Raw genomic sequence first — 72089 nt, 5'->3', positions numbered from 1 at the left:
CCATCATGGTGATCTGCCTCTTACCATGCCTTGACTGAGTAACCACCATGATAAAGTTTTTGTGATAGTACCAATCTAAATCCTCCCAATGAAAGCACCAAACTGTTGACGCGATTTTTTGCCAACAGGTAATTATACAAATAAGTAGGATGGATTAGTGCAAATTGGTAAATCGTGATATGAAACGAATCACAAATTAGACTTTGGGAAACTAATAGTAGTAGAAAGATGGCCACTCCCTTTCTTTTTAGGTGGTTCGAAGGTTAAAATCCCTCTAGTCCACCAGACGATATTATTGATATCTCTTGACTATTTTCTTACAAAGTGCCTTGTTACGAAAATCTCCCAACCCCTTGCACTACCCAGGGTCTTGGTATTTATAGGAAGATGATACCTGGGTAGGTATTGGGGTCACCCCGTGATCTCCTCATCCATCAAATCATTTATGTGACACTATTGATTAATTCCTAAACCTGGCAGTGAAGTGTGGTCTAATCAATAGGTAAGGAGGGATTTGGGCCGCATGGCCCAAATCAGGCGTGGGACTTCTGAATACGAACATTTATACTGTGCATCCGAGAAATCAGGAATAAAACAGACATGTGATGCTGATATATGCACGTTTATATTGCGTGGTTGACTTTACAAGGATTCGAGTGTCAAATCTCTGCCGCATCACGAGTTTAATGTGGCGCCAGCTCGTGACACTCATATTACTGACATGATGCCTCCGAGTAGCAGTTACCTCTCTAATCAGCTCAAGCTAGATAGATGGAGGTCCGTAACAAATAGCTCCGAGTGGACGATTAACACGTGGCAGATCGAATTAGGCCCTTCTCTAGCTCGCCACAGTGCGCGAATGTTTAGGGCGTACAAGTGTATATGCTGCAAAAGGATGCCCGCATCTGGTGGGACGCAGCGAAGAAAGGACACAATGTGGCTGAGATGGAATGACTAGAGTTCCTGACTCTGTTCAATTCTAAGTACTACAATATGAGTGTATGGATCACAAAGTGGCAGAATTCTCCAATCTAAAGTAAGGGGCACTAAGCATGCAAGATTATATCCGAAAAAGTTTGATCAGTTAGCAAAATTCTCCCTCGACCTAGTAAACATTGAGGCAAAAAAATTTAAAAAATTTCTAAATGGTTTGAGAGGAGACATAGCACCATTTTGAGGGCGAAGACCTATGAGGAAGCAGTAGAAAGGGATATTTGCCAAGAATCTTGGATGGTTCAAGAGAAGAAGGAACCCGAGAGAGTTGAGAAACGAGTTTATAACCCTAATAACCGAGGGAAATTCAAAGCCATCAGGAATTGGCCCGGTGGATAATTCACTCCCAGGTTCCATCAGAAATCGGGGAGATCCAACAACCATGGTAAGTCAAGGTTCTTGAATTGGGGAAACAACAAAAGGAGGGCAAAACCGCCTAATAGAGGCTCAAACTTCAACAAGTAGACTAGGCGATGCTTTGAATCATGGTCGATGTGCAACAGATGTAACCAACGTCATTAGGGCGAGTGCAAGTCCAGAGCTTGTTATACGTGCAGTGAAAATGAACACTACTCAAAAGAATGCCCAAATGTTATGGGTCAGAGGGGTGAGAGTGGACAATAGAAACAAATAGGAGCTCTACCACGTGTATTCACTCTTACCCAAGGCGACAAAAGAGCCGGACCATCATAAATGGTGTCATGTCAAATTCCTATTGCCTGAACGTCAACATATCATTGATGGATACTAGTGCATCTCATTCTTTTATAACTACTTCCTTTTTTGAGAAAATATATATAATAACTTAGCCAATGTCTAATGTTTGTGGGGTATCCTTACCTTTGGGAGAGGACATGCTGGTACAGTCGTGGTTTAGAGCGGTATCAGTCTGGGTAGCAAGTCGCAAACTGACAATTGATTTGTTAGTTTTGGATTTGCACGAATATGACATCATATTTTGGATGGATTGGTTGACCAAGTATGGGGTCATTGTTAACTGTAAATGAAGTAGAGTAGTCTTTAACCCAGCAGAAGAAGAACCATTTTTATTTCAAGGCACAGCTAGAGAAAATAATAAGCCATGGTCTCCGCAATGAGGGCTTGAAAAATGTTGAATGATGGTTGTAGCAGGTATTTGTCTAGCATTGTGGACAAGGACAAGGAGACAAAGCTACAATTGACCAACATACCAGTAGTATATAATTTTGCCATGGTGTTTCTCGAGGACCTTCCTAAGATACCACCTGATCGAGAAATCATAGTTGAGATAGAGTTGATCCCAGGAACAACACCAATTTCAAAAGCTCTGTATCAGATGGCACCTGCAGAACTAAAGGAGCTATAGACACAACTTCAAGAGCTGTTGGATAAGAGGTTCATTATACAGAGTCATTGTCAGTGGGAGCCCCATTCTTGTTTGTGAAAAAGAAGGATGAATCCATGCGAGTGTGTATCGACTATCGGGAGTTGAATAAGGTGACAATCAAGAACCAATACCCGCTACCAAGAATCAATGACATGTTTGATCAACTTCAAGGAGCATCGACATTTTCAAAGATCAATCTTCGATCAGGATACCACCAACTTAAGGTAAAGGAGTTAGATATTCTAAATATGAACTTCTGAACGCGGTACAATCACTACAAATTCATAGTAATGCATTTTGGACTCACCAATGCACCGACAATAGTCATGGATCTCATGAATAGGGTATTCAGTGAGTGTCTGGATAATTTTGTCATCGTGTTCATAGAATATATTCTTATTTACTCGCGGAGTCGAGAAGAACACGCAACTCACTTGGAAACGGTTATGCAAAGGCTGAAAAAGAAGAAGTTATATGCCAAGTTCTCGAAGTGTAAATTTTGGCTGTAGAAAGTGAGTTTCTTCGGACATGTGGTGTCGGCGAATGGGATTTCGCTAGACCCTACCAAGATCGAGGTTTTTAAATAGTGGAAATTGGAAACTACCGAAGAATGCTCAAGATGTTTGAAGTTTCTTGTGGCTAGCAGAGTATTATTGGTGATTCGTGGAAGGTTTATCTAAGATAGCATTGCCATTGACCGCTCTCACATGGAAGAATATAAAGTTTGAATGGACAAATAAATGAGAGCAAAGATTTCAAGAGCTGAAGACGAGGTTAATAGCTCCTCCAATACTTACAATCCCGAACGGCACCGAGGGCTATGCAATTTATAGCGATCCATCGGGACAAGGGTTGGGGGCGGTGTTGATGCAGCATGACAAGGTGATAGTATATGCTTTGCAACAATTAAAAAACTACGAAAGGAACTACCCTACGCATGATTTGAAGTTGGCAGTGGTAGATTTTGCACTAAAACACTAGAGGCATTATCTGTATGGGATTCACTACGACATCTATACCAACCACAAATGTAACGTCCCAAATTAGCTAATAAGGCTTAGTGCCTTGATTAGTGTGCCGGGAGCCCATATATGAGTATTATGTGTGAATTATGTGTTTGTGTGATATATGTATACATTATTATGTGAATTATGTGAGTTATATTATGATATGACTATGCTTGCATGTTTTTATGTGTATTAAATATGCACGTGGGCCCATTTCTCATTAGAAAAGTATTTTCCTAATTTTGACCCATTGAGGGTATATTTGTAAATATATGTGATTTATAATTGAGACCACAATATTATGTGGATATATTTGGGTTACTCGGCACGAGACGATCCTAGTGAGCAAGTTAGCAGAAAGGTCACAACGTGATTAAATACCCGGATCGAGGTGAGCCTAGAGGTATTTTGGTAATTTAGTACATTACCGGGGTCTATTCGGTAATGGGAAATTATTTGGTATATTGGGATTAATTGAGAAATTATGAGGTAATTTAAGGATTAGTGAGAAATGGTGGCAAAAGACCATTTTCCCCTTGAGGGCATTAAAGGACTTAAGTTTGACCAAAAGGTAGTTTGGTCTTTTCTAAGTTTTAGGGTGACTTAATTAAGTGGAAACTCTCATAATTTGGTTGAAAGCACCAAAGGTAGAACCATTACTTTCTCTCTCTCATTTTCCCTTGAGCTCTTGGAAGACTTGGGTGAAGTTTTTAATTTTGAGGAGAATTAGCTTGGAAATTGGAGGCTTGAAGCTGGGAATTGAGTTAGGAGTGGCTTAGAGGTTGAATTACACAACTGAGGTAAGAATTCTCTTATGATTTTTGTGGATTTCTTGAGGTGTTCTTGAGCTTTGAAGCTCAAAATTTGAGTTTTGAGTTTTAGAGAGAGTTTGGGTGAGTTTTTGGTGTTACTGTGTAGCTTAAGTTGTATTATGTTGATTTTGGGACTCATTTATGGCTTGGGTTGGTACTTGAGGTGAATTTTTATGGGCTGAGCTTGGAGAAAATGTTGGTGGAAACCCAAAAATTCTGGGTTTGCGAGGTAGCGCCACTACCCTGGGTTTGGGCGCCCCTATGCTAGGTAAGGGAGGGCTTTGGGGGATGTCTGACTTTCTTGGGCACCTCTGCCTTGTTCTGGGCACCCCTGAACCATGCAAGGGAGTTCCTAGGAACTCTCTGACTTGTTTGAGTGCCCCTGCCCTTGCTTTGGGCGCCCCTGTCTTATGTGAATTTCAACAAGCCTCATTTTTAGAGCTTGGGAAGAACTTAGGGGCTCGGGGGACGATTCCACCACCTCGTTGGGTAGACTTAGAGTTCCTGAGGGCACAATATTAGTCCTGGACTTTATTTATGGGATTGAATCATAATGAGGATATTATTTATGGTTGTGACTAGGTTACCACTATGGCTCGGGACAGGATCGTGCTAGAGGGTCATTTTTATCTTTCAGTGCTTCGACCAAAGGTAAGAAAATTGCACCCAATTTGTGATTAGGGCTTGGCCTAGTTATTGAACATGGTTATGACCATGCTTCGACTATTTTATTAGCATGTTAACTGTAATGACCCACTAATCTAGACTCTTGGACCATTATCGAACTATACATACAAATTCTTACTAAAACATACATTTGCGAAAATACCATAATTTATTATAAACTTGTAGAAACAAAGGTTACTTTCATAAAAATAAGTAGGATATGGGTACCCATTGTCTTTTAAAAAAAAATAACTTAAAGTGAAAAGAGTTACATAGAAAATGCGGAAAATACATGTAAAACCATAAAAAAAAAGTAAAATGAGACTACATCCTCGAATCGAATAACGCTCGGCCCCTTGACTCCATTCACCATCGATACACATCCTCTAAGCGTCACGAATCTTACCGCCTCTAAAGCTTATTTTCCTGCACATAAAACAGAAAGGAATGAGCCTAATGCCCAGCAAGGAAAATCTAACACATAGTCATAAACATAAAATTCATAATAAACGTAAAGACATATCATAACACATAATACATACACTTATTATAATGGCCATTATTACTTGGGGTCCCATAGACTAAACAAGCTTATGCCCATGAGATTAGTGGGGTCCTACTAGCTAAGTAGGCATATTCCCATAATCTTTTTGGGGTCTTGTTAGTCAAATAGGGCATAAGCCCAAGCCCACAAACATACACATTTATAGCATATTCATAACACATCATATTTCATAACATATACATAAGATAACATAAGCAATACACATATAGATTCTATCCTACTTTCCTTACCAAAGTTACCGGGATATGTGGATTGAGTTGGGATTTTTTGGAACACTCCTAAAACCATAAGAAAGAGTGAGTCTAAAGAAGAAAGGAGATGAAATGAAAGGGATGGAAAGACTAAACCATTTGAGAAACATGCTTACCGAAACTTATGTGCTCAAGAACTTAGATTCCCTAACCAAAATAAAGATTAAGGTTAGAGATTGAGTAAAAGACTATGAGAAAGAAAATAACATAATACAGAAATGAACTAGATTTTTGGTTACCTCAAAGACTTGAAAGACCAATCTACTCCTCAACCGAAATACTATAGAACCTCACTTCCCAAAGTGTTTGATAAGCTTATGATGTTTAAGCTTATGATTTTCCCAAACCAGGTGTTTACACTCTCACACTCACTTAACACTAGCAGCTTCTGTACTTAGAGCAAAAGGTGAATAATGGCTGGGTACTAGGTCCTATTTATAGAGTTTGGGAATGAAAGTATCTTGGTTTTACTTGAATAAAAATAATGGCTTTTTAGGTGAAAATCATTTGAATAATCGTTCAGCAGAGGCTGAAGACTCGTTCAAAAGATGTTGGACTTATGGAGGAGTTTGAATGGCTGAAAGGAAAAGAATTCAAAAGTGTTTGAATTTATGCTGGAGGAGGCGATATATCGCCCCCTGTAGGCGATATATCGCCTGGGCTAGTATGCCCGAGGCGACCGTGCATCGTCTCCTGTTTTCCGTATTTACGTGCTGCGATATATCGCCCCCTATAGCTGGGATATATCGGCACACGCTGAATAATTAAACACGAAATTGCACATTTTTAGCTAAGTTTGAATGGAGTAAACAACCTTGACTAAGCCCTCAACGTATTCAAAGCTGCTGACTGACCCTATAACATTCAAACTTTACTCCTTATTAAATTTAATCCTAAAAAATACTTAATCCTTAATCACCATTCATAACATGTGCTTAAAATCCTATTGGTTGATGTCTAAACCTTATGGTATAATAAATATAATCCTTAATTATCAGTCATATAATCAAACCTTAGGTTATACTTAATATTCTTAAACTATAGGTTAAACTTAAAAATCTACAAGTACTACTATGAGTGTCCAAATAATTCCCGGTCTGAACCAAAAATCCACAGTAACAAAGATAATACTAAACATACTATAATACTACTGAACAATTAGCTAAGTAAAGTTCTTGGACTCTACAATTGTCGCCTACTAAAAAGAATTTCATCCTCGAAATTTACTTACCAAATAACTCTGGATACCGGCCTTGCATGTCCTCCTCCAACTCCCACGTTGCCTCGCGTTCAGAACTATTGCTCCATAGGACTTTGACTATAGGAAAGCTCTTGGACCGTAACTGCTTCATCCCCCTATCTAGGATGCTAACCGGTCGTTCCTCGTAACTTAAGTCTTTCTGGAGCGCTATGGTATCGTACTTGGGGACGTGAGATGGGTCTGACACATACTTGCGTAGCATCGAGATGTGGAAGACATTGTGACTATCGGCTAGTGCTGGCGGTAGGGCTAGTCTATATGCAACTGGTCCCACTTTGTCCAATATCTCAAAAGGACCTATGAATCGGGGACTGAGCTTGCCTTTCTTCCCGAACCGCTTGACACCCTTCATAGGAGATATCTTCAGGAAGACTTGATCTCCAACTTGGAACTCCACATCGCGTCGCTTGGTATCCGCATAGCTTTTCTGACGTCTTTGAGCAGCAAGCATACACTGTCTAATAAGCGCTACTGCTTCTTGTGCTTGTCTAACACCTTCGGGCCCTAGAAGCTGCCTTTCTCCTACCTCGTCCCAGTGCAACGGTGATCGGCACCTTCTTCCATATAGCAACTCATAAGGTGCCATTCCGATTGTCGACTGGTAGCTGTTGTTGTACGAGAACTCGATCAGTGGTAAGTACTTGATCCATGATCCTCCGAAATCAAGTACACATGTGCGTAGCATATCCTCTAAAATATGAATCGTACGCTCGGACTGCCCATCTGTCTGAGGATGGAAAGTTGTACTAAGGCTTAACTTAGTACCCATAGCTTGCTGTAAGCTTCTCCAAAATCTTGACGTAAATACTGATCCTCTATCTGACACTATTGTCTTGGGGATTCCATGCAATCATACAATCTCTTGGATGTAGATGTCTGCATATTGGTCTGCCGTATATGAAGTCTTAACAGGCAGAAAATGAGCCGACTTGGTTAGTCTATCTATGACTATCCAAGCGGAATCATGCTGCTTATTCGTCTTTGGCAGACCCGTCACGAAGTCCATGGCTATATCGTCCCACTTCCATTCTGGTATGCTAAGCGGTTGCAATAATCCTGCAGGCCGTTGATGCTCCGCCTTCACTTGCTGGAATACAAGACACTTAGATACATACTCTGCTATCTCCTTCTTCATCCCTGGCCACTAATAGACTGCCTTGATGTCATGAGTCATCTTGGTAGACCCTGGATGAACTGAGTATGGGGTGATGTGCGCTTCTTCTAGGATCGTCTTCTTAATACTTTGATCGTCTGGCACGCATACCTGATCCTTATATCTCAATAAACCTTGACTGGATATTGAGAAATCTGTAGTCTTGCCTTCTCTGACTGCATCCATGTGTGCTGCTAGCGATTCATCACGTCTCTGACAATTCTGTATGTCCTCTAGCAGATTTGATTGGATAGACAAGTTAGCCAGCTTGCCTACAACCACGTCTATTCTGGCACTGATAAGCTCCTGCTGTAGCGGCTTTTCTATTCCGGATAAGGCTGCCGAATTCCCATAGCTTTTCCTACTAAGCGCATCGGCAACTACGTTCGTCTTCCCTGGGTGGTATAGGATTTCACAGTCGTAATCCTTGACTAACTCCAACCACCGGCGCTACCTCATGTTAAGCTCCTTCTGAGTAAAGAAGTATTTTAAACTCTTGTGGTCCGTATAAATCTCGCACCGTTCTCCGTAAAGATAATGGCGCCAGATTTTTAACGCAAAGACCACCGCTGCCAACTCCATATCGTGAGTTGGATAGCGTTGCTCATACTCCTTTAACTGACGTTAGGCATAGGCTATCACCTTGTCGTTTTGCATCAGCACGCATCCCAATCCTAGCTTTGATGCATCACAGTAGACAACGAACTTGTCGTTGGGTGTTGGGACACTAAGTACTGGTGTTGAGCAAAGCTTATCCTTAAGTAACTGGAAGCTTTCCTCACACTTATCATTCCAGTTAAACTTTTGTTGCTTCCGGGTCAGGTTGGTAAGTGGAGTGGCTATCTTAGAAAAGCCCTCTCCAAACTTTCTATAATAACCTGCTAGCCCTAAGAAGCTTCTTACTTCTGACGCGTTCTTTGGCCTAGGCCAATCCTTCACGGCCTCTACCTTCGATGGATCTACTGCAACTCCATCTTTTGATATGATGTGCCCGAGGAACGCCACTTGCGAAAGCCAAAATTCGCATTTCTTGAACTTGGCGTAGAGTTTATGCTCCTTCAATCGCGTCAAAATCAACCTTAAGTGTTCCTCGTGCTCTACTTCGTCCTTGGAGTAAATTAAAATGTCGTCGATGAAAACAACGACGAATTTATCCAAGTAGTCTTTGAAGACCCTATTCATTAAGTCCATAAACGCGGCTGGTGCGTTAGTAAGACCAAAAGACATAACCAAGAACTCGTAATGTCCATAACGAGTCCTAAAGGCTGTCTTAGGAATATCTTCTCCCTTTACCTTGAGCTGATGATACCCGGACCGTAAATCGATCTTAGAAAATACAGTCGCGCCTCGGAGTTGATCGAACAAATCGTCAATCCGAGGTAGCGAGTACTTGTTCTTAATCGTTACTTTGTTCAGCTCACGGTAGTCTATGCACATTCGCATACTTCCGTCCTTCTTTTTCACGAATAGTACCGGAGCTCCCCATGGTGAATGGCTTAGCCTAATGAAACCCAAGTCTAGGAGTTCTTGTAGCTGCGTCTTTAACTCCTTGAGTTCCGTAGGTGCCATCCGGCATGGTGCCTTAGAGATAGGCTCGGTGCCTGGTACTAATTCTATCATGAAGTCTATTTCTCGATTTGGCGGCAATCCTGGCAAGTCATCGGGAAAAACTTCTGGAAATTCTTGTATAACTTGAACATCTCCAACTTTAAGTGATGTCTCCTTCTCCACATTCGTGATGCTGGCTAAGAACGCTTGTCATCCTTTCTCCATCATTCTCTGAGCTTTGAGAGATGACACTAACAGGGTGCGTAGTCCTGAAGCTTGTCCCATGAAGCACAGTTTCTGGCCGTCAGGAGTCTCGAACACCACCTTCTTGCGTTCGCAGTCGATCGTTGCGCCATGTCGTGCTAGCCAATCCATGCCTAGTATGACGTCGAAGTCTTTGATCACCAGCTCTATCAGGTCTCCTTCTAGTTCCTTGTCCTCAATCTTGATTGGTACGCCTCGTACAATTCGTGATGATAGAACTACTTTGCCCGAAGGCAGCTCGGTTACAAACCTAGTTCTAAATATTTCACTAGGTTTGTCTAGTTTATCTATCATTCCTAACGAAATATACGAATGAGTGGCTCCCGAATCAAATAATACATGACATAAATTATTGAGGATGGAAACCTGACCTGTGACCACCTTGTTGCTAGCATCCGCCTCTCCTTGGGTTAAAGCAAAAACCCGAGCAGGAACCATCTTCTCTTCCTTCTTTCCTTCCGGCTTTTGCTGAGGACACTCTTTCTTACGATGCCCCTCTTGACCACAATTGAAACACTCCTTGGTGTTGGCGCGGCATTCTCCGGGGTGCTTCTTCTGAAATTTGGCACATGGAGGGTATTCCACGTAGCCCGACCTATTTCCCCCATTATTTGGTCGTGCCCTTTTATTATTGTCAGTTTGCTTGTTGTCAGGATGCCTTCTCTTCTGTCCGTTACCGTTGTTGTTGGACTGATTGTTGCTGCTATTGCTAGACTGATTGTTGTTCCGATTGGCCTGAGGTTGGCTCTGCTGTCTGGGTTCCGGCTTACTGGCTTATTCTTTGCTTACTTTGGTCTGTAACCTTTCTACTTCAATTGCCGTCTCAAGAACGTCGGCATATGAAGTGTTTCCCGGGTTTGCTAGCTTCACCCCCATTTCGATCTTTGGTCGGAGTCCTCTCACAAATTTGTTCACCCTCAGCTAATCGGTAGGAACTAACTCTGCTGCGAACTTGGCTAAGCGGTCGAATTGACGAGCATATTCTGCCACTGTTAAATTCCCTTGCTTCAGATTGGTGAACTCCTCAACTCTCGTAGCAAGTACCACCGAATTGTAGTACTTCTTGTGGAAGAGCTCCACAAATCGGGTCCACGTCATGGTGGCAGCATCGTGGGATTGCTGGACCAAGTCCCACCATATCCTGGCATCTTTCTTGAGTAAAGATGAAACGCAGGATATACGGTCCGCATTACTGAGGTTCATGTGGGCCAGAATCGGCTCCACATTCCTTAACCACTCTTCTGCCTCAAAGGGGTCTGTAGTCCCTTCGAAGTTTGGAGCGTGCTGCTTGCGGAACCTTTCATACACTGGCTCCACGTGCTGTACTAGATATGGAGCGTAGTTCGTTATAGGCCATCCCCCATATGGACCAACTTGTTGGGGTGCTGGGGCCATTGGCTGTGGCTGCGGCTGCGGCTGAGGCTGAGGTTGAGTTTGAGCCTGCTGGCGTTGTTGCTGTAGAAGTTCCTCGACTTGCTGTCGTAGTCTGGCAATCTCTACTGTGTTGTCAGCTGGCTGTGCCGGCGCGTTGCGGCGAGCAGTAGCACGCACTCCCCTTCGGCGAACTGTAGGGACCGCATTGGTCGCTGGAACATCGTTGGAGGCGTTTCCGTTGGTGCGTGCAGATCTTCGGAGCGACATCGTCGTAGAGTTCTAACAGTTGAAAGAAACATGTTAGAACTTTTCCTAATAGGCTCTAAGGCAAAAAAAACTTATTCTAAAACAAGCATAACTCAGATCTATTTATTATGACTTTTTATGAAAAGTTATATAAGTCTTTATTTATATTCAGAGTGGGTTTCTATACTTAGAAAAACAAGTCATCTTTATTTTCTAAGTGTGTTTCTAATTATCCTATATGACTTAATTCTCAGGCTCGAAACTTATCTTTGTTCCAAAGTTAACCATATTGAGGGAGGGCTGGGATCAGTAAAATCGTTCCCACTACTATGGCCCCCTAACTCTCAATAAGGAAACTAGGTTCATTGATTTGTATCCACCCTCACCGAACTTAGTCATTATTCATTTTATTTAGTATTTATTATGATTGCGAAAATAAAATCAAACTCACACATGATATTCAAATAGCATGTTTATTCATTTGGAAAACAATTTCACTTATTACAATAAAAAATAAATAAAACAAACACTAAAAACTTCTAATCTAAAAATCGGGATATTCTACATCCGATCCGTCATCTAACATATCATCATCTATTTGCTCATAATCATCATTATCATGTGCATCGAAACGTCCCCTAGGAAGGTTGGTGAGAATCCTATGTTTTTGCTCATTTGTGAATTGAAACTCAAATTTTGCGGTAAACCTAACTAAGAGGAAATAGTATCTCATTGCTAATGGTAATTCATCCTCCTCATGCATTTCTTCCCATATTTCTTCTAAAGCTGCTATTACAGGATGGAAATCTTTAAACAATCTAATTACTAATACATATTGTTCCGTTGATCTTAGCATTATTTGTTTAGCCTCTTGAAGGCCACCTATCTCTTGGTGAAACAAAAGCAATCTTCAAGTGATCCTTTCTAGGGCTCCTATGGTGTATTTTGGCTCCCTTATTCTTTTTAAGGCCTTAATGGCTCGGATATCTTGGTAGGTTAAAGCTCCGTTCATTCTTAACTGAAACATAAACACTAAAGTTGTTAGCTATACACATAGGCAAAGTAACTTGTAACTTAAATACTTACTTGGCGGTCAGATTCGGAGCTTTGAGCGTGTGTATCGAGGAGAACTTCATGCGAATGAACCGTTTTTTCTCTGATACCAACTGTAAGGACCCACTAATCTAGACTCTTGGACCATTATCGAACTATACATACAAATTCTTACTAAAACATACATTTGCGAAAATACCATAATTTATTATAAACTTGTAGAAACAAAGGTTACTTTCATTAAAATAAGTAGGATATGGGTACCCATTGTCTTTAAAACAAAAATAACTTAAAGTGAAAAGAGTTACATAGAAAATGCGGAAAATACATGTAAAACCATAAAAAAAAAAGTAAAATGAGACTACATCCTCAAATCGAATAACGCTCGGCCCCTTGACTCCATTCACCATCGATACACATCCTCTAAGCGTCACGAATCTTACCGCCTCTAAAGCTTATTTTCCTGCACATAAAACAGAAAGGAATGAGCCTAATGCCCAGCAAGGAAAATCTAACACATAGTCATAAACATAAACTTCATAATAAACGTAAAGACATATCATAACACATAATACATACACTTATTATAATGGCCATTATTACTTGGGGTCCCATAGACTAAACAAGCTTATGCCCATGAGATTAGTGGGGTCCTACTAGCTAAGTAGGCATATGCCCATAATCTTTTTGGGGTCTTGTTAGTCAAATAGGGCATAAGCCCAAGCCTACAAACATACACATTTATAGCATATTCATAACACATCATATTTCATAACATATACATAAGATAACATAAGCAATACACATATAGATTCTATCCTATTTTCCTTACCAAAGTTACCGGGATATGTGGACTGAGTTGGGACTTTTTGGAACACTCCTAAAGCCATAAGAAAGAGTGAGTCTAAAGAAGAAAGGAGATGAAATGAAAGGGATGGAAATACTAAACCATTTGAGAAACATGCTTACCGAAACTTATGTGCTCAAGAACTTAGATTCCCTAACCAAAATGAAGATTAAGGTTAGAGATTGAGTAGAAGACTATGAGAAAGAAAATAACATAATACAGAAATGAACTAAAGTTTTGGTTACCTCAAAGACTTGAAAGACCAATCTACTCCTCAACTGAAATACTATAGAACCTCACTTCCCAAAGTGTTTGATAAGCTTATGATGTTTAAGCTTATGATTTTCCCAAACCAGGTGTTTACACTCTCACACTCACTTAACACTAGCAGCTTCTGTACTTAGAGAAAAAGGTGAATAATGGCTGGGTACTAGGTCCTATTTATAGAGTTTGGGAATGAAAGTATCTTGATTTTACTTGAATAAAAATAATGGCTTTTTAGGTGAAAATCATTTGAATAATCGTCCAGCAGAGGCTGAAGACTCATTCAAAAGATGCTGGACTTATGGAGGAGTTTGAATGGCTGAAAGGAAAAGAATTCAAAAGTGTTTGAATTTATGCTGGAGGAGGAGATATATCACCCCCTGTAGGCGATATATCGCCTGGGCTAGTATGCCCGAGGCGACCGTGCATCGTCTCGTGTTTTCCGTATTTACGTGCTGCGATATATCGCCCCCTATAGCTGCGATATATCGGCACACGCTGAATAATTAAACACGAAATTGCACATTTTTAGCTAAGTTTGAATCGAGTAAACAGCCTTGACTAAGCCCTCAACGTATTCAAAGCTGCTGACTGACCCTATAACATTCAAACTTTACTCCTTATTAAATTTAATCCTCAAAAATACTTAATCCTTAATCACCATTCATAACATGTGCTTAAAATCCTATTGGTTGATGTCTAAACCTTATGGTATAATAAATATAATCCTTAATTATCAGTCATATAATCAAACCTTAGGTTATACTTAATATTCTTAAACTATAGGTTAAACTTAGAAAATCTACAAGTACTACTATGAGTGTCCAAATAATTCCTGGTCTGAACCAAAAATCCACAGTAACAAAGATAATACTAAACATACTATAATACTACTGAACAATTAGCTAAGTAATGTTCTTGGACTCTACATTAACTATGTTGTGTATACTTGTAATATATAATATATGCTTATCTGTTTTACTTGATTGAAATGCTTGATTTATGAGTTAAGGGCGGCAGTAGCGCATTGAGCACATATGGTACGGATAGGCCTATCCAGGAGCATGGTATACACTTGACCAACCCTATGGTCTCTTGGAAAATAAAACGCCGTGTATGCTTGGCCAGCCCTAAAGCTTGTTATACAGAGAATAGGAAAACGGGGCCCGGGGTGACTTTACCGTCACTTATCTAGGGTAAGGGGCCCTAGTGTGACTCTATAGTCACTTATCTGGATTGAATGCATGAACTAGTAGGGTTATTACTACTAGGCATGCTAATTATGATTATGTAATATGTTATTAACTGCTTATGAACATGTCTAAGTTTTCTTGTTGAGCCTTGGCTCACGGGTGCTATGTGATGCAAGTAAGGGACAAGGGAAGCTGGACCACCAATGAGTTGAAGAGCTTTGGTGGTGGTGTGTACATACGCAGTCTTCTCGACTGCCATGGTCGGGGATTCAAAGAGGAACTAGGGTTAAACCCTAATTTTGCTGCTTAGGCCGACATGAGTTGTAACCACCCTTTTGAATTGTAAAATACTTTTTAAATGTTTATTTTGGGATCCCATGTACGAACTTAAACTTTTTAATGAAAGTAGATATTCTTTTGACCAAAATTTTTAACCTTAACTCATTAATTACTTCTAGTTACACGTTTATGTCCAAATGACTTGATTAGAAAGTCCAACACTATTTAAAATACATAGTGTAATGGTCTTGGCTATCTAGGGCTTTACAAAAAAAAATCCTCAAATACTTCTTTACCCAAAAGGAGTTTAATATGAGGCAGCGGCGATGGCTAGAATTATTCAATAATTATGATTGTGACATCTTGTACCACCCAGGAAAAACTAACAAAGGTGGCAGATGCACTAAGTCGACAGCCAATGACCTACGTGTTAATAGTGAGAGAGATACCGCAAGAGCTGCAAATCGACATCTCCACTCTGGATTTGGAAATGGTGGTTGGCCAACTAGCAAACCTATTCGTACAACCAACAATCATGGAAGCTATTCAGGGAGGACAACTTGTCGATCCATGGCTACAAACATTGATACATGAAGTGAGAAAAGACGTATGACTGGGATGTCATATCTCAAATGACAGGGTGAGAGCATTTAAAGGTAGAATCTGCATTCTGGATGATGATGTAATCAAGAGGAAGATTTTCTATGAGGCACACAATGCCCCTTACGCTATGCACCCGAAACCACAAAAATGTATCAATACCCGAAGATATATTTTTGGTGGCCGGGAATGAAGAAAGAGGTGGTAGAGTACGTAGCACACTGCTTGACTTGTCAACAGACCAAGGCCGAGCATCAACGACCATCAGGTTTATTACACTCGTTGGAAATCCCAAAATGGAAATGGGAGATGATTATTATGGATTTCATCACTAGTCTACCAACCACTCCAATGGGGCATGACGTGATTTCGGTTATTCTTGATAGGCTAACCAAATCGGCGCATTTCTTGCCAATCAAGATAACTTACTTGGTAGATAAATTGGAAGATTTTTATACATAGCAAAAATTGTGTGTTTGCATGGAGTACCTACGTCCATCGTATCTGATCGATATGGATTCTTTACATCAAAATTCTGGAAAAGAATGCAATTAGGACTAGGTACCAAGCTGAAGTTCAACACTGCTTTCCACCCGCAGATCGATGGTCAAAGAGAGTGAACAATCCGAACTTTGGAGGATATGCTGTGGGTTTACGTGTTGGGCTTTCAAGGTTTGGGGAATGTGAAATTTGCACTAATAGAGTTCGCTTACAACAACAGCTACCACGATTCCATTAAGAAGGCTCCTTATGAAGCACTGTATGGGAGGAAGTGCCGATCACCAATTCATTGGCATGAGGCTGATGAAAGAAAATTCTTGAGATATGATGAGGTGGATCATGTCACTGAGGATTATCTGAAAAATGTGCCAGAGATTACAGACCTCGATGGTTTGGCAACACAAGTATGCATACCGATGCAGGAGACCTCTAGTATTCAAGGTACTATTGAAAATAGCTCCATTCCAATAAGCAATATCGTTTGGGCAGAAGAGAAAACTTAGCCCAAGGTTCATCAGACCTTTTGATATTTTGGAGAGACTCGGGGAAGTAGCGTATCAGTTAGCTCTTCCACCAACCCTTTCTCAAATCCACGATGTGTTTCACATGTTATTGTTGAGAAAGTACATGAACGATCCGACACATGTCCATAGCTACGAACAACTAAGCATGGACCCCCAACTAACATATGAAGAGAAGCCGGTAGTAATTCTGGACCGGAAAGACAAAGTGTTGAAGAATAAGACAGTGCCTTTGGTCAAAGTGTCGTGGTGTAACCCCAACATTGAAGAAGCAACTTGGGAGACATAAGCCAAGATGAAGGATTGGTACCCTCATTTGTTTTAAGTTTCGAGGATGAAACTTCTATAAATTGTAGGTATTGTGACGCCCTGCGTTTCGGGCACCTACTAGTAACCGGTTCAGGCTAGTGAAAACTTGTAAGAATGTTATTTTGATTAATAACACAGGCTTGAGAAGCCAAAATCATGTTGTTCATGATAACCATTAAGTGTGATTGTAGTCAAATAAGAAATTTCGGTCTCAGACCGACTCGAAAACCCCAACCGGGTAAAATCTCAGATAAAATTATGTTTAAATTAAATAATTATGGAAAAAATAAAATGGGCACAAATTTTATTGAAGAATTTAATATAAGTTCTTTTAAAAGAATTATTGGAAAAAGAATTTTAAGAGCATTCTTGGAAATGGTTGCTTAATTATGTGTAGTTATGGAAATAAATGGTAAATAGATTTTCCATAAAATAAAGTATAGTGTATTTCATTTACTTGAAATAAAATTAAATTACAGTATAGTGTCACACATGATTTTACTACACTCTAAGTTGATGATACCAAAAACTAATTGATGTGATGGTGAAAAAAGTGGGTAAATACTATTTTTGGGAGTAAATGGTTTTGATAATTATTAATTAAATTAAAAAGGAAAATTGGGGTAATTTTTTGGGTACTTGGGAGGAGGTGTGAGGTGTTGAGTGTACACAAAGCTGTCACCTTTCTCTCACCCAAACCCCCTAGGCCCACCCTCTCTCACTTCCTCATTTCAGTTTTCAAAGTCACTCTAACGCCCTTTCTCTCTACCTAAAATCCCCTCCCTTCTCTCTAGAAAATACAAGAAGAAAAACAAAAAAAAAAACCTTCTTCAAAGCTTTGACACTCTTAGAACAAGGGTAAGTGTTCTACTATTCTTTCCCCTTCATTAGTGTTGTGTGGGGAGGGTGTGAAGGTTTGTGGAAGCTAGAACCAACAGGTAAACCAAGACCAAGACAAACCAAAAACAAGAGCATCGAGAGGTATATTTGTTGTTTCCTCTTGATTTATTTTTGTTAATATTTTATGTGGCTGAGTTGTATGTAGTATTAGTGGTGTTTAATCTTTTTTCTATGTTGTAATAATTTATATTTATATGCTTGATGCTGCATGCATGTACATTTTATTGCCTTGATTAGTATGAAATCCAATGTTCCATATGACCCTTAAAAAGCTGCTTGTTGTCGTGTCTTTGGTTTGATTTCCAAGGGGTCAAACGATTCCAAAAATAATTCTTTTGTAAAATTAGATACCACTGATCTATAATATAGAAATAGTATATAATTTCATACCCAAGAATCACCTAAAAAAACGTTTTAGTTTCTTTGAGTTATAAGCATTTTGAGATCAATGTGCAAATCTAAAATATTTTTGACAAATTAAAGTTATTTTATAAGAGGTGCGTTTTTTAACTTTCAAAAATATTTCTTTTGTAAAATTTGACTCATCTCATTTGTAAACTAGGATGAGTACATAATTTTAGACTCAAGAATCACCCAAAAATAATATTTAAATTATGAGTTAAAGGCCTTTGTAAAATTGATATTCAATCTGAAAAATAAATTCTGGCAGCTGTTATTCACTTTTTGTAAAAAATACATTTGAGCATATTATAATTTGTTTTAGGAGTTATATATTGGTACTATTACTTAAGACATATTTAAGATAAAGTCTTTAAAACTGTTTGTGAAAATTCCTCTTAGTTTATGAGTTACAAATCTTACAAGTTAGGTTATTGAAACTGAAATTTTTCAATTTTTGGACAGTATTGATTTACGGTTTTTGAACACTTATATTGTGTTGAAAAGTGGTGTTTTAGACTAAAATATTTTTTGTGAACCTTTTCTATATAACAAAGTTGAATTTCGTAAAGTCTCGTAAGAAGTTATCCAACGTATTTAAAGGATTTACGCTCGGAGCGAAGAAATCCAAGTAAGTCAACCTTTGAGTTCTCTGGATACAACATGAAACATACTAGTGTATTGATTGCTAGAAATAAGATATTACACTAGTTATGGGAAGGGGCTCAATTAGAGACAATGACTAGGGGGTCCTTAGACCCTTTCTGGGATTTTGCGGTAGGTACCCCGCTTATGTTAGCAAAGTGCAGATGGTTTCTCCTTGGACATTCTTATAGTCCACTTCAAGTCTGTGACAATTATTATCGATCCAGTTCAAGTCTGTGAAATTTACTATTAGGTCTGGTTCAAGTCTGTGATCTCAAGTCCAGTTCAAGTTCATGACATCTGGCTATGGGTTACACACATTGGTAAAACCTAGAAGTCTTGATGAGCTGGTATAACTCTGGTTACACTCTTGATAGTAATTATGCCCTAGGTAACACGAAGGTTACCCTGGTTGGGGATTTAGGGCAGGGTTAATAGTGCTGAGAGATGGTTTCCACTATTGTTTGTTTTAAGAGGTCGCCCAAACGCCCCTACATTATTGGCAACTCCCAAGTTGGATTCTATGGTTTTTTTTATGAATATTGTTTCTATACATATCTGCTTGCTTTGGGATTTTCTGCGTGCCGGGTTGATTTGATTATTTTTGGTTATCGGGCTAACCATAAGTTTGCCAGGATGCTTAGGTGTTCTTGAATTGTCTATTCAGGGTCCAGATTTATCCAGAACCCTAATTTTGTACACGGTTTGATTTTCGGTCAATGACTTGGTCATTGACCTCTGCTTGTTTTTATGATTTCATGTTGTAAGGTTGAACTTACTAAGCGTTTTTGCTTACCTAGTAGTTTTATAATGTAGGCAAAGCGGGGCAGTGAACGCTAGAGTCTGTTTGCGGGAGTGTACATGTGGCCCGACTTTTGGAGAATGTTTTGGGAAAATATCTTTTAGGGCTAACAGTGCTTTATTAGTTATGTGTAAACTATTTATGTTTACTTTAAATGTAGCATCCCATAATTTTACTTAGCTAGTAGTAGTAGTAGTAGTAGTAGTAGTAGTAGTAGTAGTAGTAGTAGTAGTAGTAGTAGTAGTAGTAGTAGTAGTAGTAGTAGTAGTAGTAATAGTAGTAGTAGTAGTAGTAGTAGTAGTATAGTAGTAGTAGTAGTAGTAGTAGTAGTAGTAGTAGTAGTAGTAGTAGTAGTATAAGTTTAACCTATGGTTTAGAAATATTAATTTTATCATAAGGTTTGATTAATAAATATAGTCCTAGAAATATTATTTATTATAACCTAAGGTTTAGATAGAATTAAGAAGAACGTGACACTTGTCACAAGCATGTTTATTAAGGATTTAAGTATTTTGGATGATTAAATTAATTAAAAGAAATATCTAGAAGCTCTAGAACCTTCCAACAACTGTTAGGATCACGTTTTACTCAGTCAAAGTAGTTTTAATCAATTTCAAATTATGCTAAATTGTGCAAAAACGTGTTTAAAATATCATCGTATGCCGATATATCACAGCTATATGGGCCGATATGTCGCCTATGATTGATACGAAAAACATGTCGACATCGTACGAACAAAACCACAGTCCCTCGGGGCATAGGTAGGGGCGATATATCGCCTACCCTAGGCGTTATATCGGCTCCACAACCCACTTTTGAATTTTCATAGAATTCTGATCTAGAAACCACCCTCAATAACTTTGATTCGTTCCTGAACGTCTTTAACAGAGTTTTGGGCATTTGTTGAACAGATAATTCAAATTTATTCAATTTTTAATCATTTATTTATTCATTTTAAAAAGATTTAGTTTCACTCCTTGAACTCTATAAATAGGACCCTTCTCTCAGCCATTCTAATCATCATTCAAGCACAGTTCAAAGCCTCCAAGCTGCTAAGTTCATTCTAGAGAGAAAAACTAGGGTTTTGGGCTTAAAGCTTTCAAATCTAAAGCTTTTATAAACACATGGGAAGTAATTTTTTTTGTGATTTTGGTGATTGAGGTATAGATCAAACCTCTAAGCTATCTAAGGTACCGTTAATCTTCAGATTTAGTTCATTATAGTTTCTACTATTATTTCATTTTTCTTCAAATCCTGACTTGTGATTGTGACTTTTGGTTAGGTATTCAATTTCTTTGAAACATAAAGTTTTCGGTAAGTTCTTATCCCGATGGTTTAGATCTTCTCTTCATCTTATTTTTTTTTCTTTAGGAAACTTATAGGTTTCTTTATGTTTGGTTTTAGGAGTTTCAAAAGCTCTTATCTCCAATATTCTGGTTTTTGGTAAGGAAATTAAGTAGTTTAGTATTATGACCTAGTTTATGATCTAGTTTATTTTTGTATGACCTAACATTTCAGGTACAATAAAGGAGTAAGTGTATCTGGACCTAAGGTGTCCAATGATGTATGATGAACTTATGTTCGGTAGGCTTGGTTGCCAAAACTTTATGACGGACCTAAGTGATGTCTGGGGCTTAATTGCCACCCCTGTATAAATACTTATCTATGAAGAACTTATGTTCGGTAGGCTTGGTTGCCAAAACTTTATGACGGACCTAAGTGATGTCTGGGGCTTAATTGCCACCCCTGTATAAATACTTATCTTTTTATTATATGACTTGTTATTATGACCCATAGTTACGATTATGATTATGACTTATGACCCATAGTTATGATTATGAGTATGACTTATGACCTATGATTTATGATATATGACTTAGATTATGATTTATGATATGATTAAGGTTATGAAATGACCTAGGGTTTATTGTTGTATGATTAGTATAAATAAGTTTTGGTATGACTTTGGTGAAATTTATGATATGTTTGATTATATGATTATATGACTAACTTTTGTTTGTATTTTCCTTACTGGGATTAGAAGCTCACTCCTTATGATGTTGTTGTGCAGAAAATTGATGATAGAAAGGCCGGTGGCGAGTGGGAACCTAAGAGCTTCATGATGTACTTGTGGGGACCATATAGTCGAGGAAGATCAAGCGGGCCTATTTTTATTAAAGCATGTTTAATTAAAATTTTTATTTAAATGTTGCTCATTTTTATGTTAAAGACAATTATTTTATTTTTGTAAAATCATGGATCCATGTATTTATTTTCAAGTTTTTATTCAATAAAAGAGCAATATTTATGAATTATGATCTGTTGACGCCGTTTTTCGTCAAACAGTGAAAAAAGAGCACATAAACAAGAATTGATAATGGCCAAATACAATAAAACAAATCAAACACACGATTTTTACGTGGTTCAGCAGTTAAATCTGCCTAGTCCACGAGTCTCTGTAATTAATCTCAAGGTTATCTCTGAAAATTCTTAAGCATGAATTCTCAGAGTTTTCTCCCAAAGATCAGAATTTCGGTCCTTTACAGTGGTGCATGGCCTCTCTATTTATAGAGAAGGCTGCAGAATACTATCCCACATATTTTGGGTAGTTACTCTTTTTGTGTAAATAAAATAAATTGCTTTAAATGCATATAATCATATATAAAAGGAAACATCCCTGAAGACCAGGAAACGCATAACTGATCAAATAATATCCCACGATTCCAGGGGATTTACATTAATAAATGAGGATTACATCTCATATTTATAATACTTGTAGATATTTAAGATGGTTATCGCGTATCTCTAAGGCTTTAGCTTCCCAGATTTCCCATCATCTGTCGAGCTGGAGATATCTCTCGAGGTTATCACGTGGCTTTCGAGATCGCACGTACATCGAGCTCGAGACCTCTGATCCGAAGTCATCCCTGAAGATGAGGGTGTTCTCGGAACTACCTTCCGATATCGCGATCGTTTCGAGGTCACCATATTCGAGGTCATATATCGCACTTTGCAGGCTCGATATACAATCCTGGAGCATACTCTAATCCTTACGAGACCGTTTGTTGCGAATCCAACTTTCGAGGTCACATTTTCCATGGCTCGAAATCTGGGTATAACATGATCCAACGCTGTGTTCTCGGTAATCTATGAGACACTAGGGCGTTACATTAAATGTTTAAGAACAATTGTAACTGGTTAAGTGTGCGCACACAACTTTTCTTTTTTAAGATTTTTTTATGTGAATTTTTGGAACATTTTTATAATAACAATGTTATTTTTTGCATTGTTTTTTGGTCATGTATTTTCGGGTATTTACAAGGTGTGTAATTCTTTATGAGTGCGAGGTGTAATGTTTTTTGATTTGATACTGGTTGTGTTTGATTTTGGTAAACATCTGAAATTATTTGAGTTGATGGTTATTTTGGTGTTCATGAATCCAACAACAGTGAATTAGAAATAAAATTAGTTATTTTAAGTTTCTAGATTCATTATTTATGTATGAAATTGTTCGAGTTGATGAGTGTTATGAACACACCAGTAATGAAATATAAATAAAATTAATGATTTTGCGATCATTTGAGTTTATGGGTTTTTTATTTGTGAGTATAAGTTTTGGATTCTTCGCTTTGAATTTAAAAAAGCTTAAGGAAAAAGGTGAAGGATTTGTGGAAAATGATGTTTTTTGAAATCTATGAAATTGTGAGGAAAATGGTACAAGAACACCACTGGTTTTGTTTTTCATCTGATCATTAAATTGAGGTTTTATATTTTTTTATCTAATTAAAGTATATTTTTAGTTTTTTTTGTTTCAAATTAATAAAATTTATTATTTTTATGATTAATTTTTATTTTTAATATTTAAAATTAATTATTATTATTTAATATTCAAAATTATCAAAAGTTGAGGGCATTTTGGTCATATTTAAAAATATTTTGAAAAAAATTAGGCCCATGGTATTATTTTATTCCATTTTTCAAAACGCAGGTTTCGAATTATCATTTAACAAAATAGAGGGTTCGATCGGTAACTTTTGCACAACACAGGGTCAAAAATGGTATTTACCCATTATTAAAATATATTTAAATTCATAAAAATTTTAAACTCATTTTAATAAATAAAAAATCATAATTATAATCAATACTTACCAAAAATCAAAATAATAAATCAAATTTTGATTAATAAGACAATTCAAAACTTAATAAAAATAAATCAAACATTTTTCCATCTTCTTCTTCTTCTTTAGAGATATCACCCATTATGTTTACGGTTGCCTCCATCATCTCCATCTGTGGGTCGGACATGATGCCTCCATCATATTCATTCGTTAATGGGTGAGGATCTCGGTGGATCTAGTTGACAGAAGGTTCGCCGTATCTACCTGACGGAGCTCGACATGTAGATTTGGCTGGCAGGAAGCTCAATCTCAATTGGATCTATCTTTGGATCCATTTTGTGGTGCGAGATCAAACTTCCTTGGATTGTTATCTCAACGTCGGGATCTTGGATTTGGAATTCAATGGATTCGTTGCAGAGTTGTCTTCAAGCGATGCTCTGTTGAGGAAGTGATCAGAGTGTTTGGCAGTGCTCTTATGGCTTATTTTTCTTTTGTTTTGTTCATATCTAATAATTTTGGCTCATCCATGTGGTGTGCTTCTATTTAATTTTGTATGGTTCAATCATTCGATTTGAGTTCCCTTTAAGACTTAATCTGTGTTTTGCGATTTTCTTTATATATTTAGATTGATGATGATGATGATGAAAAAAAATGGGTGGAGTGGGCAGTGATACGGCTTAGGAGAAGAGATGGTTGGGTTATTACAAAGTGGGCGGTGATGGCTGGGGTTGATGGGAGGCTGGAGAAGAAGAAAAGGATGATGAGGGGGAAAAAGTTTGGAATTTGTTTTCATTTTGGTTTAGGATTGATTTAATTTTGTTTTTATTAGTATTTTTCTTTTTTAGGGAAAATACCAGTTTGGCTTCCGTGCTTTTCTCGAATACGTGATTGACCATTTTGTTTTGTTAAATCATAATAAAGATCCTTTGTTTTACAAAATGAGTCAAAATAGTACCCTAGACCCGATTTTAATCAAAATACTTTTAAATATAATCTTTTATTCTTAGCTCCTCGACCACCTTCTCCACTACTGCGAACTCATCTCAGATTCAACGACCTAAGAATTGATCTTGTAATTAAAAATATTTTCATTGATCTTAAGATTTAGGATTGGTTTAAATTTTCATTTTTGTTTATAAAAATTGTCCTAAAGTTTTAATTAGTTAATTAGAAAATTTTAATTTATATCAATTTTTTATGTTTTTAATTAATTGAAATATATTTTAATAATTTTTTTATTATTAAAATATATTTTTTATTTTTAATGAACTAATTTATAAAATTAGGGATATTTTGGTCATATTGAAAAATTATTTGATCAAAATTGGGCTCACAGTATTATTTCGATCCATTTTTTAAAACATAGGATCTGAATTGTCATTTTACCAACACGTAGGAGTCGATCAAGTATTCTAGCAAAACACATGGGCCAAACTAGTATTTTTCCTAAATATTGTTTACTTATATTTTACTTTGGTATTGTAATTTTTTCTTTTTATATATAAATAAATATTTTAATAATATTCAATGATACTATTAATTATGTACAAAATTAGTAATGCTATCTAATTGATTTTTATGAAAAGAAAAAAAAACTAATGCATATCTATATCCATATGTTGTGAAAAATTGATAACGCAAGTATAAGTATTGTTTCAAGTAATAAAGTGCACAAGCACGAATATCGTCCCACGAAGATTGAATTGCTAAGTACCAATATTTAATTCATAATCTCTATTTGGCTAACGAAAACTTGTTGATAAGAGAAAACTAAAACATAAACATAAAAGCTACGAAACAAAAAAAAATGTAAACTCTAAACAAATAAGGATTGAGACAATTAATTAATAGATAAAAATTACGGAATTTAATCTTGTCATCTTTCCACTCTCTATTTCCTTAATGCAATATTCTCATAAAGATTTTCTTCTAATTGAGATAGCAAGTTACAAAAGTATTCTATATTCATGTTAAGAAATATAAAACTCAACCTATGTGTGTACTTTCTATATTTCTATGATAAACTCAACATATAGGAAGCATTAGGCATAAGAACTTATAAGCTGCATAAACCATATTGATACTTTTGTTCAATATCGAAATCTATGTCTAGTCAATTATAGCTTGTTTGAATCTTATCTTTTAGATTTTGAAACTGTTGACGCGGTTCTTCGCCAACAGGTAATTAAGAAAATAAGAGAAAGGGATTAGTGCTGAATCATGAACCGAAACAGATGAATGATCTTAAAATGAACTGATGACACGAATACGTTTTTAGGTGGTTCAAAGGTTAAAATCCTTCTACTCCACCAGCCAATATTATTGGTATATGTCTGGTATTCCTTACAGGGTATTTCGTTGCACAATTGAATCCAACCCTTTGCAACTCCCAGGGTCTCCATATTTATAGGAGAGGGCACCTGGGAGTTGGTAGGGGGGGTCATCCCGTGACCTCCTTACCCATCATGTCACTTCTGTGACATTCATGATTAATTCCTAAAACCTGACAAATGAAGTGTGATCTAATCAATAGGTAAGGGGGATAATGGGCCGCACGGCCCAACCCAGTCGTGGGTGCCTGAACACGCACGTTCATGCAGCGTGTCCGAGAATTCAGGGATATATCAGACACGTGATGTCTGATATATGCATGTTTACATTGCGTGGTTGACTTTATAAAGGGTCACAGCTTCCAACTCTAGCTCGTGCCTCGAGCTGGATACCTTCTTGACCCGCGGTCTTCATATTTCTGATTCGGCCCTTAAATAATCTTGATAAACCTTTGGCTACCTCGAGCTAAAGAGGTAGGACCTGACAACAGCAGCTCCGGCCACGTGCTATCCACGTGGCTAATATAATTATGCCATATCTCAGCTCGCTAATAGCCTGTGGAAAATTAGGGCGTATAGAAACAAATTCATATATATCATGTAATAAATGGTCAATAAATCACAATCATTAAGCATAAATTGAAAAGATCTCAAATAAGAAGAACAAAACATAAAATTTCATTAATTCATAGAATAGTTTCAAGAGACTCAATTAAAGACCCTAAAAATAGATTGAGTTAATATTCTGTAGCGCACCAAATTTTTTTTTATTATAATAATTTTGTGCTTCATTTTATTTAATTGTTAAGTGTTATTAATTGTTTGAATTGTTTGTTAGAAATTGTGTGTATTTAATTGTTAATTGTTTCATTAATTTTTATTAATTTATTCTGTGAATAAAATGAGCTTTGATTGGATGTACCAAGGTGCATGGTAAGTAGAGATGCACCTTAGTAATTAAGTGTGTGTGTGCATGGCTGCATGGTGCACATGCAGTAGAATTTTCTCCACACCTGTATTTCCTTTTATTAGAGTTATTTTTATTTAATTAGAAAAATAAAATAAAGAAGAGGAAATAGATGTGGGCATGTAAGGCTATAGTGGGAATGGAGGGTTTCTTTTCCTTTTTGGTTTGGAAATGGAGTGAGTTTATTGGATAACTATTAGATAAAATAGGAAAAGAGTTGTCATCTTTTATGCACTCTTTATTTTCCTCCAATTAAGAAAATCAAATAAAAAATTAAAATGAATGAAAATATAGACAAATAGGAAACTTACCCTTTTTTTATTTGGACTATTCATTGCCTTAGGTTAGATAAAAGGGAAAGAAAGAAAAGAAGAGGCCATTTTTTGCATTGGGGTCGTTGACCATAGAGAGAGAAAGGGATAGAGTGAAAGTGAGAAAGAGAGAGAAGGAGAAAGAAAGGAAGAAGGAGAGGAAGAAGAAGGTTTTGAAAAAAATCTAGGTTTGTGTTGTTGTTCCTCTTTGTGATTTGATTCTCTACCCCTTTTGTCTTTCTTTTCTTGATGCTAAGACTTTTGTTTTCTTGGATTGTTGTTGTTTTCTCTCTTGTGTGGGTTCGAAAAATCTAGGGTGCCCAAGGTCATTGTGCTCTTGTGTTCTTGAACACAACCAATGAAGGTAATAAAAAATTTCCCCAATATCTTGTTGTTTGGGTGATTGTAATTTCTTGGGTCATGTTTGGGTTTTGTTTTGTAAATAGGATTTGTAATCCATGGAATTCAATGTATGGTCATTTTGATGAGGTGTTTATATTTTCATAGTAATCTTAATCAAAGATTTGTGATCATGATTATTTTGATAAAAAAAGAGATGTATGATTAAGTTTGACGAGGGTTTTTATTTTGATCTACTAAAATATGATAGTTTTGGTGTTTTATGTTTATGGCCATGTTGGTTCGGCCAAGACATATATAAGATGTTAGGGTTTCTTGTCTCTTTGCATGTTAATTTTCATCCTCATTCTATCTTGTGATCATTTGTGACATTAGAAACATGGAAGGAATTTCTTGGGTTTCGGAAAATAATAAGTAATGAAAGTATACTATAGGTTTCGGCCTAGGGTTTTCTTGTAGCATGTTTGTGTATGTTTGATCTTGAGATATGCCTATGATTTAAATATCTAGAGGTTGTTATAGTTTTCTTTCATAGGGTGAAAATATGTTAATAGGTGCATGCTAGGGTTTGTGTTTGGATTTGTGTTGATTAAACATGTATGTTATTATATGAGTTTTGTGAAGCATGATTGAAAGATGAATTTCATGATTTAATATGCTTGCTGATTTTTGTGTATAATTGGTGAAATAATGATTTACATGCATAAGTGATGTTTCAAATGCTATGTTGATCTTATGAAATTAAAATGGTATTTTGAATTCACATTAAAATGATATTTTACTAAATTAATACCTACATTTTTTTTTATATATTTTATAAAAAAATATAAGTTTTTAATCCAAGTTTATGATTTTTGAGTGATTGTTGGAAGTTTTGGGTAAAAAAATAAGAAATGTCTATTAAATGAAAGAAATAATGTGTGTTTTTTGAAATAAATTAATACCCTAAATTATGTATATGTTAAATTGATATTTTAAAAATATAACCATGAATTTTCACATTATTATTAAGTGTGATGTTTCTTTATTTTTAAAATAAGAAAATGTTGGGTTTAAATTCACTTTTCACTTTTAAACAAAATAAATAGTTGCTGAAAGTTTAGATTAATAAGTTCAAAATAATTATTTTGTTTAGAATATATGGGTTTACACTATATAAATTAAGTCTTAAATAATACAAGTAAACATATATTTTTCTCACAATTAAAATTATATTTTCTCACACTAAATCTTGTAATTTTGATAATTTAAAAAGAAAATGTTATTTTCTAAAGGAAACATGAAATTTATAAGTACTTCTAAATAATTTAAAGTTTTGTTATTTTCTATGCAATTTAAAATAATAAATGGAAATTTTTTTTTTGAGAAACTAAGAAAGGTTAAATAAATTATTTTTATGAAGTAAAAAAAATTAATGTATTAAGTGGTTAAATCAAACTTAGGGATTTAAAGAAATAAATAATGGTGAGGAAATCATGTTGCTAAATTTTTACTTGAAAAAGTTAGAAATACGCATATAGAAATTATCGTTTTTAACAACACTCGCATGTATGCATGTCGCATGCAAATGCACTTTTACGTTCGAATATATGCCTATTACTCAACCATATAATTTTTACTTGAAAACCATGCACAGATAATAGGTAGCTGTGATTTTATGTGAAAAATGTGCATGTTTGGAATTATGTGTAATTTGCACCATGTGTCCATGGCCCATGCACGCATGGGGTATATGTGTTGGGCACGAGAAATCTCACGTGATGCTAAAGAATACCATTTGATTATGATTATAGGATCATTGTGAAGTTTGTTTCATTTTTGTTTTGTTCGGACTTGAGGTAAGGAAGTTCGATAGAATCTTTCTATTTATGCTATGAAACGGTAAGATTGGTTTGTATGAAGATATATGTTATGTATGATGAGGTACTATGTGATATGAAGTATGAAGTGCTATTCTGAGATGATGTGATGAATTTGATGAATCGTGTATTTCCTTTGTGTTGATATGACTGGATTGCATGTATTTTGTATGCTGTATTAAAAAGGCTAATGGTTGTCAGCGTGTTGAACGCGGCACAACAAAGGGGTTACTAAAGATATAAGACGTAACCCGAGTTACTAAGGTATGACGTAACTCATAGGGGGGATGCGTCGAGGTTATTCAAGGACTAGAGCCTCCTGTTTACCTCAAGATGTGACATGGACAAGAGACGGGGCCATGTTCACAAGGATGTGATGATGATGTCTATGGTGTTGATGCTTGAATATGCTAATGATGTATGATGATAACATTTATGCATGATGTATGATGATGGCGTTTAAGTATAATGTATGATGATGTATGGATATGATGTTATATGAATCATACAATATGATTATGTTTTGTTGTGTTTTCTTTGTATGTTGCTTGTACTTCCTTATTGGACTTTTATCTCACTCCCTTACTTTCCCCTTTCAGGTAATAAATAGGGTTTCTCTTTAGCACGCGTTGTGATGTGAGGAGTTTCGACATCAAAGTGTGTATGGCGTGGGGGTATCCGATGGGTGAATAAACGATCAACTTAAACGCCAATTTTTAAAGAACGATGTTATGGTTTTTAGATTTCAAATCTTATCAGTGGGACTTGAACTATATTAATTTTAAACATTGCATGAGAATTTTTATTTTTATTTTAAACTATTGGGCCCAATTTAGATGTTTTAGCAAGACCCCACTGGATTTTCATATGTTAAGTGGATTTCATTAAATAAGTTTATGAGTTTGATGACCTATTACAAAGTAGTAGTTTAGGGAATTTTACATATTCATACTATTCAAATCCATGAAATTAACAATCAACATAAACTAAATATGAAGGAAAATAAAGAAAAGAAGAAAAACTCTAAGTAATCCAATGTTTCTCCAAAAGTCTCCAGCAGTCTTCTTTATGTTCCAATTTTGAAAAGCAAGGGTTTCATACTGAAAATCTCATTAAAATACGTAACCCTACATTTTCCCATGTGAATTGACCTAAATTCCCTTCATTTAAAAATCTGTTGAATTCCTCTTTCTAGCCATCTAGTGCGGTCACGCTCTACAGTTGCGCAGTCGTGCTACTTGCTCCGAAATGCCATTTTTTCAGCATTTTGTCGATTTTGACCTCTTTTTTGTTCCAAAGCATCCCGAGTTCTTCAAACCTAAAAACAAACCAAAACAGATATAAAATAGAACATAATAACCCTAAAAAAACTAAAATACTTCCTAAACAGACACACTAAAATGAGTATAAAACTCGTTTATCAAATTCCTCCAAACTTACCCTTTACTCTCCCTTGAGTAAAGAATGCAAAAATGAGCAAACTCGACCAAAAACCTAAACAACAATCATAATTGAATCAAGCCAAAAACAATAATTCAAGCCTCAATCTATAATGACTAACACACTTATATAATCTTCTCAAAAGTCAACCAAAAATCCAGAATTTCAGTCAAACATTATTCCACTTCACTTAAATCCAAACAAAAATAAAAGCTTTCCTAATAATGATTAATAAATTAAATGCAATTGAATCAATTCATGCTCACCAAATTTTGCATTACAATCAATTATTATCCCATAATCTTGTTATACTTACTAATCTCCACTAATATAGACAACACATGCTCAAAAACCAATAGGACTTTCATGGCTTATGTAAAGGTAGATGAAAAGTCATTTAGGCTCAAATATACCATTACCACACAAACCCAACAACTCAACCTTTAGAAACTCACAAATCCAAAATTCAATCTCAAATTTCCCAATTCTTTCTTATTTTTAGAAAGAATTCATCAACTTGAGTTTTTTTCCTTTTTTTTTTCTAATGACACTACACTCACACAAACTTATTTCTTTATATTGTAATTTTAGAGTGTAGCTCATTGTCAATATTTTTTTCTTTTTTTTTCTCTCAATTTTTTTTTCTATTAATGACACAAATTTCCACATATCAACCGCCATTATAAAACATTCCCCAATTACTTTTCATATGCTCGTGTTATATAAAAAAGAACGTTCAGAACGTTCTCTCTTCCTCCAGTTCCCTTTTCAACACCCGATCACATTTTCGAAGGAAACTTGAGTTCTAGGACTCGGATTCAAGCGAGGATCAAGGCATAGCGATTCTAGGGAAGATTAGAAGCTTATTATCTGGAGGATTTAGCTGGGAAACAACTTAATTGGAGGTAATTCAAGTTTTAAGTTCTAAGTTTTTAAAGTTTTAAGCTTGGATTAGATTTTGGGTTTTGATGAGTTTCTGGATGAATTGAAGCTTGGGTTTTATTGATTTAGGAAGATTAGGATGTTTGGGAACTTTAATTTGATATTTGCAAAGGATGGGGTCGGATTTGGAGTTTTGAAGCTCGAAGAACACGAAGCTGGAACCCAAAATTTCTAGTTTGGGCACTGAGCGCTAGGTTGGTAGCGCTACAGTTCTAGGTACTCTATTTTAGGGGTTTTGATTCTGCATGTAGCGATGTAGCGCCCAAAGGTAGCGTTGTAGCACTACACAGCCTTTAGAAATTGGTTTTTTGGTACTTTTTGGGGTTTTGACCCGAGGGCTCGGGGGATGATTCCACCACCCTGTTTGGTGGAATTGGAGGTCCCGAGAGCGTGGGATTGGTCCCGGGATTTGGGTTTTGGAACTTAAACTCATTGAAACACTGTTTATGGTTGTGACTAGGTTATCACTAGGGGCTTGGAATCAAGATCTTGCTTGTGGCTCGTTTATTGGTAACCTAACTTGGACCAAAGGTAAGAAAATTGCACCCAGTATGTGATGCGTGTGGTGCATAAGATACATGTGATTAGGGCATGAAATGAATATTGAATATGCGATTGATCAGTGCTTGAGTCTCTGTAAATGTACATGATCATAATTATGCTAGTGATTGTTGAGTAAGCATGTTGAATGCCCTACATTTGGATATTTGACATATGATATATGTCGGGTTGCATTTCTTACTTGTGTATGGCACTGACCCATGAGTCAAAAATCGGCACGAGTCATATGGTATTGGCTTAAGAGTCAAGAATGACATTGATGTGTTCAACGCAAGCTGAAATGATTAGATCTAATCGACATAAGCATTGAATGAATCATCATGAACATTAATGATTGACCGAACTCAAGTTGATGAAAATTAAAAGCGCTTGTCTAGTCTAAAGGCTAGTTACTTAGAGCCAGGGCCAAAAGGCTCAAGTGATTGCAACGTCACATGGCTATGGGTTCTGAGCCCAAGTTCGTTACTCAATCATTAGTCACTTATATGATTAGGGTGCAGAGCCCAAAGTGTGACTCTTTAGTCACCTATCTGATTAGGGTGCAGAGCCCAAAGTGTGACTCACTGATCTGATTAGGGCTACAAGCCCCATCATGATTACTAGAATCTCAAAGTGTTAATCACTCATCTGATTAGGGCTACAAGCCCCAGTATGATTATCAAAATCATAAAGTGTTATTCACTCATCTGATTAGGGTGCAAAGCCCAAGTGCGTGACTTAATTGTCACTTATTTGAGTCACTTAATCTAAATGGACACATTAGCCTTCTATTCTCATTATGACTTGAAAGTCATCTATACAAAGGGCAGGGCCCAGAATCATTATTTGGACTTATTTGCACGCATGAATAGGGCTAATATTGCTAGGCATGCCTATTATGATTTAGTAACATGTTCTTACCTGTTCATGACCATATTGAGTTGTCTTACTGAGCTTCGATTCACGAGTGCTATGTGGTGCAGGTAAAGGGAAAAGAAAGCTGGACCATCCTTGAGTTTGAGTGCTTAGGTGACGATGTGTACATATGCGGCTGCTTGACCGCCACGGCTGAGGGTTTAAAGAGAAACTAGGGTTAAACCCTATTTTGTCGCTTAGGTCGGTTGGTTGTAAACATTTTTGTTGTAATTATCCTTTAAAATATATTTTTGGGATCCCAATGTATATAGTAAACGTTTTAGTGAAACGTTGTATCTTAACCAAAAATTTTAACCCTAAACTGTTAATCATACCTAGTTACACGATTATGGCCAAATAACTCGATTAGCGAGTTTAGCACTATTTAAAATGTTCACCGTAATGGTCCCTGGGTAGTAGGGAGTTAAAGTTGGGATGTGAACTATTTGTTTGAGTAAATTTTATGAATCAAAGATCTAAATAGCTAAACAATGCATATGGGTGACTCTTGATGCCTTTCTATTCTTTGATCTTTGATTACATCTTATTTTTATTTGTTTTATTTTACAATCAATTCTCAAACCAAAAATCATAAATCCATTTCCCTTTCATTACCTTTCACTAACCTTTTGTGTTTATTTTCTACTAATCTTTTTCGCTCTTACTTACCTCCTTGTGGCCCGATCTTTACTACAACCACCGCTTAGTGCACTACACCAATAACCCCTTTTTATAATACATGAATATAACACAACTGAAAAAGTATTATAATAGAGTTAAAAATATGGGCAGCAAACACACACTAAAAATAGCGCGCTAATTTATCTATGGGAAATAGATTTCTAACTTTTATTTTCCCTCTTTTTCGCAGGTCTAATTTATTTCTGGGAAAAAAAGGGGAACTCAACCTCTCTCTCACCTCATCCCGTTAACTCATCTGGGCTCATCTTTTCTTCAATTTCTATCGATCCCCTACCGATCTTGATTTCCTTCCTTAAGCCTTACGCCGATCCCCTCCCGGCTTTCCTTCCTTAAGCCTTGTGTCGATCCTGTTCTCCCAAACTTCTACCATTGTTAAAAACCCAGCTCGGCATCTGCACCATCGAGTTTTTCAACAGGGAAGAAAGAAAGGAGTTGGACTAGTAGCGTCTTCTGGAACTGAATAATAGACGTGGCCTAAAATCTATGAAAAATATCCTATTTTCTTCTTCTTCTTTCTTTTCTCTCTCAAATTGAAATCGGAATTTTTGGGATGAATTGAGGGGGAATGAGTTGGTGATCCTTTGAAGAAGGAAGGATGTTGGAGGATCAAGTGGCTTACCTCTTGCAGAGGTACCTTGGCAACTACGTCAGGGGGCTCAACAAGGAAGCCCTCAAGATCAGTGTTTGGCAAGGTTCGTTTTCTTATGATTACTCTTATTTTCCTGGATTTTAGACTTTGAAATCAAATATTTTTTGTTTTGGTTGTGTATTGAGGATGATTGGAGTTTTTTTTAAAATTATTTTTGAAATGTCTTCAGAACGGAAGAATTTTCTGTGATTAATTCAAAGAGAGGGAGTGATTGAGTGTATTGACATTGGAATTTTGGAAAATTTGATAAGTTGATGGATTTAGTTTTTGGTTTCATTTTGTCTTATTGCTTCAAATTCTACACTTACCAAATTTTACGGTTGATTGGATTGTAGGTAACTTAGTAGTGAGAGTAAAGTGTAAATGCTTTGTTTCTGGTTGATGGTTTACTCCAAAATCTATAATGCAGGAGATGTGTAGCTAACTAATATGCAGTTGAAACCGGAGGCTCTTAATCCATTGAAATTGCATGTGAAGGTTAAGGCTGGATTTCTTGGCTCTGTGAAACTTAAGGTATGTGGGTTTATATAATTTTGGTTTAGTAAAGATGTTTGCGGATTTTTTTGAACTGGCTTTGGGGATCAATGATTAAGAAATTTGACTTTGTATATTTTCTTAAGTGACATTTCTAACAATCTCTTGTAAACTACAAGTTCTTTATGGTGTTTTATATATATATATATATAAATTATAAATTGCTTGAGTCTGTCGCAGGATGAATGAAGTTTGATGATGTATGTACTGATGTTATATATTTATTTAAAGACAAAAAGCTAAGTATTTTGAATTTTTTTAGATGATTTTTGTTTTTTTGATAGGAAACAAAACCTTTATTGATTGGGAAAATGTATTACAAAAAGATGATAAGTTATCTCCATAAAGTAGACGTAAATAAAACATCAAGCATTAATAAGAGCAAAACAAAAACAAAAAAACTAGCTAAATCTAAATCACACAATTTTCCATTCAAGAATGATCAAAGAAAGAGGGAAATCCATGAATTACTTTGTCACATAAGCCCAAAAAGGTGCTAAAATTTGAACCTTTTCCCTTAGAGAAGCCACACCCAGTTCTTTTTATTTTTTTTTTATTCTTCTTTCAGCCAAATAACCCACACAATCCAAAAAAATTTAGAAGAATAAGTCTCTTGTTTTGAAAATGGTTGTAGAGATTCCTGAATGAGCCATATTCTTTGTGGCACAACATCATTAAGTGTAAATTTGTGAGTTTCAACAATAATGGTTGGGACACTGGTGTGGCTGTTCGGCCTACAGATCTTAGTTTGAGGAAACTTACTTCATGCTATGAGAATTTCAGTAGCTTTGTGATTTTTTAAGCGGGGTTATAAAGGAGATTTAGATTTGTGGCTATAATTATGTTTTTATGTATGATGATACCTTTTCCTCTTGTATATAACCTTTTCTTTTTCCAATCTATAAAGATTTTTGGTTCCTATAAAATAAAAAGTATGCAGCCTTTCTGATGTAATCAATTAATCTGTAATTTAGTTATTAGCTCCTAGTTGTATTTAACGTTAATTGTTACTTAGTTGTTATTAGTCATTAGCTAGTCATGAATAAAATGTATAAATAGACCTTAAATTTGTAGTCAGAGGCATATTTTTATCGAATACAATCTGATTTTTCCACAAATTCTTTTCTCTCTGCATTTCATTTCCCTTCGTCTTCTCTGTGAGTTCATCACTTTCTTCTTTCTCTGATTTTTTATAAGAGATTTTATTCTTTTTGCTATGCATGTTTATTTATTTTCTAGGTCCCTCTTTTGTATCTATTCCCACCCTCCCCCCATTATTGTGCATATATTTGTTTGTACGTGTATATGAACTTTATATTTGGTTCTTAAGCGTCTTATGTGCTATTTTTGAATCTTTGATAACAAATATTGTATCAAGTTTTGGTTGTAGTATTCAAATGTTGTGATGTTATTCTTTTCTAGGATTTACCTTTTGATCTTTTTGAACCATACATATGTCTATACACATATTTGGTTGTCAATTATGATTATAACTGTATTAATATGTATATATTTTTATTTGAAGAATCAATCATGGTTGGGTTCCCTTATCAACACTATAGTTGGAAATTTGAAACTCTTAATTTCAAATATTCATATCAGATACGAGGACAGTGAAAGGTGTGTAATAGCAAGTTAAATTTTATATTTTGGAATCTTAACATTCTTATTTTCTGTTTGAATTTTAATTTCCTATTCTCTAGCAATCCTGGTCACCCATTTGCAGCAGGTGTGACCTTGGAGAAACTCTTAGCTGTGACAGTTGATGACAATGGGAATGAGACTTTTATTACTGGTGGTTCACTAGACCGTATACAAAAGGTTCCTAATTTTGTTCCTTATAGAATGTCGATTGATATGAATGCAATCAAGTTTAAGTTTTATTCTCTTTAAGAAGGTCTCATATATATAATTTGAAATGCACAGTTGCGAGTTAGTGAGGAAACACACACTTGCAACTTTTTGACAAAACTACTAAATAAAAGTCTTCAATTGTAATTTTCATTTTCTTGTTATAAAAGTTCTTTGTTTCTTTTTTAAGGGGAAGAAAATTTGATTGAATGCTTGGCCGAGATGTGTATTCATTTATCATATTTTAAATTTAAAGTATGTTGCATTCCTACATATATTTGAAGTTTCACCCACAATACACGGTACACCAAAGTTCTGACATGATAATAAGTAGCAATTTGTTACATAGCCAGTAAATTATAATATGATTATCACTAATTTAATCCTTATTATAGTCTTGTTTATAATAAGATTTTTTTTTAATTTTTACAGTTTGTTGAACTTGAACGACTTGCACTTTATCTGGATTATGATATAATCCCATGGCATATTGACAAGCCATGGGAGGATTTGCTTCCTTCTGGTAGAACCAATATTTAGTTTATTCTTGCAGTTACATATGTTGAGGGCATGTTCAAACTATGAAACTTTGATCATTTATTTGCTTCAGGTTTTTAGATATGGCACTAAAGAAGGCAAACCTGCTGATAGAATTGTCAAACAACACACTTATATTCTGGAACCAATTACAGGAAATGCAAAGTATACAAAGTTAAGGGCAAATGAATTGGCTAAGAGTGATTAACCTTTGCAGAATGCAACAGTGAATTTGGATGATGTCATTCTCTGTTTATCAAAGGTTTAATTTCATAATTCAACTGTGATTGGATACTTGGAGGCATGTTTTGATTGACCTTGAAAATTTTTAGTATCTTGTTGTTGCAGGATGGATACAAGGATATGTTAAAACTAGCTGATAACTTTTCTGCCTTTAATCAACACTTCAAATATGCGCATTTTCGTCCACATGTTTCCGTGAAATCTGATCCTCGTTCTTGGTGGAAGTATGCTTATAGAGTTGTATCTGACCAAGTGAAGAAGGGAAGGTAACTTCTTTAGTATTTCCAATATTTTGGTTGGATTTAGTTATCCCATTCAATAGTTGCTTCATTGCATGATGGTTATTGTCTTTCAAAATAAAGATTTTAGATATAATTTTCTGAGGGTTATCACTATATAAACTTGTGAGTAAAATATGGCAAATGTTTTACTTGTTATGTTTTTATTTCTGTTTAAACTATTCTGCTTTGTAAGTGTTGATTTGAAATAGATTTAATAAATAAATGATAACATACTGCAGCTCTTATTTGTTTAGACATTTATTGAGTAATTTTTTATTCCTTCCATATTTTTCTTAGAAATTTATCTTCATTGCCGTGGAAAATTACCATGGGAACAAGTTTTGAGGTATGAAAGATTGCGCAAATAATATATCTCTCTTTATGCTTCCCTGCTTAAATCTGAGCCCAGTCGAGTAACTGTTGATGACAATAAAGACATTGAGGATTTAGATCGTGAACTAGATATTGAGGTCATACTGCAATTGAGGTATTTCTTTTGATTTATGAAATTAATCTTGTTAATTTGTGACTTGTGACCAGGTAGGTCATGTTTTGTTACTTTCTTTTTTACCCATTCTGGGTATTAGATGTTGTGGGTATTTTGCCCAGTCTTCGATGTTGTGAATGTTTTTTACTCACTCTTGTATTTGCTTTCTAATGGAATTAGCTTCATAGTGGGATTAGATGAGTTGACTTTTGTTTGTGATAAGAGTAATATATCAAGATTATTTATTTCCGGATGGTGGATAAACTTGTGCATCTTTGATTTTCAATTTTATTTTTTGGTACTCTTTTTATATCATGGTCATTGGGAGCCCCTTCAAAATGTACCTAAGGGAAGATGCTTTTAGTTTAAATTTATAAAGTATATCTTACAATTATTACTTAAGGCTGGCAACAGAAGCCATCTAGAATAGCTTTAGGCACAAACTTCTGTATCAGAAATAATGGTTCTCAGCCATTGGAATTGTAGGTCATATATGGTTTAGAATTAATTACATCAAGGGCTTAGAGGCCATCTTACATTTTACAACATGGTCCCCTATTTTTGAGTGAGAATCTTATATGTAGCCTTGAAAGTATAGAATGCTTTATCCAAGTGATAGTATGTGAGTATGTGCTAATCATCTATATATATATATATATCTATATTCTAGACGATTAACTTACACAGAAAGTAATTAAATTTAATTTGCTGTTATTTAGATATTTTGTTATTATTATTTTTAAATAATTTACCAATTAATACCGCTCTCTTTTAGTTAATATTAAAGCACTACCATGTTGCCTAGTTCTTAGGTTTCTAGTATATATAATATACATGGATAACTGTGTATAACGTTGTTTTCTTTTGATTGATTTTTAGTCATTTCATTTCATCTTCGTTCTTTTACCTTGCTTTAAAGTTATTTTTGTTCTTCTAGAGAGTATATCACTTTTCTTTTTTTAGACTGATGATTGGAAGGTTATGGTTTGTTGAGAAAAGAACAATGACAAGAAGCAGAGAGATTGAGTCATGTTATGGTCTCTGCATCTTTGGCAATGAAAGGTACATATGTTTCATCTCTATTAGCAATAAACGTAACATCAAGATAATTTCTCTCCTATTTTTCTTTTATTTAGAGAAATTTTTGTACTGCTGCAATTCTGAAATCTATTCCATTGATTATTTTTCTTTCTTTCTTAGTGGCTACTGTTTCACTGTTTAGCTAGTAGATGTTGATCATAACTCAAGTTTGTTTGGTTCTTTTTAGTTGTCCACTTTCAAAATATTATATGATCTATAGTAAAGCAACAAAAGCGCTGATATGTCTGATGTGTCTAACATTTAAACATGAACTATTAAGATTATGATAACTTCTATTATTTTGATTACGTCTCATATATTTTATTGGCTAGCTAAGATTAGGATACCTTATATTGTTTTGATTGTGTCTCAAATATTTCACATATTTCTAGGATATCTTTGTTATGTTATTACTGTATATTAAGATTATGATATCTTTGTTATGATGTACTATAGAGAGGCCTTAAAATTGCAAGCATTCCTTGACATGGCTCTAGATGAACGTTTTTAACACTGCTGTTTTATTTCTCAGACCAATTCTTGTCCTCAAAACTTCCTTTCTTCCTAATTATCTAATGAGAATCCATTCCTTTTGCCCTATGTGTTTTAGCCAGATATTCTTGGAGGTTATGATACAGAGAACCATGTATTATCCGCTCAACTAGATGCTTTGGTAGACTTAAAGTTTACATATGTTGAGGAGAAAGAAGTGATTGTGGAAGATAAGCCTCATAAGATTTACTCTTCCATATTGCTCAAAGCTGTCAACGGTTTTGACCAGGTAGTACACCATCTAATTACTGCTACATTGTACATATTAGTTGTGTTATGAACTTTCAAAATCCAGACAGTTTTTTAAGACAATAATGTAAAGAAAGCTCTTCATCTTGTATGTTTAGCAAAAATAATTAATGAAGCACAAAGTGACAGTTGAATAAGCATAACTCTTGATCTTCATGAACCAAAGTAGGTTCTTTCATTAGTCTTTTTTGTTGAGTAAAACTTTGTTTTTTTTGTAGGAAATATATAAAATTAAGCTTCCCGGTCCACCAGAAATTGGAGAAGGAAAACCTGAAAATCAAAACCATGCTATAATATTTACTTGTGGTGAAGCTCTTCAGACCATTGACATGAATCAAGTATGCTCTTTGTCCAGACCTTGAAAGTTTTCTGTTTCCTCTCTTTTATTCTTATAGTATCTAGTTCTTTTACAAGATAACTATTTGGAAGAAGCATTCAAAATGAGAAATCTTTTGCAAGAATTTCTTCGATGCCAAGGAAGGTGTCCCCCTACAATACTTGGCTTGAGAGAACATATATTCACTGGAAGGTTGCATCCACTTAGCCAATTACTAATTGAAAATATTATAGGCTTACATAGCTACCAGCTCAGATGCCTTAAGTAGGAATAGGATCTGGAAATTCAATGACTAAGATATAACTATATAAGGAATGTGTAATGATTGAATAAATACTACATCATATGTCACTAATTTTGACCACACAGAAATTGTAGGCATCAAGTCTAAATAACCATGTACTAACAAGTTTATAGGAGCATAAACAAAACTCTTTTGAAGTTGACTAATATTCATAGGAGAATATTGGAATGGAATAAAATACAACCATAGCAATATTAAAAGCTGATGTTTAGACTATCAGATTAACTTTTGACTTGGCCTTACAAACAAACCATATCTAATTTCTGTCTTTCATGCCAATTCTCATTCCCATCTTTTGAATGTGACATTCAGGGTACGATTCCACTATGGACATCCAGATGTATTTGAGAGGATATTTCACATAACGAGAGGTGGCATAAGCAAAGCATCAAAAACAATCAATCTGAGTGAAGATGTTTTTGCAGGTAGAAACGAGCAATCTAAAAAATATATATATCAAAATTTGAGTCATATTATTATACACTCCAACATAATTTACAACTGCATACATCTTATTTGTCTCTATTCTTATCGTTTTCCCCTAATGTGTTATAATTTGTGTATGTTGTAGGTACACATTGTTCTGGATACTAGTACTATTGAGCAAATTTTCCTTCAGCTACTAGTTTGAGGTAAGTTGTCATGTGCAACTACATATTAACTCCATAATACATGACTATTTATTATATAATTTACTAATAAATGTTTTATTTTAGATTGCCATAAATATCTTTCTTCAGTGGAAATTGTATGAATGTAAGCGGCTGCTGTACAGAAAAGCTCTCCATTTTAACAAATTTATGTTTGTTCTCACAATAGAACTACATTAATGGACGGTTATAATTGCATTGTTATTCTGTGACTGTTGTACTATCTAATTCTCAACTTTCGGCATAAAATCAGAGCTAATTAAGTCTTAGTATTTCTGTTCATTGTAATCTTTCTAACGCTTATGCTGAGTTAAATATAAACATGAAAGCATACTTATTGTTAACTGCGGCCAATGGAATAATGCAGACAAAGCCTCTCATAGGACCAACAAAGGAGATCATGAAAAAGATGGTGTTGCCAAGTTCGTACTTGTGTGGAACCAAGTTATAAACAGTATTAGATCAGAGGACTTAATCAACAATAGGTGAGTTTATCTCTTACTAATATGTTGTGCATGGTAATTTTGGAAAAAAAATCAGATTAAAATGTCTTCTCTTATGAATAGGGAGGTGGATTTGATGACAATACCTGTGTCTTCAGAATTATTTTCTGGCACTGTCCGTTGGTTGGTTTTTCTTATAGCTAATAAGGTATGTTTAAGAAGTGACATTATTTCATTTATATTGTTCTTTTTTTCTCTAGTTTCCTACTAAAACAAGTCTTTTTATTCACACTCTAGCTATCCATGGCATTGTGCATTGCAAGGGATTTTGTGGGGAAGGATGAAATTGTTGTAAAAAATATTAGAAAAGACAAATGCATCTACTATGTTGTAAAGGAGTGCTATGATTCACTGTAGTACATCCTTAAGTTTCTCGTTGTGAGAGATTTGGAAAAGAGGTAGCCAAGTTATTGCAAAAATTTATGTTGTTTTGTATGCATACATATTTGAATATTTAAATTATGTAATTCTTACCATGTAGATATCTTTCTTTTCCTGATTGAACATTCAATGTTGGCTTCTCAATTAATGTTTTTGCTTCTATGATGATCCCTGTGTTGCATTCTAGGGTCATATCTGAAATAATAAATGAAGTTGAAGAAAGCCTTAAAAGATCAAGTTTTCTTGAGGACTTTAGAATGGTTGAGCTTCCAAATTTGCTAGATAAATTTGCTGAGTTGCTTGAACTTCTGGTAAGCTTGCATATTTCTGGCTTCTCCTTGATTTTTTAGAGTAAGGAGTCTGTAGTCTGAGTCCAAACCTTACTAACCTATGGTATTAAATGTTTCAAGGGTGAGGGAAATGGAGATCATGCTGGTAAAGTAGTGAAAGTTCTATAGGACATGTTTGAAATTATAACCAATGATATGATGGTTGATTCTTCCAGGTTGGATGCTTTCAGAGTTACCAGCATGACATGCTTAAATTTTAATTTTTCTTGAGTTATGTTGATAAAGAGTGAGTTTATAATAATTTAGGATCAATATATTGTGAATTCATTATTTTTTATGTAGTGTCCTCTCTTGGAAATAATTTCTATAGCATTTTTCTTGAAGTAATTTGTGATGCTAGATAATAACAATAAAATATTTCTTTGTTTATTTTGCAGATGTGACAAGCGAAATAGAAAATGATACTTAATTTTGAAGGCTTTGTGTTGGGCAGCTGTAGAATATTTTGTGCTGAAAGTAGTAACTTTTCAATATGTTGAATATTTAAGACTACTTGAATACTTAAAGAACATTTTTTTGTTGATGACAGTGTTGAATGTTTTAAACTAATTTGTGGATTGTTAATACAATGTTGAATGTTTTTTCTTTTTGTTATTTGAAAATCAAGTTCATTTGATGATGCTAGTATATATTAGAAAGCTAATTTTAATAATATAAAAAAATTAAAATATAATAGAATAAATTAGTGTTATATAAATGAATATATAATGAGAATTTAAACTTATCTAAATATTAAAATAATACGAAAATTGTATTATAATATCTATTACAATAACACTTTTTATGTAAAGAATTTTGTTATGCAAACTTCATTATATAACAAAAATAATGTGTTGTACTAAAGTATAGTATAACACAAAAAATGTGTTGTACTAAAGTGTAGTACAACACAAAAAATGTCTTATACTAAAGTGTAGTATAGCACAAATTTATAAGTATTAAAATGTGTTATATAATCAAATATAAATAATATAATTAAACACTTATCTATTTATTAAAATAACATAGAAATTGTGTTATCGTTGACAGTATAATAACACATCTGTATAATAGTGATAAAGTGTTATGTAAAGTACCCTGACCTACGATAACATAGTCGGTCTTAACACATCAAAAAGTGTTATGGTATGTTTTGATACACATTTTTGGTGTTATTAAAAGCATTTTTTCTTGTAGTGGTGGATGCACGTTTTGGGTGTTAATAAGCAGCTATCACTTTCCCTTGGATAAGGCATGGCCTTGAATACATTGAATAATACCTCGTTACCTTGTATTGTTAACCGCAACTCTCCTTTTTGCACATCTATTAAAGCTTGTCTTGTAGCTAAGAATGGTCTCCCAAGAATAATTGGGACATTTGCATCCTCCTCCATGTCAAGAACAATAAAATCTGTTGTAAAGATAAACTTATCAAATTTTAGCAACACATCTTCAATAATTCCCCTTGGGTCCTTAACGGAACAATCTGCCAACTATAATGTCACTGTTGTGGGCCTTGCTTCACCTAGCCCTAGTCCGCGAAATACTAACAATGGCATCATATTTATACGGGCACCCAAATCACACAAAGCTTGCTTGCATTCAAAGTCCCAAATGGTGCAAGGTATGGTAAAGCTCCCTGGATCTCTTAACTTTTGCAGAAGCTTCCTTTGCAAAATGTCACTACACTCTTTTGTCAATGCTACAGTTTCATAATCTCCTGTGTTCCTCATATTAGATAGGATCTCTTTCATAAACTTGACATAGCTAGGCATTTGTTCCAGTGCTTCAGCAAAGGGGATATTAATATGTAACTTCTTGAATGCCTAAAAAAAACTTCGCAAACTGTTTATCCAGATTGTGCTTACGAAGCCTTTGTGGATATGGGATCTTGATATGGTGCCCAATGCTCACTGGAGGTTCTGCATCTTTTTCTAGGAGGCCATCAGTAACATTTTCTTCCCTAGGATTCTTTTCTACTGTGCTCTGTATCTTTTTTCCCTGACTCATCTCATCTGACTGGATCTTTCTTGGTCCTTCATACTATGTCCTACTCCTCAAGGCAATGGCTTGGCACTGTTCTTTAGGCTTTACTTCAGTAGTTCTAGGCAAATTTCCTTGAGCCCAGTGTTAGGAAACTTATATAGGATCTTGATTTATTTTCATGTAGATCTAATATTAAAAAAGTTAATATGAGACAACCTAGAACATGTTTCTAAAATTGAATTCAAAGAGAAATAATGATAAGAATACTTACATTATATGCAGCGTAGTGAATGAGTCCTTCCTTCAGTTTCTCTAACCCTTTTATCCTTTTTGTCACAAAGTATTACCAAGAAACTGAAGCGATCTTCAATTTTCTTCACAACCTTCCAAAGTATCCTTAGAATCACCTAGACTAGAGTGAGAAATTCTCAACACATGAGATAGATACAAAGAGAAGAAGAGAGGAGAACAATAAGGCTTAGAAAAGGACTTATGTTTAGAGAGAATCTAAAACCTATCAGAAACTTGTGTCTGTCATCTGTCTGACTTATGACTTCTTTTTTCAACAATCTCTTAACATTCCTTTTATAGACTTATTTAGGTCATTTATTTAATTAAAAAATCAATAAAATAATACCCAATTAACAGCCTAGGTCTAAATTATCATGGGCTTTAGGCCCGTGAAATTTCTCATTTAATTATAAGCCCACTGGACTTAAAATCAAGGACTGTATTATTTTCTATTGATTTAAATAATTAAATAATTATTTAAATCCTTTATCAAATTAATTATTTATAATTTGAACCTTGATTTAAACTTATTTATTAATTTAGATATAAATTTATCTTAATTAATAAATCAGCTCTAATTTCTCTTTTCTTCTCAAAATTACATAACTCTATGAAACTATCCAAAATTGACCTGGTCAACTTTGATAATTCTAATTGATGATTAAATCAATTAATTGAGACTATCTAGATGATTTTATCCAGGGTACAATGGGGACCATGGGCTTATAAAATCAAGCTCCAATAAGTTATCATACATCTAACAAATAAATTTACTAACTTATTAATTCCTCGTGACTCTACTAAAGACTCGGAATTGCACTCTTGAATTCATAGAATGCTCTATAAAAAATATAGATACGCTATTAATTGTCCATTGTTACAACCATAATTGTCACTCAATCGTCTATAGAAAGTCTACAATGAGATGGGACTAAAATACCTTTTACCCCTTGTTGTGTTTTATCCTTAAAACACATAGTTCCTTGTAAATGATATTTCAGTAAACTAATATTAATTACTAAAATGAGATCTCTATCATTTAGCACCTTGAACCAAACTAAAAGGAAACCATCGTTTCACTTCTTCATTGGAAGCTATAGATGTTCATATATATGATTAACACTCCCACTCAATTATACTACCAAGTTCCCAAGATGTAAGTATGGGCTAGTCCGCAGGGTAAGCTGGTAACAAACAAATCAAAGAACTCAAATAATACAACCAGTTAGAATACTAACCACTCAGAATTGAGATTGAATTGACCTATGGTCCACTATATGATATGAATAGAATAGATAATAACGATATGTTTACTTACCCTATCAACTGTCAATATCGGTCCAATCCGATGTAACAAATACATCCAATCTTATCTACTTTGCTAATATTCTGGAAAGAACATAACACTGTGATGTGTAAGTAGAACATATCGTTGATTGGCAAGTCAGTGTAAATCATGTGCACTGACTAATCTTAGGACTAACTTATTTTGAACATATAATCATATTTATATTCCACTGTGATTACGTCACTATAAATATGATTAGCTATATGCTCGGGATTTAATAGAAGTTTATATTAAACAAATAATAATGAAAATAAAACATGTGAGCAAAGTAATTGACCAAGTAAAAAATTGATTTCTATTCTTTTATTGACAATAAATGAGATTTCAAAGAAATTGGGTATTAATTAGGGCATGAAACCCCAACACCCAGTTTGTCATTAAAGTAGCCAACTGACAAATCTGATAATCCAAACTCTTAATAGATGCCCTTGTTTGGGTCATAAATTGATTCAATACACCAGGTTCTGCTTCAGGTTGCTTCGTGGGAAATGGCTGCTATGCTAGTCTATTCTGTGGTTGATAAAACCCAAGAAGAGGTTGTTGGAAATATTGATGGGGTTGTGGGAAACGTTGTTGTGCTCCTCGATTATTTTTCCATGAGAAGTTAGGATGGTTCCTCCACCCTTGGTTGTAGAACATGGAATATTGGTTATCGGCTGGCCTTTGGCTATTTCCTATGGCTTGAACTTGTTCCATAGGAAAATTATTTAAATCCATTGCAGGACATTGATTAGGTGGATGAGTCATTCCACACATTTCACATACACTTTGTAATTGCATGGCTTGAGCTGTGAGGTTATTTTGTTGTAGTTGTTTCGTCAAGGATGCCACTTGAGTTGTAAGCATTGAGATGGCATCTAACTCAATCATCCCAATCACCTTCTTTGTATTTTACCTCTCAGTAGGCCACTGGTAACTATTCATGGCCATCTCCTCAAATAATTCATATGCTTCATTAGCGCTCTTGCTCATGAACGCACCCCTTATTGTTGCGTCAATTATGGTACGCATAGTACCACCCAACCCATTATAAAAATTGTGGACCAACATCCACTTCTCCATGCCATGATGGGGGCACTTCCTTAACAATTCCTTGAATCTTTCCCATGCATCATACAATGATTCCCCCTCCATTTTACATAAATTATTAATTTATCCTCTTAACTTTGCAGCTTTTGCTGGAGGGAAAAACTTAGCAAGGAACTTTTGGGCTAGTTCTTCCCATGTTGTGATGGAATTGGCTTGCAGCAAGATTAACCAACTCTTTGCTCGGTATCTTACGGAAAACAGGAACAACCTCTATAATGCCCTACTACCTTAGAGTCGTTACTAAGTGAGTTTAAAATGTGCATTTAACTAGCTAACCAAGCATTTAACTCAAAAGTGTAACTAAACTGTATTAAAGTCACAACAATTTGAAAATGTAAACATTCATTGAAAATTATAAGTGTTTTACATTAGGGATCCCGAAAATACCGCTTATAAATATTTACAACTCAAGATATGTTTTAGGTCGACTAAACGACAAAATAGGATTTAGTACAAAGCATTTCCCAAAAATATCCCTGGCCGTGGCAGCCAGGCAGACCAGACATGTACGTGTTGCCTCACGCTCTCCGTACTCATGGTTGGCCAATCTTCCCCTTGCCCTTACCTGCACCACAGAGCACCCATGAGCCGAAGCCCAACAAGAAAAATCCACATAAATAGATAACATATGCATATCAATCACTCAGCATATAACAAATCCGCCACAAGCTAAACATATACGGTCGCGCCGTCCCAGGCGCTTTACCAGGCCCTGGGTTTGCAGTCTACACCGTAAGGATATCCCCGGTATCCCTTAGGGTCTTACCATTGTCAATATGGCACACTCATGAAACGAAGCTGACATATAGTTGAGTCAAGTCCATAAAACTTGTTTTTACATTAGTTAAATTATAATTAATTAAGGTAAGTCATGTTTTAATTTTCAAAGCCAATTCTAGGCTCCAAATAAATAAAAACTTGTGCTTGTTTTACCAATTTTCTCACACATTACAGCTAGCAACTAAATTTTCTTGCCATATTTGGTTTTTATTTTTTGAAGTCTTGTATATCATTTTCAGTGCCTAGTCTAGTTTTCACAACTTTAATTAATTACAAGCATTTTTTGTCATAAAAATATAAAAAGTTATGCAAATTTGAATCAAACAACACAAATCTAAACCATGCATTTCGTTATATAATTAATTATCATGCCTTTTACCTAAAATCTACTCAACAATGGTGCCGCAATGTATAGTCTAGTCGCCATATCTAATATATCAAAAGAATACTATATATACAAACATGTACATGCTTTATTGTCTATGGTATGAGGTTTTAGTAGCACAAGAATGTTGATATTTTTTTAATCAATGATCATTTGAGTATGTAAATAATATCTATGTATTTGTTCATGTAATTTTTATTTTGATCTTATACGCATGTTGTTCTTTCAATATGAGATAATTGTGACATGACTATTTTATTTATTGGGTTCTCTGCACAAGTTTCTAAATTTCTTTAACTCTTTCAGAAATTCAGACAAGAAGACAAGCAACTTTAGGGAACTGAGGCATTTATAAAGGGATCTCATATTTTCATCTCAGCTAGGTTTGGTTCATTTGGCTATTTTTCACTTTCAAGGTATTCATTATTGTAGAGAAAATGCTCAAGATAGAACAAACTTTCATGGATTTATCATTTCCCTTATTTGTATTGATAATAAATCTGATTTTTTTCATCCTTTTAAATTGGAATACAAACTGTTTTTGGTATTTTGTTCTTTCTATGTGTGTTGTGTCTGCTTTTCTTTTTATTGTTGGTTTTATTTCAAACTGTTGCATTATTGTTGGCCTTTGCTAATAGTTTTTCTGCTGCTTTTGCTGCCTCTTGTCGTTGTATTTAAGAGTGTTGACGGTGAAATCTCGTCAACAAAATTAGATCGGAAAACTCAAAGGTAAGTCAGGTGATGTTTATATAAGAACTAAGAATAAACTTTAAGGAAAAGTAAACACAGATAAATGATGGAGCAAGTCTTGGTATATTTCTCAATAGCCTCTGCTTACAATGAATTTTCCAACCCCTCATTCTGAGGGGTCAAGCTCCTTTTATAGTTGGGCTCTAATGGCCCCTTATACATGGTGGTCCCTTGGGACAAAATAGTAGATAAGTACACTGTCAGGGTAATAGCACAGGTTGTAGTGGTATGGGAAGAGAGGTGGAACAGAAGATCATAGTGTCAGCCTGGTACATAGTTAGAGGCATGCATATAGTGCCTCCACTCTCTGTACAAATCCGTACCTCCACTACCTGTGTGATACAGGTGTCAGGGTCATGCTTCTGTCCTCCTCATGGTTGTAAGTCATGCACCCGTACACGTACGGGTACTATGTACCCGATGGTTATTCTCGCCACTCCAAGGCATGTATCTGCTCAAGGCTATTCCACGTCCTACTAAGTGTAGGGAAGCTAGTGTGTTGACATGAACGATATACTCAGTCATCTATTCCACTATTGGCTCTATAACTAATAGTTATTGGGTCTCTCCTATTGCTCTTCATCTCATGTGACTCATAGGGAGAGTGGTGCCCCGTTGGTAGCACTTACCTCAAGAAGAGAGGTAAGGCCTCTTCAACGGGGCCTGCTGCATGTGTGATGAAGCATGACGCCTACAAATGGGATGAGGGTCTCATCTTGTGAAACCATCACTTTCCAGCCCCCACACTACGAGGCCCCTGGTATATGGCCAAAGGGTGTTTAGTGGAGGCTATGTCTCTTGAGGCCTTTGATGTGGCCGGTGCGCAAGGTGAGGCACACGAGGCCACTAGGTATGCGTGGCCCTTGGGGGCGAAGCCCTTTGACGCATGCCCCCATTCGCATGGCCACCTAATGTTGCGGGCGTGGCTGCGCGAGGCCAAAGGCCTGTTGGGGCGTGAGGCCACCTGGTGTGCAGGCGTGGCTGCACGAGGGCGAGGGCCTGCTGGGGCACGAGGCCACCTGGTGTGCGGGCGTGGCTGCACGAGGCCGAGGGCCTGCTAGGGCGCGAGACCGCCTGGTGTGCGGGCATGGCTGCGCGAGGCCGAGGGCCTGTTGGGGCGCGAGGCCACCTGGTGTGCGGGCGTGGCTGCGTGAGGCCGAGGGCCTGCTGGGGCGTAAGGTCGTCTGGTGTGCAGGCGTGGCTGCGCGAGGCCGTGGTGCGGGACCTTGGTGGCGCGCGAGGCCGTGATGCGGGGGAACGCGAGACCATGTCTTGTATGGGCGCGAAATGGGTCCCTAAAACAATTGGTGCGATATGCCCGTAGCATATCGGGCGTACCCACGAGGCGTTTATGGGAGCCTATCACGCTCTTTTGGCCTTTTTATAACTGTTGAATTTCGAGCATCCACATTTCTCATGAGACAATATCTTGTATTCAAAAAGGGCCTACAGGCTCGAGTCCAATTGCATGACTAAGTGGCCTTTATCCCTCTGTTCTAATCAGGGACTAGAGATTTCTTATTTGGTGGATTTTTGGCATCCACACTTGCCGCCCAGTCTATAGGGAGGCCTTTAGGTGTTCTTGTAGACTCTTCCGTTCCTTTTTATTATTCTCTTATTCTTCTTCTTCTTCTTGTTCTTCTTTTTTTTTTATATATTTATCATGTTCGAGGTCCTTTGGAACCCACGCGAAAGGGGGTTCGGTAGGTCTCTCTGTGGTGCGCCTTAGTTGTACCTATAAGGATATATTGACCCCTTGGGTTCTAGTTATCCATTTATATATCTTCGTGCGCGCTTATTATATCTTGCGAGAAGCGTCCTTCTCATCATTAGGCATAGTACTATTTTTGCAAGCGTCTTCTTTGAGACCCTTTTTGCAAGCGTCTTCTTTGAGACCCTTTTCGGAAGCGTCTACTTTGAGACCCTTTTGGATAGCGTCTACTTTTGAGACCCTTTTTGCAAGCGTCTAGTTTGGAGACCCTTTTTGGTGGCGTCTACTTTGGAGACCCTTTTTGGAGGCGTCTACTTTGGAGACCCTTTTTGGAGGTGTCTACTTTGGAGACCCTTTTTGGAGGTGTCTACTTTGGAGACCCCTTTTGGTGGCGTCTACTTTGGAGACCCTTTTTGGAGGCGTCTACTTTGGAGACTCTTTTTGGAGGCGTCTACTTTGGAGACCCTTTTTGGAGGTGTCTACTTTGGAGACCCATTTTGGAGTTGTCTACTTTGGAGACCCCTTTTGGTGGTGTCTACTTTGGAGACCCTTTTTTGAGGCGTCTACTTTGGAGACCCTTTTTGGAGGCATCTACTTTGGAGACCCTTTTTGGAGTCGTCTGCTTTTGAGGTGATTTCCCCTCGGGTGGGGACTTTCATGGCTAGAGGGTCTTTGTTTGATCTCAAACATGGTCCGCGACCCCTCTAGCATGAGGCCCCATTCTATATGGAATCTCTAGACGTATTGGTAGTATGGCCACTGGAGGAAGGTTCGCTTTCTTCGACATGGAAGTTCTTATGGCCCTCCTCCACACGTATGTACTTCTATGCTTTCTCGAAGAAGTCATCCAAATTCAAAACTTCTCTTTTGAGCATGCTCCCCCATAACTTGCAACCTGGACGAACTCCGGCTATAATAGCCATCTTAAGCTCCGCTTTGGTTAAATCTCCCACCTTTGTTGCCTCCATACTGAACCTATGGACGTAGTCCTTCAGACTTTCATTCTCGCCTTGTTTTATGTTAGCGAGGTCGGTAGTTGGCATGACGTAATCACAGGCTGCATGGTGCTGCTGAAGAAATTCATCAAAGAATTGTTGCCATGACTCGATTGTTCCTGGCCCTAACCTCTTGAACCACTTGTACGCCACTCCTTTAAGCGTAACGACAAAGCAATGACACTTTTCCCTGTTGTTGACCCCTCTTAACCTCATCAAGTTATTGAAGGAGTCTATGTGATATTTTGGGTCTCTCGTACCCTCGTACGGAGTCATGCGAGGCTCTCTGAAGCCAGTGGGCACTCGCTCAGCCTGAATCTCCCTTGTGAAGGGTGAGTCACAGTCGAATTCTTCGTCATCCATGTGCCCCCCAAGCGCAGTGGTGATCTTGCCCCGAGGGCTTCGCATTTTGGTGTCTAGTCCCCTCCTCTTTTTGCATAAGGAGTCTTGCGAGTTCTTGGGCTGATCCCTTGCCTTGGTCGTGTTCCTTGGGGGAACCGCGGGGGGTGCATGTCTTACTTCTGACCTCTTCCCATGGAGCTCTTTCCTTAGGCCAGGGGGTGCCTCTTTTGAGGGGACTTCGGCCTCGTTCTTACGACCATCATCTTCTCTTTGCCTATGCTCCTGGGGACATTTCGTCGGCCTAGGTCCCCCATGGTACTCTGCATGGGGGGTTTTACTGGTGGAAAGTTGGGTTCCCCCATCGTCTATGGGGACAGTGTTTTCCCCTTTTTCATACTGCTTCCCTTTACGCTTTGGGAGGGGTATGCTTGACTTCCCTTGCAGTAGGTCGTTTAAAACCTCCTGCATGTTCTCTATCATGGTTTCCAGCCTTCTAGTCTTTTTATGCAACTCATGAATCTCATCCTTGTAGAAGCGCGTCCTTGAGATGGAGCTTACCGAGCGTACCCCAGGACCCTTGCCTGGCCAGTGCGTCGAGGGACCAGGGTCCTGGTGGCCTGAGCGTGGGGTCAACTGGGGCCGGTTAAGTGGATACACTAGTGGCTCTGAATGACCTCCATCGGGTTGGATAACTGGGGACGATGCTTCCCTCTCCTCCCCTGGGGGAAGAGGTTCTTCTGGCCCACCTCCATGCTCGGGCGGAGGGGGGTCTTTCTTGGAGGCCCTCCGCTCAACTTCGTCTCAGTGAACCTCAACCTCTTGTATTTGCCGTAGGCATTTTGAACATCTTAGCATCTTTCTTTGTTGGAAGTGATGGAAGAACACTGGCTTGATGCTTGTCCTTCCCACAGATGGTGCCAAACTGTTGACGGTGAAATCTTGTCAACGAAATTAGATCGGAAAGCTCAAAGGTAAGTCAGGTGATGTTTATATAAGAACTGAGAATAAACTTTAAGGAAAAGTAAACCCATATAAATGATGGAGCAAGTCTTGGTATATTTCTCAATAGCCTCTGCTTACAATGAATTTTCCAACCCCTCATTCTGAGGGGTCAAGCTCTTTTTATAGTTGGGCTCTAATGGCCCCTTATACATGGTGGTCCCTTGGGACAAAATAGTAGATAAGTACACTGTCAGGGTAATAGCACAGGTTGTAGTGGTATGGGAAGAGTGGTGGAGCAGAAGATCATAGTGTCAGCCTGGTACATAGTTAGAGGCATGCATATAGTGCCTCCGCTCTCTGTACAAATCCGTACCTCCACTACCTGTGTGATACAGGTGTCTGGGTCATGCTTCTGTCCTCCTCATGGTTGTACGTCATGCACCCGTACACGTACGGGTACTATGTACCCGATGGTTATTCTCGCCGCTCCAAGGCATGTATCTGCTCAAGGCTATTCCACGTCCTACTAAGTGTAGGGAAGCTAGTGTGTTGACATGAACGATATACTCAGTCATCTATTCCACTATTGGCTCTATAACTAATAGTTATTGGGTCTCTCCTATTGCTCTTCATCTCATGTGACTCATAGGGAGAGTGGTACCCCGTTGGTTGCACTTACCTCAGGAAGAGAGGTAAGGCCTCTTCAACGGGGCCTGCTGCGTGTGTGATGAAGCATGACGCCTACAAATGGGATGAGGGCCTCATCTTGTGAAACCATCACTATGCAGCCCCCACACTACGAGGCCCCTGGTATATGGCCAAAGGGTGTTTAGTGGAGGCTATGTCTCTTGAGGCCTTTGCCGTGGCCGGTGCGCAAGGTGAGGCACACGAGGCCACTAGGTATGCGTGACCCTTGGGGGCAAGGCCCTTTGACGCGTGCCCCCATTCGCATGGCCACCTGATGTTGCGGGCGTAGCTGCGCGAGGCCAAGGGCCTGCTGGGGCGCGGGGCTACCTGGTGTGCAGGCGTGGCTACACGAGGCCGAGGGCCTGCTGGGGTGCGAGGCCACCTGGTGTGCGGGCGTGGCTGCACGAGGCTGAGGGCCTGCTGGGGCGCGAGGCCGCCTGGTGTGTGGGGATGGTTGCGCTAGGCCGAGGGCCTGTTGGGGCGCGAGGCCGTCTGGTGTGCAGGCGTGGCTGCGTGAGGCCGAGGGCCTGCTGGGGCGCGAGGCCGTGATGTGGGGGCACGCTAGGCCTTGTCGTGCATGGGCGCGAGATGGGTCCCTAAAACAGTTGGTGCGATATGCCCGTAGCATATCGGGCGTACCCACGAGGCGTTTATGGGAGCCTATCACGCGCTTTTGGCCTTTTTATAACTGTTGAATTTCGAGCATCCACATTTCTCATGAGACAATCTCTTGTATTCAAAAAGGGCCTACAGGCTCGAGTCCAATTGCATGATTAAGTGGCCTTTATCCCTATGTTCTAATCAGGGACTAGAGATTTCTTATTTGGTGGATTTTTGGCATCCACAAAGAGTTTTTGTTGTTCTTTTTATTTTGTGATCTCTAGTTTCCAAGGACTCTATAGTGGGTTTGGATAGTTTCTTGGTTGTAAGAGTTGTAATTTTTTTTAATGATGACTCCTAATTAAAGGTCGAATGATGTTGATAGTTTATTAATTGGTATGTAATTTTGCTTTCATTTTAGTGGCTTCATTGCATTTCAAATTGGAGGGAACTTTATTTGCAGCAGTTTGCAAGAGGTATGTTCTCTTTTATTTTTGTTAAAATATTTTGCAAATGTTAGAGGAGTTTGAATATCTTAGATATTCATCCATAGTGAAGTAGGTTCTGAGATTATTATTATTGTGTGTTGCGGTGATAACAGAAGGTTGAGAACTTGTGTGTATTAGTGAAGTAGGTTATGAGAAATTTGTGTGATGCGGCGAGATAAGGAAGAAAACTTATGTGTTGTTTGAATATTTTGAATTGATAATGATTGATGGTTGGTTAATAAATATGGCTGGAATGTTTTCTGATTTTCTGTTAGTTATTTGATGTATATCTAATAAACTTCAAAAACCATAGAAATTTGAAAGTAGCATCCAAACCCATGTGGGGAAATGTATTAGAATAATTATAGAAATAGCTTCTTGCAATTCAAAAACTTGGGTAATAAAATGTAAAATATTTTTTAGTGCAAGGCCAGTACATAAAATTTTTTAGTTTGAATATATACATCAAAAACCAAATACAAAAGAAAGAGTAACATCCCATTAACAAAAATACTATTTATGAGAAAATTCTCTGGATATTTTCCTGTTTAAAATTTATATATTAAGTGCAAGTCTTGTAGAATACCAAAAAAAGTAGTTCTAGCATATGAAAAACAAATGCATACATTGAAAATAAAGAAAAGAACTAAAGAAGTTAACATGTTCCTTTTTATTTTTTTTATGGAAAGTAAAGAAAAGAACTAAAGAAATTAACATGTTTCTTTTACTTTGTATTTTATCCCATTGATTCATACAAAGTTTAGTTTCTATTTAAAAATGAATAAATAACCTTAAAACTAACAAACTACACAACAAATCTTGGGAAACCAAAGCTCCTCGAAAAAAACTTCCCAGGTATGAAAGCATTTAAGACTAAATGCAACATAATAACCATGCGAAACCTAAACTGATCGCAAAAGTTCTTGATTACTATAAGATGTGCATACACAGGAAAAGGGAAATTGTTAGCTGATTATCTAAGTGCTGACCTCAAATTCTGATCTTTCCTGCTTTAACATATCCTCAATATCCAAAAATTCTTTTATAGAACCTTGAAGATCCAAAGACAAGCCTTCAAATTGGGATTTAACTTCCTTTAATAAGTTTGAAACCTCTGTAAACAGTAGTATCCATTTTGTATACACCTATAAAAGATTAGAGGATCAACTTAATGAGTGAAGGAACAAAATAGTTCAGTAGTTGATGAAAAATATGTTAAAAGCATCATAACAAACAAACAAAAAAATATTACAAGAAAAAATTTACATTCTCGATTTCATCCCTAAGAACATCATGCTTAAGTGAATGGCTGAGCTGCAACTTTTGAGGTGGCATAGCCACAGTATAAGTGGCAACTAGGGAATACCTTAACAGTGCAACCATGGGACCTAACCTGTGACATGTTAAACTTATTTGATAAGGGCACTAAAATGGAAACCAATTGAAAGCACGAATGGAAGGGTAGAACAAGTAATCTGTAACAAAATTGTAGAATATGATTAATTGTATAATAATTTACTCTTTCCCTGAGATATCTCATAGAAGAAAATGATGCAAAAAAAAATTTCTTTTTTTTAAAAAAATATTAATCATATACTATTTTGGTGCTAATCTCCCAAATTCTACATATTGTAAATACATGGTCCATCACTGGCTAGGGAACATCCTATGAAAGAAGAAAGAAAACTCTCTCTTCGAAAAGCCAAAGAGACTGCATGTCAAAGTTCTACACAATTGTAAACACAATCAATCCTAACCTATCCATTAAATAATATACGCCAAAGTTCATAGATAATACATACCCAAAGAAGTAGAGGAAGTCCCTATGCAATGAATGGCCACAGCTAGATAATTTATGGGATGAGGAGTGATGTGAGAAACCAAGCTCCAAAAACTTTCCAAGTGACAATTTACTAGCAGCAGTAGAGATCAAAACTCTTTTCGTAGAATTTTTTACTCCATCTCCATGTTTGCACTTGCCACATTGACTCCACAGCCAAAATTTTCTTTCAGTTTCACCACTTAAACTCTTTTCAGAACGAAGCTGGAGGACCTTTATGGTCAACTGCTTCTTATGATGTGCATAGTAGTATATGTGAGCTTGAGGCAGTTCACCACAAACATTGCACTGAGTTCTCTGCATCCAGTAGTTTTCATGAGTGGCATTCAAATTCAAAACATCTAACATAGATGGAAATGGAATAAAACTTTAATCAAGTGTTATAAAATAGAGAATTATAGAAGTTCATGACAAAAAACATGAAACAATTAGACATTTAAACATATAAAAGCATAATCATATTCCCACACATTTAGAAAATAATGATAAATGTTCTGATATTAAATATAATTTAAAGAGTTAAAAAAATACCTGAGTAAGTAAATTATCAAGCAGGAATTGTCCAAGTGGAACATCAAAATTCTTGAGAACATGATATGAGAAAAATGGCTTTGCTCACATACAGTTCCTCTTAAGGCATTTCTCTTAGACATTAAAACCAAAATACTTTGGGAACACATTACATTGATGCCATCCTTAGTTTGCACTTCACCATAGTCACCATCATTTTTCAACTCTTGAGTGGCCTCCGAGCTTTCATTTGAAGAATCAGATCAACATTTAGCCAAATTTAGCCAAATTGAATTTACAATCTATCATAGCTAACTAGTGTGCCATAGATACCATTAATTCTTTCAGTAAAAAAACATGATGAAACAAGTTATCATTTACTCATCATTCCTATTTCTCTTTTTCTGCCACTGATGAATTGGTAAAGCCAAACATATTTACAGTTGTGTTTATTATAGAATTTGGTTTAGATATTTTTTTTAACTTATTTTCTTATTTTGATAGATGAACCATAGTGAAATCAAAACACCACCTTCTAGAGTTGATGTTTGGACCAAAGCACATAAGAAGAAAAATGGCGAACCAGTAAATTCAGAAGTGGTTGAAGCTTTTGTATACACCTTGCCCTTTCAAAATCATGTGACTTTAGTTTTAACTTACTCATTTGTTTGAATACATTTATTGATACTATTTATTTTTGAAGGATTTGGTTGAATAATATAAGAAAGATCCTGCTATGTCTTCAACTACAAGTGTTAATGAAGACATCCTCACAAAAGTCCTTGGTCCTGAAAAAAATACATACATGAGAGCTTTTGGAAGAGGAGTTACTCGGTCAAAGTTGCAAATTGTGTCAGAAAGAGATGACCATCTGATGAAGATAGAAGGTCAATGCAAAGATTTGAAAGACAAAATGCAACACATGGAGCAACTCATTGTTTCTTTAATGAAAAATCAAGTAAGTATTTTGATGCTGAAACTATATTTTCATATGGGTGAATTGCAATAATAACTAAGATTCATGTTTAATTTTTTGGTTAGTCTTTACTTTTGTATTTTTTTTAATTTTGATGTTGAATTCATGTCTTTCTATCTTACTTGTAAATAGAATACATCTACTCGGAGTGAGGAGCAATCAAATGTCAATGTTCAATCAAATTCTCATGTTCATTCCACTCAGGTAATTATGATACTAATTATATGAAAATGATAAAATCTAAAACATATAATATTCAATATAAAATCATTTACTGCTGCTGAATTTGTTTTATTGATATATTGTTAGAGTGTCAAGAACTACACATTTGGCTCCAAATGCAAAATATTAGATTGGATTGGATCTGGAGAAATTATTGCAGAAGGTTATTTTATCTCAAGTGACCCAAAGGATGAGGTTCACCATGTTCCTCTTGGGCCTAGTGCTATGAAAGTGGGGATAGATCTTGTGAGAAAGAATGATGCATTTCTGTGGAGGCCTTCAACAGTTATGTCTACTATAGAAGATGCTATAGGTAGTATAATTGCATGGCCAGCTGATAAAGTTATAATTAGGTAGTTAACTTTTTTTATGTACTCTTTTAGTTTACTATAACTTTAAGTTGAAGCATTACTTATTTAAATTTTGTTGTAGCTAAGCAAATGGACTCACAACAAAGACAAGTGCACAAAGGATGATGAATTGAAGGATGGAGCAAGTTTCACGCATGGTTTACTTTTGTGTATCTTCTAATGTTTCTATTTTTCATTTTTGAAGTAAAAATTGTTCAAGATTATAAAACTTTATTATGTTATACTTTCAAACTTAAGTTAGAACTAAGATCTCATGAAGTAGACACATTCATGGTTTGAATTAGTTATTGTACATTTTATGATTAATTTTGATTTTTTTGATCAAAATACAATAATGAAAATCTTTTAATTAAAAAAAAACCATATAAGTATACTTATCAAAATAAAATTTTAAATTTTATTACTAATGTGTTATGATTTAAAAACATATTATAAGCGTAAAAAATCGATATGATTTATATAATATAACAAACTAAAAATGTTATCAAAATAATCAAATGTAACAGTTGAAAAGTGTTATGAAAAAAGTATAAGATTAAACTTCAAATTTATAACCAAAAACTCTATCTAAATGTTATTATTCGAATATTATAGCAACAAAAAATGTGTTATAGAATAGTTTAAGATAACATCGAACATAACATTCAAATACTGTTATAGAAAAGACAGGACTTTTAATAACAGGGGCTATGTTAGCATTTTCAGAAGCATTATCAATAGTCCCGGTTAGCAGTTTTTAAGTGTTATGAGTACTGTTTTTTCTTGTAGTGAATACTATAAATATCTCTTCTATATAATAAGTGTGTAGATAACAGAAATTCTTAGTTTTAACGGTTTGTTATGTTAACTTTAACGTAATATTCTAAATATTTAACAGAATATACCTTTAAAACTAACTTAAAAATAAATATTTTTCAATTATATTAATATAAATTTAAATATTATAAAATATTATTATTATAATAATATTTAATATAAAACTACATATATAATAATTATATTAATATAAATTCAAATTCAAAAGTTATAAAATATCATTATTATAATAATATATAATAAAAGACTAGATATTTAATAACTATATTAATATAAACTTAAATGTTATAAAATATTATTATGATAATAATATATAATCCTAATATTTTACTAATTATATTAATATAAATTCAAATATTATAAAATATTATTATTATAATAATATTTAATACTTATATTAATATAAATTTAAATATTATAAGGGATATTTGCGGCAAAAATACCTAAGTTTTTCAAATTATGACACTTAAATACTTAACTCTTTTTTTTTTGCGGCAAAAATACATTCCGTCACACTTTCTTGGCATCTGTAGGTATCTAGCCGTTAAGTGTCAGGTAAGCGCCTATGTGGCGGATCCTCATTGGTCCACGTTATTTATTATTTAATTTTTAATTAAGAAATCAATTTAAATATTTAAAATAAATTAAAAATTAAAAAAAAAAAGGAAAAGAAAATACTAATTTTAATTAAATTGAAAACCAAACATATATTAAACTACAATAACCAAATCATTAAAATAACTAATAAAAATAAAAATTAAATTTTAAATATATAAAAATTAAAAAAGACATAATTTTTTTCCTTCTACATCGACTTCTTCTTCTTCTTTCTTCTTCACCGACTTCTTCTTCTTGCGAATGGGATGGGATGGTTGTCACACATCTCAAATGGGGAGGCGACGACTGGAAGCAGAGGAAGGGCAGGTGATGGAATGGCTGGGACTGATGGGTGATGGGTGATGGGTGATGGGTGATGGGTCTTCGTGGGCCTCTTCAACGTGGGGCTGAGATGGAGCTTGAGAAGTGGCGGTGGTTAGGCTCCAATGATTGAGGGAGGTTGGGCATCTCCCGATGCTTTACCTTCTGTTCAATGGGGCGTATCTTCAAAGCTTTGTGATATTGGTGGCTTCAAGGCAAAGCTTCGTGACAGAGGCATGGCTGGGATGTGCCTCCCTCCACATTCTTCATCATCTTTTTCCAGTTTTTGACCTTGGATGTCTACCTCTGCACATCGTTGGCTTCTCCAAAACTCAAACGTTGAGGTTGCGGGCTTCGTCGAGATCTGGGGCTGGGTTTGGGGGAGGACAACTGGGTTGCTTTGAAATTGGGGTTTTATTCATATTTGGGTAATGTTTGATTGATTTTGTAATGTTGTATGTACATATTTTGAGATTAGTTTTGATTCTGAAATTGATTTTTTTTCATTCAAAGAATCTGAGATCTGAATTGTTTGTATGTCTGTATGGATTTTGAAATTTGTTTTGATTATTATATTGGATTGAAATGATAATTTTTTTATGATTTGGGAATACACACTTTGTAATTTTTCTTGAATTTGGGTTAGCTTGAATCTTGTAAATCTAGGTTTGTGAATATGAAATGAGTTTGTAAATCTGATCTTATCAGCTTGGGTTTGTAAATCTTGGAAACAATTAATTCTTTAGTTTTTAATTGTTTAAAATTTATTTTAATTTTGATAATGTTTTAATTTTTAATTAATTAATAATTAGATTTTTATTTTATTTTTAATTATATTTTTATTCTTGGGGATTTTAATTAATAATATTTAATTAAAATATAATTTGAAATCATTTAAAAAAATTTATTAGATTTTTATTTAATTTTTAAATATTTTTATTTTTATTAGATCAATGAGAAGCTTCCACGTAGACGCATACCTGACACTTAACGGCTAGGTACCTACGGGTGCCAAGAAAGTGTGACGGAAGGTATTTTAGCCACACAAAAAAAGAGTTAGGTATTTAAGTGTTATAATTTGTAAAACTTAGGTATTTTCACTACAAATATCCCTAATAATAATATTAATAATATATAATACATAATCTTAATTTTTATTAAAAAAATAATAATTTATCTTTAAAAATGTTATCATATTATATACATATATTTAAAAAAAATAGTAAATAATGTTTTGGTTTAATTTTTCATTTAATATGTTTATGTTATTTATTTATATGTAATATTGTTTATTTATTTGAAATATTTATATGACAAATTTAATTAATATAATTAATAAATTATATAAATAAAATTAAACAAATGTGCATTGCATTGCATGTTGCCTATACCTAGTATATAAATAAAAATGAAAGTAAAAGGGACTAAAATATAAAAAGATTACATCCAAAAAATTTTTTTTAAGAAAAAGTGAGTGGAGCCCTTTCCTTGTCCTACACTAGGTCTCCACTGAATATATCTTTTGTTCTTTCGAGACAAAGGTAGGTTTTTCAAATTGAAAAAGGCATCAAAATCAGCACGTACTCCCTTAACAGCTACACCTTTCAGTCTGCTACCCTTGGTTTCTTCCTTGCATTAATTCCTCAATGAAAAGGACCACCAACTACATATTTTAAAGTTCAAGCCACCACAAGAGACTAAACATAATTGTCCATCAACTTTGAAAAATAGACACACCAACACATAATATATTTAATGAAGGATTTTCTCCACAAACATTACAAGTTCAACATCAATGCCAGATTATTTGTAGTAAAATGGGTAACACGTTACCCAAAAATTTGATAGTGCTACCATCACATTAGTTGTTATTTTTAATTTCATGTTGCATGGGGATTGGTTACCTATATTTGTACTAATATGGGTATCTAGTTACCTAAACCAGTTATCATTCTTATAATTTTAGATAGCATGGTACTCGGTTACCCATATTTGTTTTAATGTCGATAATAGGTTATTCTGATGGTAACACACTGTTTACCTAAAATTTAGAAAGAAAAAAAAATCAAATTCGTAAAGGTGAAGGTAACCTACTAGGCAACTGGTTACTTAATTATACTTGAAAAAAATAAATGATCTAAAAAAATGTACAAAAGAAAATGAGTTAATTGCGGCATAAATACCATATATTTTCAGATTTATAAACTTATATATTAAATCAACTACCCAATGTTACATTTTCCTTGCATTCGATATCTTTAGCTTCGCTAAAGCCATCTTCCATGTAGTTTTCTCTATAAAATTTTATGAACACTCTCACTGAATTGTTAGAAAAATTAGAAATTTAAAGACTTAATTGATAAAATTAAAATTTTGAAGATCAAACTATAAAAAGTGATAAATTGTCCAAAAGCCCAACTGGACAACATATGACAAACTTCAATTTCACCAACTTAATTAAACAAACTACAAGTATCAACGAGGTTTGACCGATAGGTTAGCACGTGAGTTGAAAGTTGAGTCTCTTTACTCATAACAAACCATCAATCAAAGACATGTGCTTGTTAGCTGCGTTGCGTAAGTAGGTGATGATGAGATTGTAGTAGTGTGTGTATATATACTCCACACACAAACTAAGCAAATAATAACTATCGATCCATAGCCTTATTTATTTTCTTTTAAGGATAATAATACATATAATTTTGTGTATTAATTGATTAGCTTGAAAGAGATATATTGTGATGGGATCCGAAGGTGAAACCATTTGTGTGACCGGCGCATCAGGTTTTATTGGTTCATGGCTCGTCATGAGACTCCTCAAGCTCGGTTACACTGTCCGAGCCACCGTCCGTGACCCCAGTTCGGTTCTCAATTTACTCATTATTATAACTTCTTCTTCTTTATATATACATATATATAGATATATATATATTATTATCATCTGATCATTAATTTGGGTATTATTGTATTATATAGCCAACTTGAAGAAGGTGAAACATTTGGTGGAGTTGCCTAAGGCGGAGACTCACCTTACTCTGTGGAAGGCAGACCTATCCGAAGAGGGAAGCTTTCATGAAGCTATTAAGGGCTGCAATGGAGTGTTCCATGTGGCCACACCTATGGATTTTGAGTCCAAGGACCCTGAGGTAATTTGCTTATAAATCATACTACAGTTTAATAATTACTTTGGACTTTATATGATGAAGGAAGTGAACTGTATGTATTGAAACTGAAATTCCTTTGTCTGAAGTTAAGAACTTGTGTTTATTAATTAGTAAGATAATAATCCAGTTTTTTTTATTCATGAGCAAGCAAAAGTACACAATGAGACCATTGAATATGATTTTGTGGGACTCACTATTGATATTTTGTTGTTTATTTTTTTTTTGAGGGGATAGTCCGTTGTTGTTTGAGCCACTATTAACATATAGTTTTATATAACCCTATTATTTTGTTAGTCTGTAGTTTGAAAAATTATAATTGCTTTTGTATATTTTATAAATTGTTACTTCAGATATGAATCTAGGTAGCTAGAAATATAGTGTATGTCAGCGATATTTGAATATGGAAACTTAATAAGAATAAAAAGGATTGATTTTGATTAAGTGTACTTAATTATACTGTCTTTGTTATAACATAGATACATATTAAATTGAATATATAATAATGTTTTTGATGGCAGAATGAAGTGATTAAGCCAACAATAAGTGGAATGTTAGACATAATGAAAGCATGCGTTGAAGCAAAGACAGTGAAGAAACTAGTGTTTACCTCATCAGCTGGAACTGTCAACGTTGAACCCATTCAAAAACCAACCTATGACGAATCCAGTTGGAGTGACATTGACTTTTGCCGCAAAGTCAAGATGACTGGATGGGTATTTATTTATTTTTAATTTGAATTATTCTTCTAAAGTAAACATATTATTAAATGAGTAATTTAATCTCTGATTTTATAACCTACCTCTTTTATACACTAGCTAGAAACAACATATGCTTAAATAAATAAAAAAATATCATAAAAGTAAATAAAAGATGTTTAATATAATATATGACATAAATGTATTAAAAAAATTAGGGTAAAATATTATCTATAATTTTAATAAAAATTCTTTCAATTTTTTAAATATATTTATATATATATAATAGAGTGAATTATAATTTTATAATATATATATAAATATTTATATTAATAATCTTTATATATATGACATCTAAATACAATATTGACATATATATATGGTTGCACATTTAATGGTTACTACCCATGGATGGTTACTTTAATATTAACCATTAGTTTAAAATCAATATTCTATTTTTATAGTTGTTAATTAATATTTCTAAAAATAAATTTTAATTTTTTCAAATTTTTGGAAGAGTTAAATGATAAAAAAACATGTATTTATTATGAAAATATAATATTGTAAAATTTTCATTATTTAAATGCATGTCAATTTCTAAATATAGCTAGCGTCTCTCATTAGTTGGAAACAACATTAATTATGACAAAAAAAAACTAAATTCGAAATTAATGTAGAAAAAAAAAAATTTACCTGTTGGTGACTTGCTATACCAAGTCACTATGTTACCACATCATCATAATTGTTAGTATCCATCTATGGGTAGTAACTATTGATAAATCTTTCACATATATATATATATATATATATTTACATGGCTACATGACATATGTATATAAATTACAATAATATTTAAAATTAAATTAATATTAGAAATAAAATAAAAATAGAAAAAGTCAGTGTAGAGTAGTATACATGCATCAACTATTTTGATTAATTAATTAATTTTTGTTTAAGTTTATATTTGTTCTAGTTTTTAAATTTGGCAGTGACAACAAAAGATTATATATTATATGCTTAATATAATATTAATATTATGCGTGGATTTTAAAGTTAGGTTTGTTGCTAGTTGATAGTAGATTATATTATATATGTTTGATATAATATTATTCTAATACTTAAATTTAAATTTAAATTTAATTAAATTGTATTTAAGTTGTAAAAAAATTATTATTTTTAAATAATTATCATTGTAAAATATTTCAAAAATATTATATTTTAATTTTTTTAATTATTATTTATTTATTTTTATTTAAGTTTAACTCAATACTTCAAAAATATCCTATTTTAATTTGTTTAATTATTTATTTATTAAATTTTATTTAAGTTTAAATTATATTTACAATTTATATAAGAATATTCTATTAAATATAAGAATATTCTCTTAAAACAAAAAATTGTGGTTAAATGTAGATGTATTTTGTCTCCAAGACCCTGGCTGAGCAGGCTGCATGGGAATACGCAAGAAAACACAACTTGAATTTCATTACTATCATCCCAACACTTGTGATTGGCCCATTTCTCATGCCCTCTATGCCTCCCAGCCTCATTACAGGGCTGTCACTAATCACAGGTAAATGAATGGTTTTTTTTTTCTTAACATGAATTGTTATTAATTGACTCCCATTAATTTGATCTTAATCACTCAATTAAAACCAGGAAATGAATCTCATTACTTCATTATAAAGCAAGGACAATTCGTTCACTTGGATGACCTATGCAATGCTCATATATTCTTGTATGAGAACCCTAAAGCTGAGGGCCGTTATATTGCTTCTTCACATGATGCTACTATATATGAACTTGCTAAATTGTTAAAAGACAAGTACCCTGAATATAACATTCCCACCAAGTAAGTCTCTCGCTCTCTACCTCTCATTATTTTCATTATCGATCTTCATGAAATATCTATATATATATATATATTTATATTTATATGGTTGGACATGTGTGTTAAGATATATATATATATATAAATACTTATGGGTTCAGGATTAAAGACATGGAGGAGAACATACCAAATGTGCATTTCTCTTCGAAGAAGTTGACAGATTTGGGATTCGAATTCAAATACAGCTTAGAGGATATGTTCACAGGAGCTGTTGATACATGTCGTGCAAAGGGGTTGCTTCCTCTTACCCATCAAACCAAGCCCCAAAACAACACTACTGATCAAGATCACCCCAAAAACGAGTCCTATGGGAACTGAAGAAGAAGGAAAAATCTGCATTTGCTGCTTGATTAGTATCCATTTATGTATTAGACAATGCTAAGCTAAATTTTAGGAAATTGGTGGCTAAAGTTGCCGTTCTTTTGAAAGTGATGCAATTAAGTCTCCTTTCTTTTCTTTTTTATTTTAATGCAATTGTCCCTTCCATCGATGTATTGTTGCAACCATTCCCCACAACTACATTAAATATGACACGCAACCCAAATGGCACCATTAGATTGACCCACTTAATTTAATTGCAATCTGACCTGTAAATTTATTTTGAAAATCCTTTATACTAATTTATAATTAATAAAAATCATAATAAATAGTTTTTCAAGCAAAAGAAATACAAAATCTCATAGGGCGAACGCCCTTTCCACTTCATCTCGTGGTAGAACAACCTCAGCACCGCTAAAACTCGATAAGAGTTGGACTGGAGTTGAAAGGCAGAAATACTGATCCAATCAGTAAACTCTCTAAAGTAATCCTTCAAGGGTAGGAGTGCCCCAGCTCACATGTGCTCGCGACTCCAATTCGCGAGCTTGATGTTCCTATCCTGGTCGTCTTCACTCGGAGCGTGACTACTCCTCTCGAGAGGTTTTGGATCTCGACACATTAACTCGCTAGACAATTTTAGGCCATTGCAAGAATGAATGGCTGATATTTGTCTTGTGGATGTAATCGCACTCTTATAGAGGTCAGCCTCAAAAAATTCACCTTTGGTGGTAGGAATGGAAGATACCACAGGGGCTGATGGAAGATTTTGACTTGAAATGAGCTCTCCATAATCTCAAAGGAGAGCTCGTGAGGATGAAAAGCAATGGAAACTTTAAGATTGAGGTCTAGTGGAATGGGCCTAATTCTGGATCAGTGTCGGGATAAACGGCTACTCCCAGTTTCCTCCTATTTCCTTCTTCAACCTCGGTTACCTAACGTTGGAAATAGGCAATGAGGTCCTCACGTTCAGTTCGTTCTTTGTACTCTCATATCAATCTTTGGTTACAGGAGAACGAAGATTCAATTTGAGGTAATGAAGGTTGGTAAGGAATGGAAAAGTTGGGTCCCCACCAATTCTTCTCAAAAGATTGCATCATCTAATAATAAAGAAAAATGTGAGGGCCCTTATAAAAAAATAAGAGATTGATAAATCAGGAAAAGATCTCCAAAATTCGAGCTCGAATGCTCGAAATAACGAGGCAATAATCTAGATGTAACCAAGCCAACAAAGGCTCTGAGTATCGAAATTTGACATCTTTCCTTCATCAAAACTTATTATTATTCATTCTTAGCACAAATTTGAGTCAAACAACCACCAAAAGCTCCATTTTCCCATAATTTCCTCTTATTTTAGCTTTTAACTCATGATTCAACGCACCGACCTACAACAAAGACAAAAAAAAGCATAATCTTGCACAAAACAAACATTAAGACTCAAGAATACCACAAAAACACATTCTAAAACGATACTAAAATAGAGTTATCAAAATTATATCCACAAAAAAGTGGGTACTTAATTTTCGATTTTAGTAATCCTGATTTTCTAGGAAAAATGGGTAGTTTCCCAAAAGTGGGGATATCATCGTTTAAAATGCATTAAAAACCTATTCTAAAGACCTTATTTCTTGTGCTACACGATACATGTATCTCATCTATTCAGAACCCCAAAAAAGAGGCCATTTTTACCACATTTATCCCATAAAAAACTCATTTTTATCCCTAAACATCTTAGAAAATATATCAAAATACCCTTTTTTCCTATACATTTTCAAGAACAGAATCAAGAATATGAAAAGAAAAAAAAAAACTCATGCAAAATAAAATAGAGATCAAAAGCTTACACTTGGGAAGTTGATGGTGAAATCGAAGAGTATATTGGTAATACTTGTATAGAAAAACTATGGGGAATTCGTTTTCGAATGGAGACTGAGTGGGGAATTGAGGGATTTAAGAAATATTCTTCTTTCACTACAAGAAAAATCACTTTTACAGGTGACAATATTAGAGGCGACACATGGTCGCCCCTAATATACAAGAAATCAGGGGCGACAAGTGTTGGGGTTTTATGCCCTAATTAAAACCCAAATTCTTTGTAATCTCATTTTATTATCAATAAAATAATAGAAATCATTTCTTGACTTGGTTAATTACTTTGTTCACATGTTTTATTTTCATGATTATTTGATTAATATAAACTTCTATTAAATCCCGAGCATATAGCTAATCTTATAAATAGTGACGTAATTACAGTGGAATATAAATATGATTATATGTTCAAAATAAGTTAATCCTAAGATTAGTCAGTGCACCGGATTTACACTGACTTATCAATCTACGATATGATCTACTTACACATTACAGTGTTATGTTCTTTCCAGAACATTAGCAAAGTAGATAAGATCGGATGTATTTGTTACACCGGACAGGACCGATATTGACAGTTGATAAAATAAGTAAACATACCGTTATTATCTATTCTAGTCATATCATATATAGTTGATCATAGGTCAATTCAATCTCAATTCTGAGTGGTTAGTATTATAATTGATTGTATTATTTGAGTTCTTTGACTTGTTCATTGCCAGCTTACCCTACGGACTAGCTCATACTTACATCTTGGGAACTCGGTAGTATAATTGAGTGAGAGTGTTAATCATAGATATGAACATCTATAGCTTCTGATGAAGAAGTGAAACGATGGTTTCCTTTTAGTTTGGTTCAAGGTGTTAAATGATACATATCTCATTTCAGTAATTAAATTAGTTTACTAAAATATCATTTACAAGGAACTAAGTGTTTTAAGGATAAATACAATGAGGGGTAAAACATTATTTTTGTCCTATTTCATTGTAGAACGTCTATAGAGGATTGAATGATAATTATGGTTGTAACAATGGATAATTAATAGTGTATCTATATTTGTTATAGAGCGTTCTATGAATTCAAGAGTGAAATTCCGAGTCTATAGTGGAGTCACGAGGAATTAATAAGTTAGTAAATTTATTTGTTAGATTTATGATAACTTATTGGAGCTTGATTTCATAGGCCCATGGTCCCCATTGTACCTTGGATAAAATCATCTAGATAGTCTCAATTAATTGATTTAATTATCAATTATAATTATCAAAGTTGACCAGGTCAATTTTGGATAGTTTCACAGAGTTATGTAATTTGAGAAGAAAAGAGAAATTATGGCTGATTTATTAATTAAGATAAATCAGTATCTAAATTAATAAATAAGTTTAAATCAAGGTTCAAATTATAAATAATTAATTTGATAAAGGATTTAAATAATTATTTAATTAATTAAATCAATAGAGAAATAATGCATGCCTTGATTTTAAGTCCAATGAGCTTATAATCAAATGGGAAATTTTACGGGCCTAAAGCCCATGATAATTTTGACCTAGGGCTGTTAATTGCCTATTATTTTATTGATTTTTTATTTAAATTAAATGACCTAATTGAGTCTATAAAAGGAGTGCTTAGAGAGATGTCAAAATAGAAGTTTAATCAATGGTTTTCTGATAGTCTTAGATTCTCTCTAAACACAAGTCATTTTTCTAAGCCTCTTTGTTATTTTCTCTTCTTCTCTCTATATCTATCTCATGTGTTGAGAATTTCCCACACTAGTCTAGGTGATTCTAAGGATACATTGGAAGATTGTGAAGAAAATAGAAGATCGGTTCAATTTCTTGATAATACTTTGCGGCAGAGAGGATACAAGAGTTAGAGAAACTGAAGGAATGACTCTTTCATTCCGCTGCGTATACTGTAAGTATTCTTGTCTTTGTTTCTCTTTGAATTAAATTTTAGAAACATGGTCTAGGTTATCTCATATTAATTTGCTTAATATTAGATTTACATGAAAATAAATAAAGATCATGTATAAGTTTTCCTAACAACAAGTGGATAGTCGCCCCTAATATTTTGAAAAAATATTAGGGGCGACACGTCGGCCTTAATATTGGGGCCAGCTGCCCTTGATAATGAGGTATTTTGTCTAGAAAAAGAGGAAAATTTAGGCGGTTTTTTAATGTTCGTGAAACTTTATAGGGGAAATGCATCGCCCCTAATATTGGGGTCTGTTGCCCCTAATAATGCTATATACCCAGACACCCTCAACCCCTCTGCTCACTTCTCTGCAACTTAAAAAAAAAAACCAAAACCCCACCTCCCCTCTCTCTTTACCCCCATAGTCCCTGTCCCTCTCTCTCTCTCTTCTCCCTCACTCTCTCGCCTGTCTCTCTCTCTCGGACCCCCTCCCTCGATCTCCTCTCTCTCTCCCCTCTCTCTTTCTCACTCAGCAAGGCAGCGCTGGTCGACTCCACCACCACCACCACCTGATCCGCCTCCACCACCCCCACCCGATTCAACAGTAAGTATATATATATATATTAGTTTTTTATTTATTTTTATTATATATATTTATATTTTAATAATTATTATATTGTGTTTGTGTATAGATATTGAAGGGGAAAGAAAAAATTAAAGGAGAAAGGCAGCAAGGTATTTTTTTTATTATGTTTTTATAATTAGTTTAATTTAGTTAATAAAAAATATATTTATATTCGAAATGTTTGAAATGTTATAATTATTAGTGTTAATATGTGTTAAGGTAATATTAGTGTTATCATTATTTATTTAGAAAAAATAAATTCTGAATGTTTACTAATATGTGTTTCGAAAAATTTATTGTGAATG

At 35.2% G+C, this 72089-nt stretch overlaps 4 protein-coding genes, 1 long non-coding RNA gene and 1 other non-coding gene across 6 annotated transcripts; 4 read left to right on the top strand and 2 right to left on the bottom strand.

Annotated features, from left to right (window-relative positions):
* Positions 1 to 37060: 37060 nt before the first annotated feature.
* On the top strand, positions 37061 to 38093 carry LOC133828892 (uncharacterized). The gene is made up of 3 exons (XR_009891364.1): positions 37061 to 37106; positions 37190 to 37307; positions 37948 to 38093. It is a non-coding gene; the product is annotated as an uncharacterized LOC133828892 (long non-coding RNA).
* Positions 38094 to 44445: 6352 nt separating this feature from the next.
* Positions 44446 to 45280, bottom strand: LOC133832035 (uncharacterized). The gene is made up of 3 exons (XM_062262426.1): positions 45185 to 45280; positions 44841 to 45096; positions 44446 to 44681 (listed from the first exon to the last, which is right to left on the bottom strand). Exons 1-3 carry the CDS (start codon positions 45278 to 45280, stop codon positions 44446 to 44448), a joined length of 588 nt encoding a protein of 195 aa, XP_062118410.1.
* A 2675-nt stretch (positions 45281 to 47955) lies between these two features.
* Positions 47956 to 48062, top strand: LOC133833708 (small nucleolar RNA R71). Its single transcript, XR_009893074.1, has one exon. It is a non-coding gene; the product is annotated as a small nucleolar RNA R71 (small nucleolar RNA).
* Positions 48063 to 56641: 8579 nt separating this feature from the next.
* On the bottom strand, positions 56642 to 58157 carry LOC133832034 (putative 1-phosphatidylinositol-3-phosphate 5-kinase FAB1D). Its single transcript, XM_062262425.1, has 5 exons — positions 58128 to 58157; positions 58036 to 58086; positions 57467 to 57801; positions 56931 to 57057; positions 56642 to 56809 (listed from the first exon to the last, which is right to left on the bottom strand). Exons 1-5 carry the CDS (start codon positions 58155 to 58157, stop codon positions 56642 to 56644), a joined length of 711 nt encoding a protein of 236 aa, XP_062118409.1.
* Positions 58158 to 58723: 566 nt separating this feature from the next.
* On the top strand, positions 58724 to 59792 carry LOC133828890 (uncharacterized). The gene is made up of 4 exons (XM_062258952.1): positions 58724 to 58972; positions 59123 to 59194; positions 59300 to 59565; positions 59645 to 59792. Exons 1-4 carry the CDS (start codon positions 58751 to 58753, stop codon positions 59646 to 59648), a joined length of 564 nt encoding a protein of 187 aa, XP_062114936.1. The 5' UTR covers positions 58724 to 58750; the 3' UTR covers positions 59649 to 59792.
* A 4166-nt stretch (positions 59793 to 63958) lies between these two features.
* On the top strand, positions 63959 to 67557 carry LOC133830257 (dihydroflavonol 4-reductase-like). The gene is made up of 6 exons (XM_062260191.1): positions 63959 to 64176; positions 64294 to 64463; positions 65000 to 65194; positions 66590 to 66749; positions 66836 to 67028; positions 67169 to 67557. The coding sequence occupies exons 1-6, from the start codon at positions 64059 to 64061 to the stop codon at positions 67383 to 67385; spliced, it is 1053 nt and encodes a 350-aa protein (XP_062116175.1). The 5' UTR covers positions 63959 to 64058; the 3' UTR covers positions 67386 to 67557.
* The last annotated feature ends 4532 nt before the right edge of the window (positions 67558 to 72089 follow it).

The sequence above is a fragment of the Humulus lupulus genome, chromosome 4 (assembly GCF_963169125.1).
Source record: "Humulus lupulus chromosome 4, drHumLupu1.1, whole genome shotgun sequence".
In the NCBI taxonomy this organism is placed as follows: Eukaryota; Viridiplantae; Streptophyta; class Magnoliopsida; order Rosales; family Cannabaceae; genus Humulus; species Humulus lupulus.
The sequence above is the reverse complement of the archived record's forward strand: the minus strand, read 5'-3'. Positions and strand labels throughout refer to the sequence as shown.

What these genes read in the sequence shown, in the direction of transcription:
- LOC133832034 (XM_062262425.1), bottom strand. Translation starts at nt 58,157, where the DNA reads ATGTCTAAGAGAAATGCCTTAAGAGGAACT. An exon ending in GAAATGCCTTAAGAGGAACT is followed by an intron (nt 58,087 to 58,127) that starts GTATGTGAGCAA and finishes CATGTTCTCAAG; the next exon opens with AATTTTGATGTTCCACTTGG. An exon ending in GACTTCCTCTACTTCTTTGG is followed by an intron (nt 57,058 to 57,466) that starts GTATGTATTATC and finishes AACATGTCACAG; the next exon opens with GTTAGGTCCCATGGTTGCAC.
- LOC133830257 (XM_062260191.1), top strand. Translation starts at nt 64,059, where the DNA reads ATGGGATCCGAAGGTGAAACCATTTGTGTGACCGGCGCATCAGGTTTT. An exon ending in AGGGCTGTCACTAATCACAG is followed by an intron (nt 66,750 to 66,835) that starts GTAAATGAATGG and finishes AATTAAAACCAG; the next exon opens with GAAATGAATCTCATTACTTC. An exon ending in GAATATAACATTCCCACCAA is followed by an intron (nt 67,029 to 67,168) that starts GTAAGTCTCTCG and finishes TTATGGGTTCAG; the next exon opens with GATTAAAGACATGGAGGAGA.
- LOC133828890 (XM_062258952.1), top strand. Translation starts at nt 58,751, where the DNA reads ATGTCTTCAACTACAAGTGTTAATGAAGACATCCTCACAAAAGTCCTT. An exon ending in TTTCTTTAATGAAAAATCAA is followed by an intron (nt 58,973 to 59,122) that starts GTAAGTATTTTG and finishes ACTTGTAAATAG; the next exon opens with AATACATCTACTCGGAGTGA. An exon ending in CTCATGTTCATTCCACTCAG is followed by an intron (nt 59,195 to 59,299) that starts GTAATTATGATA and finishes ATATATTGTTAG; the next exon opens with AGTGTCAAGAACTACACATT.
- LOC133832035 (XM_062262426.1), bottom strand. Translation starts at nt 45,280, where the DNA reads ATGAGTCAGGGAAAAAAGATACAGAGCACAGTAGAAAAGAATCCTAGG. An exon ending in AAAAAGATGCAGAACCTCCA is followed by an intron (nt 45,097 to 45,184) that starts GTGAGCATTGGG and finishes AGTTTTTTTTAG; the next exon opens with GCATTCAAGAAGTTACATAT. An exon ending in TTTGTGTGATTTGGGTGCCC is followed by an intron (nt 44,682 to 44,840) that starts GTATAAATATGA and finishes TCTTTACAACAG; the next exon opens with ATTTTATTGTTCTTGACATG.